The sequence below is a fragment of the Macaca mulatta genome, chromosome 17 (genome assembly GCF_049350105.2).
Source record: "Macaca mulatta isolate MMU2019108-1 chromosome 17, T2T-MMU8v2.0, whole genome shotgun sequence".
Classification (NCBI taxonomy): domain Eukaryota; kingdom Metazoa; phylum Chordata; class Mammalia; order Primates; family Cercopithecidae; genus Macaca; species Macaca mulatta.
In genome coordinates, this window is record NC_133422.1 from 106,667,780 (window position 1) to 106,739,713 (window position 71,934).

At 48.3% G+C, this 71,934-nt stretch overlaps 1 protein-coding gene across 1 annotated transcript; it reads left to right on the forward strand.

The window, feature by feature from the left end:
* The first annotated feature begins 9,676 nt into the window (after window positions 1-9,676).
* SPACA7 (sperm acrosome associated 7) lies at window positions 9,677-38,718 on the forward strand. Its single transcript, XM_001086614.5, has 7 exons — window positions 9,677-9,801; window positions 19,229-19,285; window positions 24,203-24,289; window positions 25,204-25,311; window positions 27,498-27,593; window positions 36,961-37,041; window positions 38,516-38,718. Exons 1-7 carry the CDS (start codon window positions 9,708-9,710, stop codon window positions 38,578-38,580), a joined length of 588 nt encoding a protein of 195 aa, XP_001086614.4. The 5' UTR covers window positions 9,677-9,707; the 3' UTR covers window positions 38,581-38,718.
* Window positions 38,719-71,934: the final 33,216 nt, after the last annotated feature.

Below are 71,934 nucleotides of genomic sequence, written 5' to 3' on the forward strand. Positions count from 1 at the left end.
ACTAGGAAAATCTCAAATGGAACAAGAAAAGACAACTAACAGAGGCCAACACCAAAATAACACAGACACGAGAATTATCTGACAAGGCTGTTAAAGCAGTGATCATAAAAATGCTTCAACAAACATTTACAAACACTCTTGAAACAAATGAAGAAATAGAAATTCTCAACAAATTAAAGGTTTCGGCAAATAGTAAAAAACTTAAAAAAGAACCAAATGGATATTTTAAATCTAAAAATACAATATCTGAAATTCTAAAAATCACTAGACGGGATCAATAGCAGCATAAAAAGACAGAAAAGAATCAGTGATGCAAAGATAAAATAATATAAATTTCTCAGTGTAATCCACTATGTCAGCACACTAAAGGAAAAAGAATTACATGATCATACATATTCACACAGGAAAAAAAAATGACAATTCTTTCCAAAATGATACACAGATTTAACACAATTTTCATCAAATTCCCGCTCTTCTTTTGCAGGTATAGACAAGATTATCCTAATACGTAACATGGAAAGCCAAAGGAAGAGGAGTCGATAAAACAGTTTTGAAAAATAATACTAAAGTGGAAGCAATTGCCCTTCCCATTTCCCAGACTTTCGTGTCGCCTCAGCAGTCAGGACAATACGGCACTGGAGAGGCATAAACACACAGATTAACCGAATAGCAGAGAGAGCCCAGAAATAGCCCCACACAGGCATGGCCAGCTGGTTTTTAACAAAAAGCCGAAAGCAAGTCAATGGAAGAAGAACAGAGCACCAGTTTAAATGTAAGTCTTATCACGGAAACATCCAGCATAATTTTTTTTTTTTTTGAGACAGAGTTTTGCTCTTGACACCCAAGCTGGAGTGCAATGGCGCATCGTGGCTCACTGCAACCTCCACCTCGCAGGTTCAAGTGATTCTCGTGCCTCAGCCTCCACAGTAGCTGGGATTACAGGTGCGTGCCACCATGCCCAATAAATTTTTGTACTTTTAGTAGAGACAAGGTTTCACCATGTTGGCCAGGCTGGTCTCGAACTCCTGACCTCGGGTGATCCACCCGTCTCAGCCTCCCAAAGTGCTGGAATTACAGGTGTGAGCCACTGCACCGAGTCCAGAATAATTTTTGACCAAATGTCTGGGTACCAGCCAAGCTGACATCAATTTAATCATCGCAGGACCCAGTGGAATCACAAGGTCTTTATAAATCAAGAGAAAGGCAGAAGGCAGAACTGGAGATAGGGAGACTTTGCTACTGGAGAAATGTGGGCAGCCTCCGGATGGTAGAGGAGATGAGGAGCCAGATTCCCCAGAGCCCCAGAGGAAATGCAGCCGACAGCACCCTGGCTTTAGTCTCGAGGCCCAATTTGGACTTCTGGCTTTCAGAACTGGTAAGAGAATGAATCATTGTTGTTCTAAGGCACTAAATCTGCAGGAATTTGTTAGAGAAGCAATAGGAAACTAGTTCAGGTATGAATAGACATGTTGCCGAGAGGGTGCACAGGTGGCAAGCATGCAAGATGTGAGCGTCGCCAGCCGTTGGGGAAATGCAAATTAAGGTCACAAGAGATTGCCACTACACTCCTATTAAACAGCTGAAATGCAAATACAGCCAATAGCACAGAGGGACAAGGACAGTGAGAAGCTGGATTTCACATATGTTGCCGGTGGCCATGTAAAATGAAAGAGGGACTCAGGAAATAGTTGGGCACTTTCCTGAAAAACTGAACCTACACTTGCCACATGACCCAGCAACTGCACTGCTAGGCATGCACACCGGGAGAGTGAAAACTTACGTCCACACAAAACCCATACACAGTTGTCTATATTAGCTTTATTTGAAACAGCCTCAAACTAGAAAGCACCAAAGAGTTCTTCAACATAAGAACAGATAAGCAAAGCGTGGTACAGTTATGCCACGGAATGCCTGCCGCTCAGCCATGAAAAGGAACTGTCAATGCAGCCAGCAACTTGGATCAATGTCGAGGGCATTATGCAGAATGAAGGAAAAGCCCATCTCGGAGAAACCACCCTTCTGTATGATATTCTCACACGACAAAATTACATACAAAGAAAACAGATGAGTATGTTGGGAGCAAGCCCCCCAAAATCTGGCCATAAACTGGCCCCAAAACTGGCCATAAACAAAATCTCTGCAGCACTGTGACACGTTCATAATGGTCCTAACGCCCAGGCTGGAAGGCTGTGGGTTTACAGGAATGAGGGCAAGGAACGCCAGGCCCGCCCGGGGTGGAAAACCGCTTAAAGGCATGCTTAAGCCACAGACGTTTACACTTAAGCATGAGCGATCCGTGCCTTAAGGACATGCTCCTGCTGCAGTTAACTAGCCCGACCTATTCCTTTAATTCGGCCCATCCCTTCATTTCCCAATAGAGATACTTTTAGTCAATTTAATATCTATAGAAACAATGCTAATGACTGGCTTGCTGTTCATAAATATGTGGGTAAACCTCTGTTTGGGGCTTTCAGCTCGGAAGGCTGTGAGACCCCTGATTTCCCACTTTACACCTCTGTATTTCTGTGTGTCTTTAATTCCTCTAGTGCCGCTGGGTTAGGGTCTCCCCGACCGAGCTGGTCTCGGCATGAGTGCTGGCAGGGGGAGGACGTATAGGGCAGTGTGATGGAGATCTCATGGATGTGGAACAAATGCAGCTGTGGTTACACAAATCTACGCACGATAAAATGACAGAACCACACACGTGCATTTCCCCAATAGAAAAAGTCCCTGATGTATGAAGCTTCATCTCACAACTGTCTGACTTTATGACGAAACAAAAGCCATTCACATTCAGCAGAAACCGCACTGTGAGTTTTGACCCTTTCCTGGGCTACTGATACTCCCTTGCCCTGTGGGGCAGCCAGGTGCAGCCCCAGCCAGCCAGGGAATCACGAAAGTCAACAGCCCGCTCTGTGTATTGCTAGAGATTTTTGCATACTCTGTTTTGTGTTTTCACATCCCATCATGTCTACAAAATGCCCACCTGCGTACAGTATTCAACACTTTAGTATAAAATAGGCTTGATGTGAGATGATTCACCCAACCGTGGGCTAACGTACGTGTTCTGAGTAAGTCAGGCTAGAAATCTCTGGTTAATCTGGTAGGTTAATCACCTAAACTACCAACTATGATTAGGTGTATTAAATGAATTTTTGACTTGTGATATTTTCAACTTATGATGGGTTTTTCCGGAGGTAGCCTCATCATAAGTTGAGGGACGTCTGTAATGTTATTTTGGTCTGTCTTTTGCTTGATCGTTCTTTATATGTATATATCAAGGAATTTCAAGAAATGTATATGTATATTTAAATATATACTTATTTATTTAAATATATGTAATTATTTAAGCATAGGTACTTATTACTTATTTTATATATACTTATTAAATATATCATGTATTTAAATATATACTTACATATAAATAATATATAAATATATATATTTTTAGTGTGCAACAAAAAACAGAAGGAACTGCGACATATTAATCTATTTTACCCATTTGCACTTACCTGGTTTTGCTACTGTACTAAGTTATGTAGAATGTAAACATGGGGTAAACTGAGCAAAGGGCATGCAGGACCTCCTTGTACATTTCTTTGCAACTTCCTGTGACTCTGTCATCATTTCATAATTAAAAGGCTTTTAAAGAGCATAAATAATTAGCCAGTGTGGTGGTGCATGCCTGTGGTTCCAGCTACTCAGGAGGCCGAGGCAGGAGGATCTTTTTAATCCGTCAAGGCTGTACTGAGCTGTAATCGCACCACCACACTCTAGCCTGGGTGACAGAGTGAGACCCTGTCTCAGAAAAAAACAAAAAGAGCATGAATAAAGTTACCCAAATCTTCTAAAACTGTAACTTGAAACTTGGGTCCTTTCTGAAAAAATAAAGGTTTAAAAAAACTAGATAACATGAGCATTGGAATCTGGAACCACTTTGGGCCCTAAAGGGCTGATGCTAGTGAAGTTTGGCTCCAGGGCTGCACAGATTGAGGTACTGCCCCACCCCACCCCCCAGCAAACAAGGAAATGGAGTGTAGCCTCAGTCCGTGGCATGGACCTTGGTTCATTACATTTAACAAAATCCCAGCAGAGGGAAGACAGGCCCCGCCATTTCTGCAGAGATTGTCCCGCTCCACACACAGACTTGTTTCTCCTTCGCACCACTCACCCCAGCACCACCAGACTCAGCCCTCAAACGCTTGCTCAGAGCAGGGTGTACAGGAGAGTGGGGAGGAAACAAACTGAGCCTTAAAAAGTTAGAGGAGGGACAAGTAGTTGCTCAACACTTCTCCCAGCAACCAGAACATCTGGGAGAACTTTCCAAACACAAGCGAGATGAGAAGAAAAACATGGCAATTCTGCAAACATACTAAAACAGATCTCTATAAAATAAAGGAACACCAAGCAAAAGACACACCAAAATAACAACACAAAAGAAAATCAACTCTAAAGGCAGAAAGCTATGGAATAACCGGCAAGCTATAGAAAAGCTCAAAGGTGAGATTTTACACACACAAAATAGAATTGGATGAAAATGAAGTTATTGAAATACATTGAGGACCTAAAATGTTATAAACAGCAATGATATAATGACAGAAGCAGCAAGAAACAAAATAAATACCTCTAGAAATTATTACCACAGATAAGAACATAGTGAATACAGATTTTTTTTTTAAGACAAGAGGGTTATAGCAATTAAGGAAAAGCTAATGGTTAAGGAAGACAGCTAATGGTTAAGGACCATCTGGAGAAGGTCCAGTGTAACAAAACAGGTGCCGCAGGGTAGAGAACCAGAGAGATGGATTGATGACATATTCAAAGACATGAGATTAAAAAGTACCTGAAGTGAATAAATATTGGGTCTGCAGATCAAAAGGACATACCTTCTTCCTGGGAAGTTTAACAGAGAACAGAAACGCCAAGGTAAATCCTAATTCAGCTGCTTAAAACATCGGTCTTCACACAGCCAAAGCAGATCATCTGCAAGAGGGGGTCCATCTCAGGTGGCCCCCAGAGCACTCCACATAGCACTCAGGATCTGCAACAGGGAAACTGTAACAACTCTTGGGGGAGGAGGATTGACCTGTGAATATTGTTTCCCTCCCAGTCACTGTTAGATTCTAAAGTCAACAACCTAAGTTCTCAGGTCTGAAGAGGTCCTGGGAAAGAACATCCCTGAGCTCTTCTTAGGGGAAACAAGAAGTTCATGGCCAATTAGCACTGAATCAAAAGAAAACACGCACACAGTGAGTGGAAGGGAAGTGAGAGGAAGGGAGAGTGAAGCCGTCCTCCTATTTCAGATCAGGAAGTTCGCTGTTGCTGTGTAAAAGTGAAACGTGTACATGTTTTAAAAAAATGCATTGACTCCAAATACCTAAGTTTTTCCCCAGAGTCTCCCCTCCTCTCCTTAGAAAGAGCTCTGAGCAACGAACGACTCATAGTGAGGAAATACTGGACGTTCATCGGTTCCTTCAGTTGTGCTTCAGGTTTTTTTCCCTCTATTAAATCTGAATAAATTTGATGAATTATTTTTGTTGCAGGAGGGAGGTGATGTGTTCCCACCTTATGACCTAATGTCCATCCACCCCGCAGGTGTTTGCACCCACAGAAGAGCTCCTCACACCATGTCTATCTTCCCACGCACTCAGCAGCCTGTGCACGTAAACATAAATGGAGAGGCGTCTGCCACGATGTTAACCTGATGTTCATGGTGGTCATGGCTGCGGGGCAACTGGGGCCATTTTTAAATTTCCACCTTTTTATAGTTTTATCGCTTAAGTTCTCTACAGTGAGTAAGCATGATTACAGTATTTATAAAAACAAAAACATGATTTTTCAAAAGCTAAAAACATCAAAGGCAAATATTCTAAGATACTAACAGTGTTAATTGTGGACAATGGAACTAAGTATGTTTGCATTTTTCTTGTTTTGTTTTGGTTTTTCTGTGTGTGTGTGTGTGTGTGTGTGTGTGTGTGTGAAATGGGGTCTCACTCTGTTGCCCAGGCTAGAGTGCAGTGATATAATCACAGCTCACTACAACCTCTGCCTCCCCAAGGTCAGGCGATCCTCCTACCTCAGTCTTCTAAGTAGCTGAGACTACAGGTGCATGCCACCACACCCAGCTAATTTTTGTATTTTTAGTAGACACAGGGTTTCACCATATTGGTCAGGCTGGTCTCGAACTCCTGACCTCAGGTGATCCACACCTCCTAAAGTGTTGGGATTACAGGCATGAGCCACTGCACCCAGCTTTTTAAAAATGTTTTTCTGAGATACAGTCTCACTCTGGTGCCAAGGCTAGAGTGCAGTGGCACAATCACAGCTCACTACAGCCTCTGCCTCCCCAAGGTCAGGTGATCCTCCTACCTTGGCCTTCTGAGTAGCTGGGACTGCAGACATTTACCACCATGCCTGGCTACTTTTTGTATTCGTCGTAGAGATGACGTTTTGTTCTGTTGCCCAGGCTGGTCTTAAACTCTCAGCCTCAAGAGATCCACCCACCTCGGCCTCCCAAAGTGCCGGGATAACAGGTGTGAGCCACTGGACCTGGCCTTGCATTTTTCTTTTAATTTTTAAAATGTTTACATTTCCAAAAATTAAAATGATAATAATAATAAGTGATAATAAATGATAAAAATAAGGAAAGCCTGTTTATTTAAAAAGAGCCATAAAGAGTGCTTTCCTCTTTCCCCTGGAAGATGCAGGAAACAAATCTCTACTGGCATATGACAGAGACAATCTCTCAACTGAAGTGCAACCATGGAGAAGAAAACTTCTAGGAGTCATATGCCGCTGCTATGACAGTTATGCAAATGAATTAAAGTCCCCATTCAAAGAAACTGGTATAAATAGATTAATTTATTAAATTCCCTTCTGGTTTTAATGTTGCATGCAAATACAAATGCAAAGGGAATTATGTGTAAAATTGTTGCTAAAAGACAGCAAAGAATAAGAAAAATAAATTTGCCATCAACCTCCCAAGGGTTGGTGAGAGATTCTCCAAACCCGAATCTCATAAAGCAACTGATTAAAAACACATACCAGACACTCCAGCATCTTCTTTCCAATTAGCTAAGCAAATCTATGAAACAAGGCAGGCAGAGCTCTGTGAACTAAGCCAGTCTGACTACTGTACATACATATATATATATAATTGTGTTGTTTTTTGTTTGTTTGTTTTTGTTTTTTTGAGATGGATTCTTGCTCTGTCGCCCGGGCTGGAGTGCAGTGGCACAATCTCAGCTCACTGTAAGCTCCGCCCCCCAAGGTTGCGCCACTATTCTGCCTCAGCCTCCCAAGTAGCTGGGACTACAGACGCCCACCACCACGCCCGGCTAACTTTTTTGTATTTTTAGTAGAGACAGGGTTTCACTGTGTTAGCCAGGATGGTCTTGATCTCCTGACCTCGTGATTCGCCCGCCTCGGCCTCCCAAAGTGCTGGGATTACAGGCGTGAGCCACCACGCCCGGCCTCTGACGACCATATTTTAGTGCTCAAATCTGTTCCTCCACTCCTGCATCTGGGATTAGTTTGACTCATTTGGCCGATGAGACATTAGCAAATGTGGTGCAAGAAAAGGCTTGTTTGCATCGAGGCTTTCTCTCCTTTCTGCTGTGACCAAGCCCAGGCTGCCTGCCAGAGGCCAAGAGAGCACATGGAGGGAAGCCTCAGCCATCCCAAACCCCATCATCCTACCTGAGGCCCCAGACATGTCCATGAGGCCACACTAGGCCAGCAACCACCAGAGCCAACCCACGAGGCTGTGAGCAACCACACAAGGGCTGTATTAAGTCACCGAGCTTCGGGCAGCCTGGACAATGACTCCTTCCTCGACCAAACCAGCCAGGCTCCTCTGACTCCTCTTCTCAACAAGGTCTCGCCCCCAGCCCTGCTCAAATTCCTCGTCCTCCGCCCTGAGGTGGAAGTCCCTGGCCTGCCTTAGCCAGACATCCCTCCTTGGTGCAGTGGGTGTCATTTGACAGGCAACGGTGCAGGGTTCTGCTGTCATGGGAGCTCTGGCTGCTGTCCGTTTGTACATTCAGCCTCTTAGGCCCATGCTACTGGCCCCAAAACGACACTTTGAGTAGCAAGAGCCTGGGTTATAGAAGCGAGCGTCTCACTTGGACCATTCATTAACTCAGAGTGGGACTTGGAACCCACTGGGTTTCCGCAAATGTCAACCATGCTTAGTGTGCCTTTATGGACACGCTGAAAATCTGAAATATCCTCCCCACGCCTTGAGGTGGATTGGTTACCACTGCATCTATCAAGAGGAAAACCTGAGCAAAAATGTGCTGTGGATTCCCATACCAGCAATAAAAATTAAAGAGCCAGAGATCCATGGTGGCTCAGCCATCCTTGGGGTCCTGCCAGGCCTTGGGGACATTGTTAGTCTTGTGCGTCCAGGACCCCAGCTGATATGGTTTGGCTCTGTGTCCTCACCCAAGCATCATCTTGAATTATAATCCTCACAATCCCACTTGTTGAGGGAAGGACTTGGTGGGAGGCGATGTGATCATGGGAGTGGATTCCCGCATGCTGTTCTCATGATAAGAAGTGAGTTCTCACTAGAGCTGATGGTTTTATAAGTGTTTGACAGCTTCTTCTTCATGTACTCTCTCTCTCCTGTTGTCTTGTGAAGAAGGCGGCTGCTTCCCCTTCCATCATGACTGTAAGTTTCCTGAGGCCTCCCCAGCCATGCAGAACTGTGAGTCAATTTAATCTCTTTTCTTTATAAATTACCCAGTCTCAGGGAAGTTCTTTATAGCAGTGTGGGAACAGACAAACGCCAGCCTTCTCCACCATGGAGCTGGGATCTGAGGGCTGTTCACCCGGGACCCCACCACCGGCGGAGTCTAGGCCAGCTGCCCCACTCTGAGCCCTGGATGTAGGAGTCAGTCCAGGGGTGAGGTGGGATCCAGGGGAGCCAACCAGAGTGACTCCTTTGGGGTTTTGTCACTGCACTGATGGAGAAAGCTCTAGAAAGTCTAGGACATCAAGCTGGGAGGATGATAACATGGAAATGCAACCATGTTCTCCTCTCATGATTAAAGTCTCACTGCTAGGGAGAGATTGGGGCTGATGCTGAGAAAGAAGGTGTAGGGGAAAGGAGGCTGTAACCTGGGTCATCTGTCTCCTGTTCTTCACAATCCTGGAATTTTGAGGGCAGAGGAGGATGGGAGGGGACATGGAGCCATGAGCCTCTGTTCTTCAAGGCTGTGTTCTTCAAGGGGCCTTTAAGAGGTGATTAGATTCTCTGGATCTGTCGGTTCTGGCACTTGCTCTGTAATTCAATGACCTCTCCAGCATCCTTCAAATTTGCCTCTTTCCATGGGAGCAGATTTTGTTGGCTTTTGGCCACTGGCACTTAGAGTTCTAATTAGTATCTACCCCTTCAGTCCTCAGGGTGCTCAGGACAGAGGAAGCCAGCAGAACAGGTAATAAGAAAGAGTGGAGAGGACCTCTGTTACCTTAAAACCAGTCACAGACTCTGGACAGAAACCCTGCCCACCCCAGGCAAGATGCCAACTCCCTTCCTGGTCGTGATGTCACAGGTCCCTGGACATGACCTCCCCACAAGGGCAGGACCCTAGCTCCCTTCCTAGTCATGATGTCACAGGTCCTGACATTCCACAGTGTCCTGGAGACCAAGGGTGGGAAACTGCCAACCTTCAGGACGTCCTTCGCCTTCAGCTGGAGGGAGCATGGCAGTGAACCAGGGAGAAGGGACCCTCTGCTTTGTCCTCCTGCTGTGCTGCTGGCAAGAAACTGAGCTCCGGCCGAGAATTGCGACTCCAGGTAGGGCCCCGCAGGGATGGCTCAGCAGAAAGAGAACTGAACCAGGTGGGCGGCAGCCTCTTCTCCCATGGGTTCCACTTATTCCCAACCTACATGAATTTACCATTTATTCCTTGGGGAATTAATGTAGCTGAAAAGTCTTTCTATCTTTGAAGACCTTTTAAAATCTAGATGCCCATAGGAAAGTTGCATATGTTACTTATTTTAACTTTTTATTACGGAAAATTTCTAACTGGGAAGAATATCATGAATATCATGTAATCACCCTCAGGTTCAATTATTGTGCATATTTTGTTTTTTTCTACACACACACACACACACACACCCCACGCCACATGCACACACTTTTCTTGTTTGGGGAGTATTTTAGCAATGTCCCAGATGTCTTACCACCTCATGTAAAACATTTTCTTGTTAAGAGATGAAAGCATTATCCACCGTGTCATAATCACACTAGCACAATTACCAAAAGCCTTTCTTGCAGCTCACACCAGTTAAAAAATATTTGTGATGCTTGTTAAAGATGGGCAGGCAGACTTTATTCAAAGGGGGCTACTACCATGGTGTGAGTAGGGAGTGGGCTCAACTCCAAATACAGGGAAAGTGGAGAATTGTAGCCAAGGGTCAGGGTGGGTCAGTGGATGAACATTGCTAAGAGGTAAGAGAATTCTTTGCTAAACTGATTTAGCAAAGGCCAGGAGGACTTTTATAAACAAAAATGAAGCATTTATATTTTTTGCCCTACCTGATTACTCTAGAATTTGGATATGATGATTTTCAGGACCATCTAATTGTTTGCATAAGTTTAATAAAAATTAATTCTCCTTACAACAGGACACAAAGGTCTGCTATCTTTGAAGACCTTTTAAAATCTAGATGTCCATGAGAGAGTTGCATATGTTACTTATATTAACATTTTATCATGGAAAATTTCTAACTTGGAAGAATATCATGAACCTCCATGTAGTCACCCTCAGCTTCAATTATTGTGCATATTTTGTTTGGCCAAACAGGAGGCCAGGCCTGAAAGGAAGCCAAGATGATAAAATAATCAAAGATGGAGGGTGAGGAATTTGATCAGATATCGAGGCTGAGCAGGCCAAGACTAGGGGATTTCCACTAAAAGACTTCACAGGATTCCTACTAAACATGGGGAAAAGCAGACAAAGACAGAAGCTAGGGTCAAAGCCAAGTCAAAGAGAAGACTCCGCAGAGTCTGGCATGAGGCAAGTCAAGGATCAAGACTGTCTCATTCCCTCCTCTTGTTCCAGAAAGAAGAGACATTCCTTTTCCCTTTGAACAAGATAAGTCCATTTTTCATCTAGTGGAGGATATTTGCTGGATGGTACAAGTAGTCAGGAATTTAATGAGGGGAATGTCTACGAAAAAGAGAAGAAAAACAAAGACTGATAGTTGGAAATGCAGTTCCCAAATCCAAAGGGCAGTCTGTTGAGAAGATTTCTGGATGTTGAGCTCAAGGTATCTTCAACCGATGGGGCAAGGATGGATTTCCTAGTTTGCAGGGGGCGTGTCCTTGGTGGCATCATGACCATCAGAGCCACAGTCATGGTTATGCTGGGGGCAGAGCGTGGATGTGTCCAGCTCAGCCTTTCCAGATGGTTCCACGGAAGGCCTGCGTTGTCAGACTTTAGTTCTCAGTAACACCCAGTCAGGAGGGCAGAAGAAAGACTGGAAATGTTAGCCTGGGGACATTGAAGGACTCTAGAAGACTTCAGGATCCAGTCCAGTTTACAGGTAGATAACAAAGTAGAAAGTAAGCTGGAGTTCATCAAAAGGTTAAAAAAAGTAGAATACACAGGGTTATAACTCACGAGGGTGTGCTACCATTTTTCATTAAAACATAAACTATGGCTCTATAGTCACCCCCTTTTTTTGATCCAGGTAACCAAAGTAATGCTATTCTTATCTCAAAACTATATCACATCTTACAAGAGTTGGTCTGGTTATTTACGTGAGTGCAGCAAGAATGGTAATGGACCACATAAATTGAGTTTTCTTCACTGGAGCTTTGTGCAAGGAATCTCAGATTAGATTTTTTAAAAGCTTTTTGAGGCTAGGAAGCCCGACCAAAAACTCACCATCAGACTTCACATGTGGTACCTAAAGACTTGGGTGAATTTCTCTCTTCCAAAGGTCTCGAGGCTCCCAAAATTCTTGGATCTGCCAGAAAATGACCTTCTTCACTCACCTGTGGGATGGGGACTCTGTGAGCCAGGTAGCAGGTCAGTTTCTCCAACTCCGTCAAATCAACCTCAGTTTTTAAAAACTGTCCGGTCACATTTGATTCTGTGTATCAATCTCAAGTATGACATTCCAGTCAAAGCCTTGGTAATATGACCAATGTTTCCAATCATGTCCTGTTTAAAGGAGAATCAGTTTATACTAAACTTGTGCAAACAATTATATGGTCCTGAAAATCATAATATCCGAATTCTAGAGTGGGACAAAAAATATAAATGCTTCGTTTTTGTTTATGAAAGTGCAATGACCAAACTGTTGTCAGTTATACATAGCCTAAGAGAAACCACAAGCAGAGAGTTCTTTAAATCTGGAAAACAAAACATTAAAAAACCAGAAACATTTCAAAGGAAATTCAGAAAAATATAATTGTCCCCACATTAAGTCTCACATAATTAATTCTTGTTCTACTTGATCTTGGGTTAGCAGGTTTATAAATCCGTCCGTTTCTCCCTCAGTTCTGGAAAAGTCTGGTCTAATGGTGCAATCTTAGAGGCATCAGAAACCTTACTTCAGAGTACTTGGCAAAGTCTTACCTAAAAATCTCCTTGAAGACAAAGAATTTTTGGATTGTAGCTGATTGCAAAAGCTTTCAAAAAAGCATCAGCGTAAAACAATAATTGTCTTGAAGGACAAAAGACATAAAATGCATAAAATGGCCATGGTTAAAAATCTGATGAGAGTTCATTATGCTGCAGTTGACAAGGAAATTTGGTTGTTTCTGTGACATACAACATTACAAGACAATAATGGAAATTATGACTCATAACTTCATACCAGGACATATCATGGACAGTAAGGACAGTGAAAATTTCTAGGAATTTTATACAATTTCTGAAACACTTCTAACATATACACATATAAACGTAATATAAAGAAGGTTAAACAACCCTTCTTATTTGACAATGCTTTTTATGAATTTACGTGTCAAATAAAGCTAATTAGTTTAACATCTCTCTTTTCGCCAGTGAAAGAACAAATCCTGTGAGATTTTCTAGTGGCCCTCTGGGAAATCTCAAAATTAGTTTGAGGCCAAAATTCTTCATGTAGAATTTGACTTGGATGAAGTTGTCAAAAATTACAAAAGGTTTGAATATTTGGTTAAATAGGATCATAAGTTACTATGAAATGGTAGTTATCCATTTAAGTTAAATGACAATAAAGAATTTTTAAAGAAAATATAGGAAGTGGCATGGTTTTTAAAACAATTTAACTCTTTTACTATTGAGGAGACTCAGTTTTCTTAAGTAATCAAAAACATAATAAAGATAACATGAAACACAGGAAATATTTGATAAGACACAGAATCTTTGTTTCCTTTTAAGACTACTCAACAGGTAAGAAAAAAGTGCCTCTTACAATCTCTTGCTAAGAACAGAACAGGCCTGGCGCCGTGGCTCATGCCTGTAACCCCAGCACTTTGGGAGGCCAACACTGGCGGATAATCTGAGGTCAGTATTTCAAGACCAGTCTGACCAACATGGTGAAACCTCATCTCTACAGAATTAGCCAGACATGGTGGTGCATGCCTCTAATCCCAGCGACTTGGGAGGCTGAGGCAGGAGAATCACTCGGACCCAGGAAGTGGAGGTTGCAGTGAGCCAAGATTGCGCCATTGCACTCCAGCCGAGGCAACAAGAGCAAACTCTCAAAAAAAAAAAGACCAATAATTCAAGAAAACTTTGGCCTTTTAGCAGAGAAAGAAAATCAAACTCCAGTACTGCATCCCTCCGCTATTGATGCTAAAGCTCATCTATAACATCTTATCATAAAATTCATTTACTCTTAGTGTATCTTGACCACATAAGATGTTTCTCTCTCTCTTTTTTCTCAGAGACTCGTCACATCTTTCCATACTCATTTACGCATTTTGTCCGTTTTTTTCTCTTCCTGAAAAAACTACCTTTAAACCACTTTAGGACAAAATTACTCACCTTTTTCTTCAACAGAAACACATTCTTCATATCACATACACTTTCTTCTCAAAAACAGATCCTACTTTCCTTTGTACTTTGCACAGGAAGTTGTTTTTCTTCACCCTCATTATTTCTAGTAGTTTTAATTACACATGTTGATTATGTTGATTTCAATGTTCAACAGAGAAAACTAGGAGTAGACAGTGGGGAATTGTCTGTCACATGTAGCATTCTGTAACAAAGTAGCAAATTGTATGACTATACCATCTTACAATTTTTAGAGATATATTTATCTACAGCATAATTTTTCAAGGCAGCAAAAACAACTTTTGTTAACAAACTCAAATACATTTAGTCTCTCTGTGCCGTATAAAATAAAAAGTCAAAAGTATATAAACTTGTGCTTGGTACTGAGCGTTTAAATAAGATAACCTTATTTAAAAATTATTCATGAAACTCTTGTTTTACTTAACTGATCATAACGCCAGGGTTATGAGTCGCCAAAAAGATGTTTAGAAAATGTTTTTGAAAGGCAAACACAGGCTGGGTGCAGTGGCTCACACCTCTAATCCCAGCACTTTGAGAGGTTAAGGCTGGTGGATCACTTGAGCCCAGGAATTTAAAACCAGCCTGGGAAACATGGTGAAACCCCATCTCTACAAAAAAAAAAAAAATGCAGAAATTAGCAGGGCGTGCTGGCACGTGCCTTTAGTTCTGGCTACTTGGGAGGCTCAGATGGGAGGATTACCTGAGCCCAGGAGGTCGAGGCTGCAGTGAGCCATGATCACGCCCCTGCACTCCAGCCTGGCTGACAGAATGAGACCCTGTCCCCTCTCCAAAAAAAGCAGACACACTATTGTGTAACTTCCCAAGGGGTTTACCTGGCCCCTGCCCAGGCAGAGCCAATTCATCAAGACAGGGGAATTGCAATAGAGAAAGAGTAATCCACACAGAGCCAGCTGTGCGGGAGACCAGAGTTTCATTATCACTCAAATCAGTCTCCCCGAGCATTCGGGAAACAGAGTTTTTAAGAATAACTTGGTGGGTGGGGGGAAGCCAGTGAGCCAGGAGTGCTGACTGGTCAGGGATGAAATCATAAGGAGTCAAAGCTGTCTTCTTGTACTGAGTCAGTTCCTGGGCGGGGGCCACAAGATCAGATGAGCCACTTTATCCATCTGTGTGGAGCCATCAAGTGTAGGGTCTGCAAAATCTCTCAAGCACTGATCTTAGGAGCAGTTTAGGGAGGGTCAGAATCTTGTAGCCTCCAGCTGCATGACTCCTAAACTGTAATTTCTAATCTTATGGCTAATGTTAGTCTTACAAAGGCAATCTAGTCCCCAAGCAAGAAGGAGGTTTGCTTTGGGAAAGGGCTGTTACCGTCTTTATTTATACTATAAACTATAAACCTTCTCCCATAGTTAGTTCAGCCTATGCGCAGGAATAAACAAGGACAGCTTGGAGGTTAAAAGCAAGATGGAGCCTGTTAAATCTCTTTCACTGTCTCAGTCATAATTTTACAAAGGTGGTTTCACTACGACACCAAATAAAGCTACCATCATCTCCAGTTATTTCCCTGTTAACTATTTTTAAGTTTATTTGGCTAGTAACCCACGCAGAATAAAATTTTGTCCTCATTATATCTATAGTTGAAAACTCCAAAGACATACTGTCTTTATTTAACAAACAATCTCAAACTAGCTTAATATCTCAACCATCCTAGTAAAGTAAACTTGAAAAACATTTGGGTTAGTTCTTCTGTTTCTGGGAGTCCTAGGAATATTTAATCAAGCACATCTTTTTTCTCTAAGCCAATTTGAATAGAACTCGAAACTTCAAGGAATTTTATAATTACTTTGGCAGTACCATCCAGAGGTAGAAAAATATCACATATATGTAACATAGGTACGTACACATACAGACAGACACATGAAAACAGTGATTGCACGGCTTCATTCTTAAATTTTAGCCATGAGTCCGGAAACACAGTAACACAAAACTCACTGGTTTATTTCCACTCTATATTTTTATCTGAATTATGTTTCTGACAAAAACGGGATATGTTGAGGTTACCCACTCAATAAGGGCTAAAGATTTTTCTTTCTTAACCACCATTTGTGAAGGGGAGTCTCAAGCCTTTCTTTTCCGCTGATATTATTTAATCTTACAGAGGCTGTGACTGAGGCAGCCATCTGGAGTTGTCAAAGCCTTCACTGAGTAGGTAAAATGTCACATCTGCTTCCAGTTGGTCTTTTTCCTTCTCAGCCTCAGATCAGGTAGTTGATCTGGAGATGTCTGGGTCCATAAAGCTCCAGGGACTGTTGGGAGTCAAGCGGCTGAGTGGGAAGAGAAGGGTGTAATGGGGGTGGGGGGAGGAATGGAGGCCCAGGGGTACACATGCAAGGTGCAAAGGGGCTAAGAGAGATGGGATGGTGTGAGGAGAACTCGGGGGCAGAGACTACGGAGAGGGGAGAACTCCGGGAGCCAGTTTGGGGAGATCTGGGCCATGGCTACTCTGTATGGTCCTTGCAAAGTCATGGCAAAAAGGAGAGGAGCAGAGCCAGCACCACATTGGGGAGGGTCAGGAGGGTTTTAGAAGGGGTTTCAATAAACGGAAGAGCCATGACCATGTGCAATTGAGCTCCATGCCTTTTCATGGGTTGCATGTTCAAAAAATGGCAGTGGTCGCATGGTAGTGTTAGCATGACCCGAGAGCAGTGTTTTTGGCCGTGTTAGTTCTTGCACTGCTATAAAGACATACCTGAGACTGGGTAATTTATGAAGAAAAGAAGTTTAATCAGTTTACTGTTCTGTGAACTGTACAGGCTTCTGCTTCTGGGGAGGTCTCTGGAAACTTACAATCACGGCAGAAGGCAAAGGGGAAGCAGGTGCATCTCACATGGCCAGCAGGAAGGAGAGAGAGAGTGGGGAGATGCTACACACTTGTAAACAATCAGATCTCAGGAGAACTCACTCACTATCATGAGAACAGCAAGGGGGACGTCAGCCCCCATGATTCAGTCAGCTCCCACCAGGCTCCTCCTCCAACACTGGGAATTACAGTTCAACCTCAGATTTGAGTGGGGACATAAATCCAAACCATATCAGCCTCTGACATCCAAAGGTGAAGCAGAGGACAGGAAACCCTCATTGCGTGTCCTACATGGACTAGCCAGAGCCACTCCATGGTCAGTGGTCTCTCATCAGGAAGGAGTGCTGGGGGCACTGCACTGTGTAAACCACAAAAGGGAGAAGAGTCCAGTCACAGACTTGGATGATTGGCTCAAGGAGACAAAGGAATGGGTCCTTTGTTTCTTGTGTTCCAGAGCTGGCTTCTTCTTACTCCTTACGAAAGCATTCTGGTCACAGTCGTGTCAGGAATGGGTAAGAGAGAAAAAAGGTCGGAGTTTAGTCCTCACCTCCTAAGATCGGATTTCCTCATCCAGACAGTTGAAACAGGTGACCAAGGTCTTCCCCAGCTTGAAGACCAATTAAGGGATCATTTCTAAATCACTGGCTCATGGGGAACACTGGGCTTCCTTAGTCTCCATGGGCCTTAATGACTCAGTGGGCAGTTTAGGCGTTTGCCTCAGAAATTGAGTTGACCATGTTATGTGGCTTTCTTGAGACGTTGGACCTTGAGGGAGAGAGGAGAGCGGTCAATGTGGTCCTAGTGATGGAGAAGGGTGCAGTGCTGTTTTCCCCAAATTAACCAGAGTGAAATCTCAGAACTCCATAGGGAACCCTTTCACGGAGGCCAGCGTGTGCATGATGTAACTATCAAGAACAAGCAGGAGATTCTCACGATTCCATGGCATGCAGCACCTTAAAACCGTGAGGCTGAAGTCAGAGGTGACACAGGAAGAATATGGCAAAGCCACTCCACTTGACAATGCACTTTAAAAACCGCACGGATGTTATAAAACACAAATATTTTACTGCACATGCTTACTGGCTGACTTGCACAATACTTCCATTATAATTATGGGACAGACACAAAATGAAAAGAATATTTTTAACAAAGCACTTGCACGATGCAGCTGTACCCATTCTTAATGATCATTAATGTCTCATCCAAAGAGAACTGTACTTTGTTTGTTTCGTTTACCGAAGGTCAGCATACTGGGAAGCAATTGTCATCACATCTCAGACCTTTTTGCATATTTTCCCGCATTGTTCTGAGCCTGCATGTGCGCAGACGAGTCGATTGGTATGCAGATTGTCTGTCATTAAAGCCATTTGGAAATCAGCTTTGTCATTGGTTTAGTGTTGGAACTTCACATCCTAGAAGACACCACTGGAAAGCTCTGTGCACTCGGAAAGGGAAGGTGTGTGACCCTGCTGAGCCCAACCTCAGGGCTGGAGGAAGAGGCTGACCTTGACCTTGAGCCAAAGCAACATCCCAGGATGCTGAGACACCACACCTCCAATAAAGAAAAACCGTGAATGGCAGAAGCTGGGAACTATTGGGTGGGAGCTGCCAAGGAGAAAGCAGTGCTCAGAACCACCACCCACTGTCAAGGTCACTCAGCTCCCGTCAGTCAGGCAGCCGAGGCCACAGGTCAGGAGGCCATGGGGCCTGTGGACAACCCATATTCCAGACCTCAGAATTTCACCCACATGACTCCACCTCTTATCTGCAAATGGGACCACCCTGAAATTACTTTGTTTTTGAAGGAGGAGAAAGAGCACTGGCCCGTCTCTCTGAGTCCTGCCCTCCTAAAACAGAGCCACGAAGCCAGGGCTTCATGACAGAGCCACAGCATTACACACTGTTTTCCCATTTCCCCAGAACATGTTTCCAAGCCTCCAGGTGCATGCATTGCAGGAGCCTTTCACGAAGGAGGTCAAAGTGGTACTTTCACAAAAGGAGATGTGCCCTCTTACTCTGCTCACCTCAAAGCCGCTGGGTGAGCCTAGACATCCTTGGGACCCAGACGTTGTCTTGACCTCTCAAGGGGTTATTCCAGGGACCAGGAGGGCAGGCTCAGCTCAGAGCTCCTGGGCAATTGTCCTCCATCCTCACAGCCACCCCAGAGGTGGCTGTTTCTCCACATTTTCCAGACATGAAACCCAAGTCCCAGAGAACTTTCCTGGGGCCATCTCTCATCGCCCGCAGAAGAGACTGGGACTTGGGCAGGACTCCTTCCTCTAGCGGGGGCTGGTGGGCACCCAAAAAACCATGTCCATTTAAAGAGAAAAAAATGCAAATTCAATGAACGTTGTTAAACTATAGGGCTTTTATTTCCTCCTAGGTTCAACTACTGAAATACCATTCAGTTCAAAACATGAGGATGTGCCTGAATTATTAGGTAAGGGAGCCCCTCCTATCAACCTCTGTCCTGTACGTGAAGGGGGCTGGATGGTTGTCTGTGGCTGTTTCCCAGATAACCTGGTACAAGTTGCAGACAGTGGAGGGAACGGATTGGTTTGAGGCTAGAATCACATTCCCATGGCCCATAGATTTAGTGCTGACATCTAAGAGTCAAACTCTCAAGAAAACAAGGCAGACAGAATTTTAGACCATTACACCTAAAAAGTGCCTGGGAGTCTTGCTTCTCAAAGTGAGGTCCAAGGACCCGCAGCATCTGCATCACCTGGGAGCTTGTTAGAAATGCCCAGCGGCAAGCTGGGTCCAGCCCTCCGGCACCAGCGCCACATTCAACCTGATGCCGTTGATTCCTTGCAACTGAGAGGCCCCGTGGCTGAGCCGTCCCCTCCTCCAGCCCCCTGGGAAGATGGTAGAAACCACGGACCGCCTGGCCTCACCCCGGGGATGCAGACCGTGCTGGTTTGGCTGGGCCTGGTGCCTCTGTGCTTCTCTAGAGCTCTGCAGGTGATGCTAAAATACAGCTGGCTGAGAACCGCTGGCCTGGGCCAGGGCCATCCAATAGAAACACAGCACAAGCCGCAGTTATTGTTTTCATTGTCTAGTGGCCACATTAAAAAGACATAGATGAGCCCAAAGCAGGCAGATCACGAGGTTAAGAGATGGAGACCCTCCTGGTCAACATGGTGAAACCCCGTCTCTACTGAAAATACAAAAATTAGCTGGGCGTGGTGATGTGTGCCTGTAATCTCAGCTACTTGAGAGGCTGAGGCAGGAGAATCTCTTGAACCCGGGAGGCAGAGGTTGCAGTGAGCCAAGATTGCGGCATTGCACTCCCACCTGGCCACAGAGTGAGACTCTGTCTCAAAAAAAAAAAGACACAGATGAAACTCACTGTAATAACATTTTATTTCGTGTGATGATTTCAACATGTGATCAGTGTAAAATCATTACTGAGATGCTTCAGTCTTTCCATCACGCTGGATCTCCACAGTTTGATGTGTCCTTTGCACTTCACGGCCATTTCCGTGTGGACAGCCACACTCCAGTGTGTGAACGTGTGGCCAGTGCCCGCAGTTCTGCTCTGACCTCTCATTTTACATGTGGGGAAACTGAGGCCTAGAGCGCTGGGACTCAGAGCACGCAGTCCTGACCCCCACTCACATCGATGCCCTTGGGAAGCAGTCAGCTTCCAGGACCTCTCTGCCAGTGTCACCTGTGCAGTGGGGTCAGGAGTAGGGGCTGGGGGCCACCTTCCACCCGGCAGGGCCTGGGACTGCGGCTGCGGAGGCTGCACGGCCTCGAACAGGGGCTCCCGTGGGAAGGCAGGGGCCCCCAGGTGTTGGGCCCCTTTCCAGGAGCTACTGCTGTCAGAAGTCAGGCTTTGCTCCATTTCCACGTCTGGGTGGGAGAGTCTGGGAAAAGCTCTGCCTGCAGCGTTCTGATGGGTTACGTGGATGGATGAGTGAGTGCCCCTGTGAATGAATAGACGTTCCCATTCTCGCTTCTGCCTCCCTGTCCGCTTTCCGGGTACTCAGTGGAACTGCCCCAGGTGGGAGTTAGGCTCCCCAAGGTCAAGGAATGGCTGTGACTGGACTCACTTTCCTGGTGAATCTGGCGGTTGCCAGATTCTGAGTTTTCGTCCTGAGACCAGCACCTGCTCCAGCCAGTGGCTCAGGCACCACCGACGAAACAGCGGCCTCAGGAAAGGACTCAGGAAGAGGAAAGACTGGTTGGAGTTTCTGATCGTTTTCCTGGGTCCTGACCAACTAAACCTAGAAAGAGGCGGCAGCTCCTACCCCCATCCGCACCCCCAAATTTCCTCTAGGTAGAAAGCTGAAAGCGTTGACAGTGAGAATTCAAATCCCCGTGGAGGTCAGCAAAGCCCACCCAGGCACGCCAGGCCCAGACTGCCTGTCCAGAGCTTGCCCCGGCAGAGGAGTCGCCACCATCACGTGCAATTTCAGAGCCTCCGAGTCAGGCAGGGGATGGGGCCTCACTAGGGCAAGAGAAGCCCAGATCCCAGGCAGGCTTTGGCCAGGGGCGCTCGGGGCGGCTCATCAGACAGGCAGCGGGTGTTGGTGAGGGAGCGTGTGTGGATTTCTCTGGTCGGCTCTGAGTTAGAAGTGAGGACAAAAGCCAGAGGAGCTGTCGGTGATGAATGCACTCCTGGCCCTCTGGAGCTGGCTGGCACAGGGGTTGCGGTTTGGCTGCCTGAGTTATTGCTAGAGGAGCTCTGACTTCCTTCAAGTTTGACTGTGGAGGAGGCCAGCCCCCTGGACTGGCTGCTGCAGATGTGGTTGGCTCTGTTTTTGTTTTTGTTTTTTGTTTTTTTTTTATTTTTTGAGATGGAGTCTCACACTTTCGTCGCCCAGGCTGAAGTGCAGTGGCGAGATCTCGGCTCACTGCAACCTCCACCTTCTGGGTTCAAGCGATTCTCCTGCCTCAGCCTCCAGAGTAGCTGCGATTACAGGTGTGCGCCACCTCACCCAGCTAATTCTTGCATTTTTAGTAGAGACGGGGTTTCACCATATTGACCAGGCTGGTCTCGAACTCCTAACCTCAGGTGATCCGCCCACCTCGGCCTCCCAGAGCACTGGGATTATGGGAGTGAGCCACTGCGCCCAGCCTGGTCAGCTCTGTTTTGATGGAAGGTCTGGTCATTGTATTTCAGCTTCTCCTCTCAAAAAATTCAACCATCAGCAGTTAGACGTGGTTTTAAAACAAAGAGCTTTCTAACCTTGTTCCACCTGCTGGCTTAATCTCTACCTAAAGCATTTTTCTATCCCTGACCAATCTCCCCATGGGTGGGGAGGCCTGTGGAAGGGTCCAGGCAGCCTTTGGCCACGGGCAGCTCACCGTGAGGCAGCTCGGCCCCCCACCTCTCTTTGGCCCCCAAAGCTATGACTGCTCTCCCTGCAGAAGCACGCCTCCCCACAGCTGGGCCTCCATCCACCCACCTCAGGGAATCCCAGGGTGTCTGCAGCTTGAGGAGTTTGAGTCCCCAAAAGGAGGCCACTCCCGGCTTCGGGCATGGAATGGACTGGGTCACACTGGGCCAGGTCAGGGACTGTGGGTGCAGTTGTTAGAGATGGAGAGTTGCAGAGACAGCCCATCTGCCATGGACAGGAGTGACTCCCAGTAACGACGGGGTAACTGAAGCCAAGGTCAGCCCAGAAGTTCAGACAGTGCCCCAGGAGGGCCCACTTCTTGGGCTGGTCAGCTGAATCCCATCCTCTGCCTGCCCCCATATACCCTGAGAACCCATCTGCCCTGGGGGCCCATCTGCCCTTGGTGGATGCTGCTGACCTGCTGTACCTGGTCACGGCTGTAGAATGCTGCCTCCTGGACATGGCTGGCTGGAGTGGGACAGAGACCAGGGACCGAGGCTGGGCCATCCTTGGCCCCCCAGCACCTGGGCAGTGTCTGGTTCAGATGAGTGCCCAGTAAATGCTTGCCATTCAAATGCATATCCACTCTTCTCCAAGACCCCTATCTCACTGGACACCATGACTGTTTAGGAACTGGAGTTCCTAAGATCGGTGCTTCTGTCCAATCACTGGCCCCAGCGGACAGAGCCTGAGTGGTAGCACCCAACCCCCTGGCTGGGATCTTGGAGCACCCGAAGCTAAGAGGGAGGTGGCGCCCGCCTCTGGTCTGGCAGTTCCACAACACGAGGGCATGTCCCTGAGGTTGTCCTGGCCTCTCCTCAAGCTCATGCCTCATGATCAAGGATGGTGTCCACAGTGCCAGATACCTCGTCCACTCCCAGGGCAGGAGGTGGGGGTGCAGGCCTGGACACTGGTTCCCCTTTTATCAGGAGGAGCAAATTCCTCACAGAGCTGGTGGACTCTTGCCGACCTTACAGGGCTGTAGCCCACGCGGCTGCAGGGGCCTCACTGGGGGCACACATTGCCAAAACCCAGCGCCGGGAGCGAGGCAGAGGGAGAGTGCGGCTGCTGGGCGAGACACCGAGAACCCAGGACGAAGCATTTTTCTCAGGCGTGTTGGTGGCATCTTCATTTCCAGTGGCATTTTCAGCCTCTTCCCTTTACCCTCAAATTCCGCATGAGCTGGTCCTGGGGTGACCAGATGCCCGCTTTGCCTGGGACTGAGGAGCTCCTCATTGAGGGACTTTCTGTGCTAAACCCGGAGGGCCCGGCAAACCAGGACCCACTGCCCAGGCCAGCACTGCAGCCTGGCCTGGCGACTATGCTGCAGAGACAGCGGTGATTGTCAGGTGCTGCAACACCTGGCCATGGCCCAGGCTTCGTGCTGAGCGCCTCCTGCATACACTGCTTTACTGGACCTTCAGAAAAGCCCACAGGCAAATACAAACCCCTGTTTTACAGACAGAAAACCGAAGGTCAGAGCCGTGAGGGCGCTTGTCCAAGATCACATTCTGGTGGGAGCAGAGCCCGTGTGATTTTTCTGGGTCTGTCAGACACAAAGCTCAGGGCTCTCATGGTAAAAGCTCCCCAGGAGGACTCATAGGGACGTAAAAGAAGAAAATGAGGCCGCGTTGACGCAGAGATCAGGAGCGACGTTCGCTCACACGTGGAGGGCAGCTTCGGGAGAGCCTCAGGGATGGGACAGAGGGACCCAGGGCAGGAAGGAGACTTAGGACCACATGTGGGCCAAGCGTCCAGCCTTGTACCTTTGGGGGGCAATGTTCAGTGTCCAAAACGTCCTAACAGTCTCAGTTTTTCTGAAATGATTGAGGGAGGCAGCGGCCTGCCCACCCAGGGAAGGTTCTTTCCAAAGCCAAGTCCCACATCCCCTGGGGTCCCGGAGTTCCTGTTTCCCATTCACTGTGTGCACAGATGGCCTTAGGGGACAGGAGCACAAGGGCCAGCCCTGCAGGGCCAGCTCTAACGTGCTCTTGTGTGCTTCTCCCAAGATGAAATTCTAGTCCAGGAGATTTTGGACATGAATAAAACAACATGGACTGAAATGCCAAGCACAGCATCGACATTGTCAACAATACGTAAGGAAAACCGTGAGCACACCCCTTTCTAACCCGCTAATCGCACTGATCCCTGGAGCTCTGTGCTATTGAATACATGACCTACTATTTGAGCATTAAGACCAGCTATTTCCGGGGCAAGGGCACATGGAGATGTGAACAATATGGTGTCTAAAACCATTTCTACAGCTTCCCGAGACAGAGGAAGTCAACCCTAGACTGGCAGAGATAATTCCCTTTACTCTGGGATCTCTGGAGTGCAGGTTCAGGCACGTTCTCGCCCTTGGGAGCCACTGCAGAAACGCAGGGCACAGGAACGTGAGAACCCTGCACTAACCAGCAGTTTCCAGTTCCTCCCACACACGCCCATGCTCTCACTTCACGCTCACCTAAGGCTTCTGAGAGAGCAGGGCGGTTGTCATTACCCCATTTGACAGAAGGTAAAACCAAGGTGTAGCAAATGACTTGCCCAAGGCCACACAATGAGTCATGAACAAACACAAAGAATGTGCCTTCACATGGGCAAAGACATATGCAAGTAAATAGAACACCACGTTTAGAACCAAGACAGAGTACTGAATCCACAGTTGCCAAGGAGAGAACTGGGAATCAGAAATCCCCACACAGTGCATGCAAATGTATTCAGCAGCAGGAAAGTTCAGCCCTCTCTTGAAATCTTGCGTCCAGATGTAAATTCCAGTTCCTAGGATTGGTTCACCTGCCATCTGCCAAGGTCCACACTGCTGGTTCAAGGGAGTCAGAGGACACCTGACTCTGTTTACACATTCACTTGCCAACGCACATGTCCAAATAGAGCTTGCAAATCATATTAGCATCCCATCCCTACATTTTAAAATAAAGCATGGGCCAAAAATGTTTATACCTGTGTAATCACGAAAACTTTTCCCCATTTTTTTCCATGTTCTTCATTGAAGATGCTGGTATTGATGAGAATTATCAAGCTGGTGGTTCTGAGAATTATCATGAATTATTAGAGAATTTACAATTCTCTTCTGGCACTGAGGACAAAGTTTCCAGTGATGGTAAATGCAACCCAGCAATTACCCCTTCCCAAGTCCAGCTATAACGGGAGAGGTAGAAGGCAGGCAGACACAGGCGGAAACATCTCCTTCATGGAGGATAAACCCTTGGTGGGAGAATGTGCCTGCTTCCCCCGGTTGGGCAGATCTCCCAGTCTCTGTCGGGACTGAGAGACCCCCAGTTTCCCCACCCGCTGCTGTGGGGCCGACCCTGGAAAAACCACAGCCCAGGGAAGCACAGCAGAAATGTCTCATGGGCAGGCAGATGCCAAGACAGGGAGGTAGGTGCTGCCACAATACCTGGCCCCCTCTCCCAAAGCTTCAGCTAAGTTACTTCTCCTTCCCAGGGCAGGTGCAGGGAGAGCCAGAGTGCCCCCAGAGGGTTCCCCCAGAAGTAGGGAAAAGCCTCCCTCCAACAGATGAGTCTGCTGGGAAAAAATCAGTGTGCAAAAGCTAAGAGGATAAGACTCTTGGATGCCACGGAGGGACAAAATACCTCCTCTTTACCCTGGAGATTCAAAACCAGAAAAGGCATATGTATATACCCAGGTGTATGAGTCCATTCTCACACTGCTATAACGAACTACCCAAGGCTGAGTAATTTATAAAGAAAAGAGGTTTAATTGGTTCATGGTTCTGCAGGCTGTGCATGAGGCGTGGCTGGGAGCCCTCAGGAAACTTACAATCATGGCAGAAGAGCATAGGGGAAGCAAGCACATCTTCACATGGAGACAGGAGAGAGTGAAGGGGGAGGTGCTACACACTTATAAACAACCAGACCTCGTGAGAACTCACTATCATGAGAACAGCAAGGAGGAACTCTGCCCCCACGATCCAATCATCTCCCACCAGGTCCCTCTCCCAACACTGGGGATTACATTTAGACATGAGATTTGGTTGGGGACACAGAGCCAAACCATACCATCAGGACACACACGTAGGACATCTGTGCTGTTCCCCACATACAGGACCAGGTCATAGCTCCAGTATCTGATGGTGTGCCAGGAGCCAAGCATTTCCGTAGGGGCCCAGGAATCTGCATCCCAGTACATTACCCCAAACAGTCCTCCCAATAAGACAGACTCTGGAGTTGGGAAGGATTGAACTAGATTTTTTCAGGTCTTAAACAAGATTTTATTTAAAATTAACATGAATCCTTCCGAATTTGTCTGCCTGATGGTCAGTCTGGCAAGTTTCTCTTTCTGCCATTGCTTCTCCATTTATTAATTGGGATTCTACCTTAAGAAAGAGCTGCCCCTCCTCCCCTGTTTGTTTATGTATTCAGTTGCTTATTACTGTCTACATGGGCTCCTAGGGATTTACTATAGTCTGTGGGTTATAAAACACTAACACCGTTACTGATTGTGAGCCAAGAACTGTGTGCTTGTTAAGTTCAATGGCACAGCGTTGCTTCCAGGCCCTCTCCACAGACAGAGCTAGGAAACACATTCGTGCAAATCATGGATCCGTGCAAATCCTCCTTTCCTGCCCACCCTCCTTTCTTCCTACCCCAGTTCTGCAGCCATTATCTTTTGTATGGTCTTTTCCATTGTTTGCAATATCTTGCCATTTCAAACACAGCTGCAAGCTTGCAGCACAGGTATTTTCATATTCTCGGGAATTATCTCCAGGGTCAGTTCTTAGCATTGATCCTGCTAAGATGTTGGGTCAAAGGACGTGTGGAGGAGTGAATATGCAGTTTTAAAAGTCAGATGAGGCCGGGCACGGTGGCTCAAGCCTGTAATACCAGCACTTTGGGAGGCCGAGACGGGCGGATCACAAGGTCAGGATATCGAGACCATCCTGGCTAACACGGTGAAACCCCGTCTCTACTAAAAAAATACAAAAAACTAGCCAGGCGAGGTGGCAGGCGCCTGCAGTCTCAGCTACTCGGGAGGCTGAGGCAGGAGAATGGCATGAACCCAGGAGGCAGAGCTTGCAGTGAGCCGAGATCCGGCCGCTGCACTCCAGCCTGGACGACAGAGAGAGACTCCGTCTCAAAAAAAAAAAAAAGGGTCAGATGAGGCCTGGCTCTGTATTCACATATTGAGTTTCCAAAACATATTTTCAAATAAAACTTGAAAATAATATTAGCATTTCAACTTAGCATTTTTAAATAAATGACCAAAATGCTTGTAAGTGTGTAATCAAGAACATTTTTCCCGTTTTTTCCATATTTGTCATTAAAGAAGCCAGTGCTAATGCGAATCTCCACAGCGATCCTTCTGAGAATTACAGTGGGCCACAGGTGTCTCCTGGCAGTGAGAAGACAGTTTCCAGTAAAGGTAAATGTGCCTTGCCCACACTGAGAGCTCTATGGGAGAGATGGAGGCACGAGTGTGTGAGGTGACTCTCTCCCTCCTGCCTCACCATGATGCCTGTCACACCATTAGGTTTCCACCAGCATCATGGTGAGAAGGGGTATTTCAGTATTGCTTTTGTTTGCAATTGTCGCATTATGAGTGAGTTTAAACATCTCATATGTTTAAGGGCCATTTCTATATCACTTTTGTAAATGTTGCTTTCATTACAATTTCCCATTTTCCTTTAGGTTTTTGGTTTTTAGCCCCATTTTCTCAAAACTGTTTATATTTTAAAAACAAACTTTGAGATATAGATAGGTAGATGATAGAGATAGATAGATAGATAGATAGATAGATAGATAGATAGATAGATAGATAGATGATATATAGATAGAAAATTGTTGGGGTTTGTTAATTGACTTTTGACTGAGTTTATAATTTTTCATGTAAAAAAATGTCAATTTTTGTGTAGCCAAAATTATCAATCTCTGGCCGCCTTTAGCTTTGACTTTCTGAGTTAGAAAGTCTTTCTCCACACTGAGTCTAAAGAGGAATTTGCTTTCCTCCAGTATTTATAGGGCTTCATCTGCTACGTTAGCTCTTGGATCCATTTGGAGTTTACCTCTGAGCATGGTGTGAGGTGTTCTTAATTTTATCTTTTTACGAATGGCTACCCAGTTATCCCTGAACCATTTTTTAAAAGTCCATCTTTGTCCCATGATTTGCAAAGCCACACGTATTATACACTGAGTTTTTCTGTGTGTGACTGTCCTTATCTGGGCCATACAGCACAGTCCTCTACTAAAGGGCCAGCACCAAAGTGTGTTATTCAGAGTGTATTTTAACCTGTGGGACACATGTCCCTCTTTTAGTTCTTTTTAGCTTTTCTTTTTCCATGTTTCCCTGATTATATTTTTGGTAATATGTCTAATTTCCTTTCCCTGTGTTTATATTTTTATTGGGATTGCATTACATTTGTAAAGGAATTTAGAAAATAACTGCAACTTCTACAATGTTGAGTGGATCTATCTAAGAATAAGTAATGTCTTTCCATTTGTTCAATGTCATTTCCTATCTTTCAGGAATATTTTTAAGTCTTCCTTGCATAGGTGTTATATTCTCATATAAGCTTATTCCTAAGTATTCAGTTTACCGTCTTGCTATTAGAAGCAAGATTTTATCTATCATTGTGTACTTTAACTGGTCTTTTATATGAATGCTTTGATTTCTATAGGTTAATTTTGTCCTGCTATCTTACTGAATTATTTTCTTGTTTGAGTTAGCTTTATCACTGATTATTTAGGGTTTTCCAGATATGCCATATTATCATCTGATAAATAGAAATGGTTTTCTTCTTCTCTACCAATTTTTATGCATCTCTTTGATGTCTCTTGGCTAATTGCATTGACTGATATATCCAGGATAATGTTTAATAGTAATGGAGTGAGTGGGCATTCTTACCTTGTTCACGGCCTTGATAGAAATGCCTATAGTGTTTATCCAGTAAGTTTCATACCTTCGGATAATTTCTTGTTGCACATTAGCACCCTTTTCTTTCAGATTGAAGACTTTTTTCAGTCTTTCTTGTAAGACAGTTCTGGTGGGTATGAATTTTCTCTGCTTTTGTTTGTCTGGGAAAGTATTTCTTTTTCAGGTTTGAAGGATAACTTTGCTGAGTAGAGCATTCTTGGTTGGAAGAGTTTTTTGGTTTTTTTTTTTTTTCCTTTAGCACTTTAAATATGTCATCCAACTCCCTCCTGGCCTATAAAGTTTCCACTGAGAAGTCTTCTGCCAGATGTATCAGAGCCTTTTTAGATGTTATTTGATTATTTTATCTTGCTTCTTTTATAATCCTTTCTTTGTCATTTATACTTGAGAGCTTGATTATTTGATAAATTGGGGTAGTTTTACTTGGGTTGGATATTCCTGGTGATCTTTGATCTTCTTGTACCTTAGTATTCTTATCTTTCTCTAGGTTTGGAAAGGTTTCTGTAATTACTTCTTTGAATAAACTTTCTACTCCTATCTTTGTCTCTACTCCTTCTTTAAGGCCACGACTCCTTAGATTTGCCCTTTCTTGATTTCATAAGTGTTCTGCATTCTTTTTTATTTTCCCCTCTGACTGTATATTTTTAAATGGCCTAAGTATTAGTCCCTTTTGTGTTCCCATAAAGGGACACCTGAGGCTGGTATCCTGAGGCAATTCTCCTGCCTCAGCCTCCCAAGTATATGGGATTACAGGCACATGCCACCATGCCCAGATAATTTTTGTATTTTTAGTGGAAATGGGGTTTCATCATGTTGGCCAGGCTGGTCTCGAACTCCTGACGTCAAGTGATCTGCCCATCTTGGCTTCCCAAAGTGCTGGGATTACAGGTGTGAGCCACGACACCCAACCTTTTCTGTCTCTTATTGAAGTCTTCCTCAAAATAGCTATATTTTTGTAGAATCCTCGGTCTTAAAGTCACACATCTTCATATCTCTGGGGTTGGCTAACGGTGCCTTGTTTCATCTATTTGACAGAGTCGTATTTTTCTGAATGTTCTTAATGCTTCTGAATGTTCATTGGTGCCTGGGCATTGAAAAGTTAGATATTTATTCCAGTCATCACATGGGCTTTGTTTGTACCCATCCTTCAGAGGACCTTTCATTGATTCAAAGGATACTGACTGACTGTTGAGTTCCTTAAGCCTGTGGTCACTGCAGCCATTTTTGTACTACAGAGCATCCTAAGTCCAGTTACACTGCAAGTCTCTTGCAACCTCCTAGATACCCAGCTCTGATGCAGTTGGGGAAAATCAGGGAGAATTCTCTGGGCTCTCAAAGTCCCTCACTCATTTCCCTCCATTTCCCCATAGAGACGGAGTCTCTCTCCACACTGAGCTGGCTGGAGTTGGAAAAGGAGTGATACAAGCACTCTCATGGCCGCCACAGCTGGCATTATGCTGGGTCTCACCCAAAGTCCCACAGCTGCCCAGACAAGCACAGCACCAGAGCTCATCCAAGGCCTGCAGCTGCTACTGCCTTACTGCCATTGATGTTTATTCGAGGCTCCAGGTCACTTTAGTCAGCCAGTGGTGAAGCCAGTCAGGACTCAGGACCATCATACCAGAGTGGTATTACGGTCTTCCAGCCTTGGGTCGGCCTAGAAATGTTGTCTGGCAGAATAGCCTGGAATCAGGATCTTTTGGGTTCTTCCCAGCGTGGTTTTTCTGTGGCAGGGTTTGTGCTAGGTTCCAATGCAAAGGACCCTGTACTCTTTTCTCTCCTTCTCCCGACAAGGAGTCTCTCTCTAAGGTACGGTGCCTGGAGTTGAGAGAGTTGTGATGTGGGCACTCCTATGGCCCCTGCATCTGGTGTTAAATTGGGTTGCATCCCAAGCCTTCTGCCTCCCAGACCAGTGCAGCACCACAGGGTTCACCGAAGGACTGTGGTCACTATAGCCCTGCTGGCACTGAAATTTATTTGGGACCTATGGCCACTTTAGCTAGCCAGTGGTGAAGCAGGGCAGGACTCAGGTTCATCCTGCAGGGCAGTGATTCTCCTCTGGCCTGGGGTGGGTCTAAATAGTCCCTCTGTGGGCACTGGCCTGGAATCAAGGACCACAGAATTCTGCCAGGTGCTGTGTTCCACTGTGGTGAGGCCAGCATTGAGCTACAATGCAAGGTCCCACACTTACTTCCCTCCCTCCCTGAAGCACACATTCTCTCTCTGCACTGTGCTGCCTGGTATTGGGGCAGGGTGGTGTAGGCAATACTACACTGTCCTTCCTATCTTCTTCAATGTGTCTTTTCTTGTTATTATGCTAAAACTAGGTACTATGATCACTCATCTGATTTTTCAGTTCTTGTAAAGGTGCTTTCTTGCATGCATGCATAGTTGTTCAATTTTATGTTCCTACAGGGGTCAGTCGCTGGAGGGTAATATTTAGCTATCTTGCTCCACTTTCTGGATTGTTTGTTGTTGTTGTTGTTGTTGTTGTTGTTGTTGTTACAGACTGTCACTGTCACCTGGGCTGCAGTGCAGTGGCATGATCTCGGCTCACCGCAACCTATACCTCCTGGGTTCAGGAGATTCCCCTGCCTCAGCCTTCCAAGTAGCTGGGATTATAGGCACCTGCCACCACGCCTGGCTAATTTTTGTGTTTTTAGTAGAGACTGGGTTTCACCATGTTGGCCAGGCTGGTCTTGAACTCTTGACATCAAGGGATCCACCTGCCTCGGCCTCTCAGAGTGCTGGGATTACAGGCATGAGCCACCATGCCCAGCCCCTGGTTTATCAGTTTTTAATGGTGTACTTGAACTATTAATCATTGCCTAATTGATTCAATTAGGCATCAACATCAATGAGTTTCTATTTTCCTCTTCATCTCCCTTATCACCTCCCATAGTTTAGTTTTATCACTTCTATTTTGTCAATACATATAGCATTTGTATATTAGTTTTCCAGTCTCATCTATGTTTCAATCATTTACATATATGATTATAAGTTGTGTGTGTGTTTGTGTGTGTATCCACCTTCACCATCACTTGTTCTCATTGAGGTTGTTCAGGTAACTTTTGGTTTGATGAAGTTCATCCTGTAGCAGATTACTGAAGAATGTGCTACGGACAAATCTTTAGACTCTTGTATGTTTAAATTGATGTTTGACAGACACTTAGATGGATATAAAATCCTTGGTTTACACTTTGTTTTTTCATTGAATTGATAGAGAATGCTGCTTCATTGTTGCCTTGCTTTTTTGGTTGTTTTATCTTCGAAATCTAATGTTTTTACTAGGATACATCTTGGTATTAATTTTCCCAGATACAAAATGGATCCTTTCAAAATTAGACTCACCTATTATTTTTCTATAAAGTTATCTTAATTATAACTTTAAATATTAGTTCTATACCATAGTTAATGCTGCTGTTTTCTTCAATTACACCAATTATACAAATGTTATTTCTTCTTTGCCTCTATTATACTTTTGCTATTATTTCCTCATTCATGTTTTACTTATCTCTTTATTTCATTACATTTTCTTGTTTTTCTGCCTTACTTTTCTACCTTTTATTCAGTTTTCATTTAAGTTATATCAGTATAGAAAAATACTGATTCTTAGTGAATATTTTGATTGCTTTGGTACAAGAAAAATAAGTGTATCCTCTGAATTTTTTGGTTTTTTATAATCTCACAGGACCATACATGTTCCCCTTTTGCTACTTTTGTCTTTTGTCCTTCAATTTCTAAAGGCAGCCTACTCCTTTTTTTTTCTTTTTCTTTTTTTTTGGGGGGGGGGTCTTTTTCTCTTTCTCAGGTGTTATGTATTTTGAAGACTGATACATAAAATTCACATGTGCTTTTTAAGTTCCTTCTCTGTAGACCTTTCTCTGATCTACCAGGACCCATATTTAGTATTTTCAGTCTTACAGTGGACTTGCTTATTCTGATAGAGTTTTCAGATCAATGTTAGGCTTTTTCTAACTCACTTTTCTCACTGTTTTATCTCAACCTGCCATTGGTCATCAATAAATGTTGCATGGAGTGGATGTAGGGCAGGAGCAAAGATTCTTCACTGTAACTTTGAAATTTTTATTTTTTATTTTTTACTTACTGTTATTTTGATACTTGAGTATCTTATAGTTAGGTTATGCCTGAATGTCTAGTTTTGTGTAATCTTATTTTTCTTTCCTGTTTTTCTGTGTCATTTTTTGAGGAAATATTGGGAGACACAGGCCTAGGCAGCTGCCATAGTCTTTAGTCACATGGAAATCAAATCAAAGGACTTAGAAGATTCAATTTACTTATTTGTGTTTGCCAATGTTGAAAACTATATAAGTTGAAAATCTTTACAAATTGTAGATAAAACATAATAAACATTTTTAAATGTCTATTATGATCTGACAGCAAAGGAAAGGAAATCTTCAGGGCTAGAAAACCAAGAGAGAATTAAAATCCAGAGCAGTAAGTTACAGATCTAATTGCAGAACAATCCTCAACTATGATTTTCCTTTATGAAATATAGAAATTTGGCTGTTAGAGTTTATTTGCAGAAGATGAGGCCTAGGGAAGAAAAGTGTTGCAAATTAAATCCCTGAATAATGCTATGACTGCTAACAAGACTACACCCTCAGTAAAAGGATAGTGTAGATAAAAATCCATCTACCAGCACAGGGAAATGGAAATCCGTCTGTGTCAGCCTGCACCACATGGGGACTTCAAGTTCTGTGTATTCTGGAATAGCTCATCTGTGAAACCAGCATGACAGGAAGTCTCATGTGGTTACACCCCGGGTCAGAGGGCACTTGGTGGAAGCAAATACACACTTGATGTAAAGAACGATTCCCTTAACTTGGGCTTCACAGGATTTTCACAGACAACAGCTCTGCCAAAGGTGAGCTTATAATTCAAAACACTAACTGATGGGAAGCAATACGCCATGGATAATAAGCAGCAGGCAAGATAACAGCATTGCTAGACTTCAAGAACTTCTGATAATTGAACACTCTGATACAGCATTCAACATAAGTATGTTTCAGGTTCTCTATCTCCACTTAGAATGCTGTAAAAAACAAAACAAAACAAAACAAAACTGTTACTGTCTAGCCAGATGCAGTGGTGGGTGCCTGTAATTCCAGCTGCTTGGGAGGCTGAGGCAGGAGAATTACTTGAACCCAGGAGGCGGAGGTTGCAGTAAGCTGAGATCATGCCACTGCACTCCAGCCTGGGTGACAAGAGCAAGACTCTGTTTCAAAAAAAAACAAAAATGCTACTCTCACCCTAATAATAAAAAGTGGGATCATCAACCAAGGCTTTCCTTGAGCCCATAAGAACATTCTAGTAGCAGGGTAGTTAACTAGGCAGAATTCAAAAGAGAGGCAAGCCTACCCAAACAGAGCTGGAACACATGAGCTTTCTCATTTTTGGTCAAGCAGGAGAAAAACAGGTCACCACCATACAAGTGGGTAAGAAGTAACCACTGAATTTTTTCATAGCCAAGTGTGGGATATCACATGCATTTGAAAAATCCAAAGGCCCCCGGCACCAGGGAGCTTGCACTCACAAGCTCTTTTCCATAGGTCTCTGCAAGATGTTCTCTTTCTCTCTGTGTGTGTGTTTGTGTGTGTGTATCTCTCACTCTGTCCTTTGAACTCTAGCTACTTTGACCTCTCCAAACCCCTCAGCCTATTGAGATCACTGGGCTCTGCCTAAGTTCTCACTCCTAATGCTGCCCTGGAAACTCCCCAGACAATGCCTGAAGCAATCCTAGGGCTGCACTCAGCTGCTTTCCATCTCTCAGTAGATCACTGGCCTTTGCTGCTTATTCTCTGATATATGGGAAATCACTGTTTCATATATTTTTTCTTGTTTTTTAATTAAATTGGGAGGATAAGTCTCATCCTTTTTACTCCATCCTTTCCAGACATTAAAAATTCAAATACTAGATTTTTACCCATGTGGTTCCATTGAGAATCCTGGAACTGTGAAAAGCTCTGCATTTCAACTCTGGAAGGAAAAGGGAGGACTGGGGTGATGGCCTCTGGGTTCTCCCAGCTCGGCTGCATACAACCTCAGTGATCTTAGGAAGGTGCTTTGCCTCACTGAGGCCTCGTCTACACATGAAGACTAAGTATTACCCACGGGCTTCACCAGGTGCCCTACGGTCGAATGAAACCACACATACATGGGGAACGGGGAAATGTTAGCATCGTATACGCTTCCCTGGGACTCCCAAGGGCTAGAGAGTACACTCTACAAATAAGCAAATTTAAGATAAAATGTTTTGTATTAAATGATGAATTACATACGTTTCCACAAATAGCTAACCTAAATTATCTGCCAAAATTTTCTAAGGACTCTTCTCTTAAAAAGCACTGTGCGAATTCATTTTGAGTACGAAATTGGCAGCAATCTCTCCGGTGTAGGTTACCCCTGGAAAGATACACAGGAAAGTGGGTCACAGTGGTAGCCTCCAGGAGGAAACTGGTAGTGAGGGCCAACCACCGGAAACAGCCTGATGTTTCACTGACCGTCTTTTCTAAACCTTAAAAATTGTTCCATGGGCTTGTATCTTTATTAAATATATAAACTGAGCACCTAATATTAATTTAGATAAATGTTTTTAAAGCCTGAAGCAGCCTTTAGGGATGCCCACAGCCTTTAATGAATGTTTGCAGATCCACGTTCCTCTTAATGTAAAATGAATTAAGAGGAAAATAGATCTGTAACTACCCTCCCTTCCTTGTTGCCGGAAAACCCAACTTCCCCATGTAATCCGTGACTTCTGGGAGTAGGAAAAGCTTTGTGGTTCATAATATCATTCCTGACATACTGACTGTGCCTAAACTTCAGTTTAAGACTTTAGGACCTGGTAAATCTAAGTATCCCATGGGACATATATAAATTCATGTAATAATCATTCATTTCCTGTAACATTAATGTCAACAAGAGACATTTACTCTGCAATCCCTGCTGAGCCTGCTAGGTGCTCAGCAGGTATACATAAGAGGTTCTTGTTTCCAAGAAATGAGACTGAGGGGCCAGGCCCATCAACAGTAGTCATTATTCATGTGTTCACAAAATGCAGATGACCAAACAGTATTTTTAAGGGTTCCAGGTTGCACCTGCAGAGTTTTGGGAGAACTAAAGAGAGGTGGGGCCTCCTGGCGTACTTTGAGAGTAAGAAGAGTAAATAAAGGAAGAGGATTAGGGTTCTCTGTAGGGTGCCCCCCTACAGAGGAAAGGGCACCTCCCAGGCTGGGGGCTGCTTCAAAGGGAGCCCCCCAGCCACCAGCTGCAGCGACCAGGGCCGGTTTGGGGGGACTTGGAGCCGCTGCTGGACCGATGCCACCCCACACTGCCTGCACCTCTCCCTGAGCAGCGGGGACCACACAGCACAGTTATTGGTAGAAAGGGCTGGACAGGAAGAGACGTGGGGAAAATTCAGCGTCTGTAAAACCTGTGTCCAGGTCCAAGGACTGTGGCTCAAGTGACCATGAGTGTCAGATCCACAGAAGGGAGCCCTGCTCACCACCGGCGGTGGGGAGCCCTTAGGACACAGTGGACAGAATACTTCTATGCTAGCGTCTCCTAAGAGTGTAAAGAGAAAACACAGAGAAAGCACGAAGATGTAGGACTCCACTCATCGCTTGGGCACCAAGCCACACTTTCTGGGGCTTGTTGGAGGAAAGGTTTTGATGGCCTCGCCTGAGGCTGTGTCTTGAGAAGCCGCGGCACCTCACCTCGCCTGCTCTGTGCGTGGGTGCTTTGCTCAGCGCTTACAGCTCCCTGAAGTTAAACGAAAACGTGGAATCATGCCTTAATTATTTACAAAGCGTGATCATTGTACTTATTGTTTTCCCCACAGAAAAGACGAATTCAAAGAACACTCAGTATGAAAATCTATCCTTTCTGGACAAAATCCTTCAAAATATTGGAAGATCTTCAGGTAGATTGGAAATAGTAGATAAATGTCTTCTCATTTGGGGCTTTTTTTTCCTGCTCAAGGGACAGGTGTGTCACCAGGCAGCTCCAGGGAGAGCAGGTGAGCCCAGCCCCAGGTGGACCCACCTGAGCTCCACAGGAGCCCTGTCCAGCCGCTGATGGGTGGACACCTGACCGGACAAGTCCAATTCAAGGAGTCAAGGCCCTTGTCAGTGAGGGAGTGCTCTCCCTTTTCAGCTGAATGGAGCAGGGGACCAGTTCCCCTTTTCCCAAGAATAATCAGGACTCACAAGACTGCCGCCACCCACCCACACAAGGGTCCCAACCACGTGGTGGCAGGAGCCTGCTCCTTTGTGACAGGCCCAGGAAGGGCCCCCACACCCCGGTCAGGAAGCCCCCTACCCTCTCATGGGGTGAGGACCCCCAGTCCAGCCCTTCTCCACTCCCTATTCACACAGCTCCACCACTGCCCGCCTGCTAAGAGTTGGCCATGCAGATCCTGTGGCTTCTGCCCCTGGCCCAAGGCTTCTCCTCGGAGCTTTCCAGAACACCTGGGAGCCAGTCCTGGGTGAGGCTGACAGCCCTCCTGTCCTCCTGGCATCCCTGATTCACATGGCGGCCCAGTGTGCCCAGACCCTCCCCCCAATACCCTGCAGCACATGCCCGTCCACGCAGCCTGAGACCTTCCATCTGGAGCACCTTCCAACTTTGCCAGGCCAGTGTCAGTCCCCAGTCAGACCACGAAAACCCAGGCCACAAGGTCGGCACATATCCCCAGCAGCAGGGACCAGGCCAACACACACGGTGTGGAAAGGGCAGTGAGCGGTTGTTCAAGCCACGGCCAGTTTCCCAGACCGTGCCACTGTCCAGGACAACCTCTGCTGCTTCAGATACAATTTCATGATTGACCTTGTCAAGGTTCCAGTTCCCTGGGACCTGACTGTTCTGCAGGGAGAACCACAAATTCTCCTATAACTCAGACAGCAAAAGATAGGGGCCTCTCCACTGATGAAGCTCCTGTGCGTCACCAGCACCTCTAGGTGCGGCCGTCGGCAACAGAAGCCCCAGAGTTGACAGTGGGGACTTCCAGAGCCCTGGCAATGCTGGACAGTGAAGAACCGGGAGTCCCCCACCTCCTGGTACTGACATCCCAGGAATGAGATCCATAGCCGGCCACTGTGAGGGGAGGAGGAGGACCGGCCCAGCCCTGCCAAGCTTGGAGTTGTCGATGGGTTTTGAGGGAGAATGCAGGGGAAATTACTCTGGACAGGGTGGCCCTGCGGGGAGAGCCAAAGGCAGCCCGACGCAGCCAGCACCCCCTCTGTCCTCCTGCCTCAGATACATCTGCAGGGCTCTCCCCTCCCTCCATAACTGAGGGCTCGGTTCCTCCTGTCCCCTGGTGTCCCTTGATCCTGACGGTGTCCCCATCTCCCTCATACCACACACTGCCAGGCTCAAAATCTCCTCTTTCTACACAGGAAACATTTTCCGTAACGAGCAGCAGAGGACCAGCTCTCAGAGAAAGAGCCGAGACAGTCAGTGAGGCCACAGCCCCAGAGCCTCTGCACAGGAGACGAGCCTGCTAGAACCCCCACGTGCCAGCCTCTGGAACAGGGCACTTGTGTGCACATGCCCACGTTCTCTGAACCATTCTGCATAAAGGAAAATTGTTTATTCACACAATCCCAATTGGAGTTGGTTTATTTAAGTGTTAAACCACAGGGTGCGTGGGATTTGGGTTTAAAAAAAAAAAAGAAAAAGAAAACAAGAAACAAAAAAATATATTGAGTCTGGAAATAAGAGCATCAGAATATTCTGTCTACAAATAACATAATCTCAGAGCACATAAAGAATTCGTCCATGAGGAACAGAGACTACGAAGGCCTGAGAGTCTCTTCCCTGCTGCCATGCCTTGCAAAACACACAAGCACACATATAACACACGCATACACAACACACATGCACATATAACACGTGCACACATACAACATGCACACATGGACATACATGTGTATGCATGCAACACAACATGCACACATGTAACATGCACACACATGCAATGTACATGCACATCCAACACGTACACATGCAATGCACATGCATACAATATGCACACATGTGCAACATGCACACATGCAACACACACACACACACAACACATGCGCACACACGAAGCCTCATTGCTTCAGAACGTTTGCCAAGCTTGGGAATGCTGGCTGGGACTGTGTGTTGTGGAAGGTGAAGGTTTGCTCCAGGTGGTGTGTGTGACCTACAGCATTAGCTGGGGGTAGGGGCTGGGGGTGACCAGGACACATCTTGGGCAACTTTTCTTATCCAAACTGATTCTGATGGTGGATGGGCTGCAAGCTCTGTTGGACTCATTGAGGTGACCATCTGGAAAGATTCAGGATAAAATATGATTTTCCCACTTCTCTAGAAAGGCAGCCAGGCTTGGAGAAGCTCATGGATCGCATTTGAGAATGATCCTGGACTAGAAAGGCAGCCAGGCTTGGAGAAGCTCATGGATCGCGTTTGAGAACGATCCTGGAGAGAGGACTTCTGTGCCTTTTGCGCAGTTTAGCAGTGGATTGGTGTCCTTTCTATTAATAACACCATTTTCAAAGGCAGCTGGAAACAGAATCAGATGCTGCCATTGTACTTGTGGCTGCTGGCTGTGCTCTCTTCCTAAGAGATGCAAACATCCTATGCCCTCTTTCTATGGTGTCTTCGAGGCAACTGCAGAGGACTGAGGGGTTGGAATCAGAGAACGCTTGTGTCGGAATGGCCCTTTGAGGCCTTTCATGCAATCCCTCAATTCCAGATGAGGAAACCGAGGCAGCGAGGACACATGACTTGCTAGTCAGTAAGTCGGTGGCAGGGCAGGATGGTTATTTCTGATGCCCAATGCTATCCTGTGTCTACTAAACCACGTTGCAGCCTCTCTAATAATACAGGAACAGCTCTGCGTAATTCTCCTTCCTTTGTGTGCTTGCAGTTTTTATTTTTCTGTTTTGTGCATGGATCTCACAAAGCATTTTTAGCAAACTCTGTGGTTTATAAGTTGTTTCCATGCACAGTGGGCCACCAAGTCCTCACAGCAAGGCCGGGAGGCAGGCATCGCCTCCACTCCACATGAGCGGGCCTGGGGCTCAGCGGTATTCAGTGGCTCACTCACTGCCAGACCGTCACGTGGCCTGCTGCGGACCTGACACCGTGCCCCAGGCCAGGCCCTTGCTGCTGGATGTTTTCATCGTCAACGGCATCATCGTTTTCCAAGCAGGGCCTTGCAGGGTTTGTCCCCCTTGGCAGAGCAGTCCTGACCCAGAGAAGACAAAACATAAAAAGTGCCATCGATTTGATCACTCTCTGTCCTCTGTCCTGACCACACGAGATCCCTGATTACACAGTCTTCAAAAGCTGGACGTTTCATTTAATAGTTTGATCACATCAAAATACTCCCTGTCTCAGGGATGGCACTGAAAACAGCCAAGGGAACACGTTGGGTCTCCAGATTGACGACTGCTGTGCAGGGCTCAAGCACACCCCTCTTGCTGTATGGGACCCACCATCGCTGTTAGGGAACACGTTGGGTCTCCAGGTCAATGATTGCTGTGCAGGGCTCAAGCACGCCCCTCTTGCTGTATGGGACCCACCATCGCTGTTAGGGAACACGTTGGGTCTCCAGGTCAATGATTGCTGTGCAGGGCTCAAGCACGCCCCTCTTGCTGTATGGGACCCACCGTCGCTGTTAGGGAACACGTTGGGTCTCCAGGTCAATGATTGCTGTGCAGGGCTCAAGCACGCCCCTCTTGCTGTATGGGACCCACCATTGCTGTTAGGGAACACGTTGGGTCTCCAGGTCAATGATTGCTGTGCAGGGCTCAAGCACACCCCTCTTGCTGTATGGGACCCACCGTCGCTGTTAGGGAACACGTTGGGTCTCCAGGTCAATGATTGCTGTGCAGGGCTCAAGCACACCCCTCTTGCTGTATGGGACCCACAGTCGCTGTTCCCAGGAGGCTTAAGACAGAGTCGGGAACTAAGCTGACGAGGAAAAACATCAATGTTAATAGCTAACCCACGGCAAGTGATGAACTGGCTTAGAGGGGTGTTAAAGACGTGCCTGTGAGGGGGAAGTGACCGCCCACATGTACTAGGATGGGCATTCCAGGAAAAAAGTGTCCCAAAGGTGCCAGGGCAGGGGTGGGTGAGCGTCGGGGGGGCTCTGCCACCCAGGTGGGAACTGTGGCCAGAGTGGTCCCCTATTATATGTTATGGGTGGGAGGCAATGGTGAAACATATTAATGTACGCTGTATGATTTCAGTTTTTTGAAATTTTTTGAGAGTTGATTTATGGCCAAACATACAGCCAATTTTAGTAAAAATTCCATTTGGAACTTGGGAGGATGGTGTATTCTGCAGTTTTGGGGGGTGGGATCCCATAGAGTCAGTCGAGTCAAGTTTGTTAATTGTGTGGTTAAAATATCTCCTTACTCATTGCTCTTCAGTCATCAAATGTCAAAAGAGGTGAGGAAAAAACCCCACTCTGAATGCAAGTGATTTGTTTCTTTAGTTCTATTTTCCTTTGTATGTTTCAAAGCTTTGTTGCTAGGGTCCTACAGACTAAATTGTCTTTCTGGTGGATTTCAGCCTCTATTGTTATGAAATATTCCTCTTTATCTGTAGTATTTCTTCTTGCCTTATATTCATTTTGTCTGGTATTAACATAGCCACACTAACTTTCTCTTGGTAAAGGTTGCATGGTATATCATTTTCCATCCTATTAAACTTCACTGTAGTGTTATATTTAATATATATATGTGTGTATATATATATATATTTTTTTTTTTAGGTAATATATAGGAGCACATTTTTAGAAATCCAGTCCTTTTGTCTTTTAATCGGCATATTTCATCCTTTTCTGTGAAATATAAGTAGTCCTATAGCTGGGTTTGTATCTATGATGTCACTATTTATTTTCTATTTGTCTCACATGCCTCATTTTTTTCTTCTTTCACTTTATTTGGATTAAGCAAGTATTTTTTCATTCCATTTTCCCCTCTATTAGATCATCATGTATTTTAATATTGTTTTAAAGGTTATATTAGAGACTACAACATATATCCTTGACTTACCATCACCTAAAATTAATACTTTTAACCACTTCCTAACTTTTCTTTTCTTTCACTTTATTTGGATTGAGCAAGTTTTTTTTCATTCAATTTCCCCCTCTATTAGATCATGGATTATGTATTTTTAATATTATTTTAAAGGTTATATTAGAGACTACTACAGTATGCATCTTGGACTTCCTATAACCTAAAATTAGTACTTTTACCATTTCCTGAATAACGCAAGGGGAATACTTAACTCCACTTACCATTTTTTGCATTATTTTTGTCACAAATTTTAATTCTACATATATTTTAAATGCTTCAAAATATTATACTTAGGTCTATGCACTTAATATTTGTTTCGGATTTATTCACATATTTACTCTTTTATTTGTTCTTCATTCCATTGTGCATTTTTAATGCTTCTGGCTATCAGTATATTCCTGCCAACTAACTCCTTTTAGTATTTTAGTGTAGGCCTACTGGGAAAGTTCTTAGGTTTTTATTTTTCTGAAAATATCTTTACCTTCATGTTTTGAAGAATGTTTTCACTAGACGTACACTCTAGATTAGCCAACTTTCTTTTCCATTGTCTTTTGACCTCCATCATTTCTCCTGGGGAATCTGCTGTCGCTCTTTGTGTTATTACCGCTCCTTGGACAGTAACGTGTCTTTCTCCCTCTGGCTAATGTTAATCATTTCTCTTTGCCTTTTCATTTCAGCATTTTCACAATGATGTTCCTAGCTGTGTTTTCACTGCATTTATCCCGTCTGGGGTTTATGGTGATGTTTGAACCCATGGCTTATTTATTAAGTTCTGAAAAATCCTGTCTTTTCAAATATTCTGTGCCTTTTTTCTCTCTCTCTTCTTCTCTCCTCCAATTACGCATGTTCGATGTTTGTGCTGTGTCCCACGTTTTTCTTATACTCTTTTTATTTTTCATTCTTTGTTCTCTTTTATTTTAATCTGAATATTTTCTCCTGACCTACATCCAGATCACTAAATCTCTCTTCAGCTTTGGCTAATCATTTAATCATCATAATTAAGTTTTAATTACTATATATTTTAATTCTGGAATTTCCATTTGGTTCTATTTCATGGATTCCACTTATCTGTGACGTTCACCACTGTGTCATCTGTTTTATGGATATATTAATCACAGTTATGTCTAATCTGTATTTGATAACTCCAATATCTGTATTACCCAGAAGTCTGTTTCTATTGCCTGGATTATTGATATGATTGGTACTTTTTGATGGAATGCTGGACATCACATGATGAAAAACTAGACACTCTGAAAAACATCTAGTTCTGGTAGCCAGTTAGAGTGAGGACAGATCATCTTAATTGTTTTTTTTTTTTTTTTTTTTGAGACGGAGTCTCGCGCTGTCACCCAGGCTAGAGTGCAGTGGCCTGATCTCAGCTCACTGCAAGCTCCGCCTCCTGGGTTCACGCCATTCTCCTGCCTCAGCCTCCCAAGTAGCTGGGACTACAGGTGCCGCCACCTCGCCCGGCTAGTTTTTTGTATTTTTTAGTAGAGACGGGGTTTCACTGTGTTAGCCAGGATGGTCTCGATCTCCTGACCTCGTGATCCACCCGTCTCGGCCTCCCAAAGTGCTGGGATTACAGGCTTGAGCCACCGCGCCTGGCCAATTAAGTTGTTTTAATACTAGATTTGTCTTTGTAACCCCTGGTCTATTTCTACTTTTCCTTGTTCCTATGGGAGTTCCAATTTAGAGCTATGAGAATTTACCAGGGCCCTTCAAATGCAACTTTTATTTTTCACACTGGGAGACTGCTTGAAAGTTCTTTAGCTCCTCAGCCTCTCTGCTACCACTTTCTACTGACCTTCTCCCCAGCGGCACAGCTGAGGACTTAGGGAATGCTTTAGGGGGACAGGCAGGTTGGCTAGTTGGATTCACTACACTGAACATGCCTCTTCTTTCTGGGATCTCAGCACCAGAAGCCCTGGCTGTGTAAGAAGCCCTCAACTCACATTTGTTCTTCCCAGCCCTGGGAGATTGCTGAAAGCCTCCTAGCAACTGCTTTCTGCTGTGCTGCTCAACCTGTCTGTGATGCATAAGAATTAGCAAATGCCTCAAGGGGGTGATGAGCTCAGAATATAAAACTCACATCCACAAATGTCCTTCTCTCTTAATCTTGACCACTCAAGTTCTGCCCATCTTAGAAGTTTTTCAATATCCATATCTGCATTTTATCCAGGTTTTCCCATTGTTTTCAGTGAGGATGGGGCTGCTACTTATCCTAGAACCACATTTTGAGAATCTTTAATCTAGAAACAGAGTTAACCAGCTACATCCTGACATCTACAAGGAAGACAGGATTTTGCCACAAATAGGAAAAAACAGAGCTTCTGTACTTGGGGTCAGGGAGGGAGCAGACTAGAACCACCTCAGGGGAAGGTATGTGTGTGAGCAGTGGGGAGCACTGCAACATTAGGGAGCTCAGAGGTGGCTCCAGAAACTAGAAGTGGCAGCTGTGCCACCTCCTGTGGGTCTGGGCAGGACCAACCAAGAGCCAAACACCCAGGGCAACAGCCAGCCACTTCCCAAACTCTGTACAGTTTTAGGATTGAATGTTAATTTGTCACAGACAGACTGAGAGGGCTCTGAGCATTGCATTCTATCACCAGTATCATCAATGACTAAGAGCACATGCACCAGGAACAGAACAAGACCAGGGTAATGGAAGAACACAGGTAGCAGGGTCAGGACCAGGGCAAGGCTGGTCCCCAAACCACCTTGACAAAGTGCTTTGCAGAAGGACACTGCTTGATACATCCACAGCGAGTGAGTGTGTGTGTGTGTGTGTGTGAGAGAGAGAGAGAGAGAGAGAGAGACAAAGAGAGAATTGCTGGCCAAGGGCTCTATCAATGAGTAGGAATTGGAACTTCACACTAGAATCAAGTTACACCTGTATGCTATCTGGAACGTCTCTTCCATGTTCATAGAGTAAGTCACCTATTAGTGAACTATGTATAGTTCCTCATGCAATTTGAGTTTCTCAACCAGCTGGTCTGTTGTTAAATGCACAAACCCTCTCCCTCCATCTTGCAGCAGGCCCTAGTCACCTCTGGTGCTCTGGGGGAAACCGGTACCTAAACAAGATTGAGAGCCACACCCCAGACTCTTAGATTTCCAAAACATAAACCATGATGAAGTGCTGACACACAGTGGTACAGCTGGCCTTCTGCCCAAGATCCTCCCAGTTCCTCACTCTGATTCCAGAGGAGGTTCCCTCTGCCCCTACGAGCCAACGGCTGTGTCCAGATGAACAGGTTCCAACCCTGGGTCCTCTGAGAACCACAGTTCAGAGGCCAAGGGACCCAAAGCATCCCCCAGCCCTGCAGTGACCACAGATAAGCAGCAGGAGAACTTGGAAAAGTGCATAGTTGAGACAGTCACTTACAGGGAGGGTCGAGATGCCATGCTCAGAGACACACGACTGCAGACAGGGTATCTGCTTGCCCTCCCTGAGATTTTAACTGAATACATGTCAGGACACCACTCCCCCATTCTGGTTTTGGATTTTTGTTTGTTTGTTTTGTTTTGTTTTTTGAGATGGAGTCTCGCTCTGTCACCCAGGCTGGAGTACAGGGGTACCATCTCGGCTCACTGTAACCTTCGCCTCCCAGGTTAGAGCGATTCTTCTGCCTCAGCCTCCTGAGTAGCTGGGATTACAGGCACATGTCACCACACCCAGCTTATTTTTGTATTTTTAGTAGGGACCGGGTTTCCCCATGTTGGCCAGGCTGGTCTCGAATTCCTGACCTCAGGTGATCCGCCCACCTCTGCCTCCCAAAGTGCTGGGATTACAGGCGTGAGCCACTGCGCCCGGCCACCGTTCGTGTATTCACAAAAGCACACTCTGCTGTTAAACCATCTCCAGGAGTTTCACCACCTTTCAGAAGATGCTACTTTTGAGTAGTGTCTACACAGCAAGAGCCGCAGAGGACCCGGCCATCGTCCTCCCACAGAGAAGAGGGCTGGACTGCCACAACCCACCCCACCCCTAACTTGCCTGTGTCTTCACTGTTCAATCAGCTGAGCCCAGTCCTCGGCGGCTGGAATAGACCCTTCCAGAACCGCGCAGGCCCAAGCCCCACACCCCAGTGCCAGCCTCCTTGCGTGGCTTTGGCTCCAAGGACTTCTGCTATTGATGCTCAGCGCCCTCCTCACCTTTATTCCAAGCGTGAGCTTCCCTTTTCTGGAGTTTATGCTGTTTGGTGAACTTCACTTTCTAGACACAGCTCTCCAGAGATGAACCTGATTTCCATTGGAAATCATGGCCTCTTTCCCCTGGGGACCGTGGGCCAGGAGGCCTGCTATTCCTGGTCTCTCTGGAAATAGTCTGTGGTCCTTTTCCTTGGGCAGAGGGGTGGTTTCTGCTCCGATGTGGTCCTCCGTCTCCTTGTGCCCCAGCCAAAGGAAATGGTCCCAGGTAGTCCCATGGCCTGATGCACCTCTGCCCAAGGAGACACTGCTCACACGCTGGCTGGACACACCCCACGGGTTCGCACGTTCAGGCACACTTGAGGACATCTGTGCTGAGGCCGCTCCCTGCCTGCCTCCCCACCCCCCATGCTCTCCACGACTGGCGCCTTTGCTGGTACGCACAGAAACCCTGCCGTGTCCACTGCCTTAGCACAGCCCAGACCTACCACTCACAACATGGCAAGGCCAGCACCCCAACACCCCACATGACCACCTACAATGGGCCTCAAGTGTGATGCAGTCACACTGCCTGGCAGGCAGACCCAGCTGGATTTCACAGCTGTGCTTTAGGGCAGGGGTCGGCAAAGGCTCTCCATCAAGGGCCAGATGAAAAGCATTTGGGGCTTCACAGGCTCTCTGGTCACTTGGCAACTCAACCTCCAGACTGTAGCACAAAAGCACTAGAGGCCGGGTGTGGTGGCTCACTTGAGGCCAGGAGTTCAAGACCAGCCTGGCCAACATGGTGAAATCCTGTCTCTATTAAAAATATATATTTTTCAAAATTAGCCAGGCATGGTGGCGGGAACCTGTAATCCCAACTACTCAGGAGGCTGAGGCAGGAGAACTGTTAGAGCCTGAGAGACTGAGGCTGCAATGAGCTGAGATCACGCCACTGCACTCCAGCCTGGGTGACAGAGGAAGATTCTATCAAAAAAAAAAAAAGAGCAGCAGAGGGGATCCACAAACCACGGGCATGGCTGTATCCCGGGAAGCTTTATTTACAAACCTTAGTGGGAGCTGCGCCCACGGGAGCTTTCTCAGCAGGAGGAGAGGCCCGCCCTGCAGTCCCTCCCTGCACAGGGACCACGGTGGGCTCCTGAGCGCTTCCAGTGGGTGCGACTGGAGAACTGAACTCGGAGAACTGAACTCTTCATTTTATCTGGATGAGTTTAAATGTAAATGATCTGTGTGACTGGTGGCTCCTATGCTGCCCTGCGCGGCTCTGGGAGTGCAAACCTCAGGACGGGTCTCTGCAGGCCCCACCTCTCCCACGAGCCCCACCTCCACGGGTGCCTGGGGCCGGTCTCCCAGCAGCACCACCTCTTCCAGCCATGCTTCTTCTTAGACCAAAGGCTTGCTCCTTACAAAAGACTAAACAACTGCATCATTTCCTAGGTAAGAGGCTGCATATGAAGCTTTAGAAGGCTAAACGTGGCAGGCCCGGGAAACACCGTGTTAAAACGAGGGGACTTTTTAAGAGGCCACATAGACTTAAAAAAAAATTGTAATAAAATGTTTTCCAGCTAAAGACCCCACATGATGTTTTTCAACCCAGAAAGCACTTCTACTCCTCGATCCTGAATCACTGATAGAAGAGGTTTATAAAAGGTGATTCCGATGTCCCCACCAGGCAGATGGCCGGCAGACAGCCCCAAAACACCAGGAATCCGTCCCCGGGACTGGGTGGGGCAGGCAGGGCTGGCCGGGAGCAAGCAACCAGGTGCTCCCAATTCCACCCTGGCCACCCCTGTCCCAGGCAACACAGGCTCCAGGAAGGGAGTTCTAGAGTTTGCGTCTCAAAGTCAGGGGCAAGAGCTGTCAGCTCGTGAGGTGGTGGTAAGGACTGATTTAGACGTCGAAAACAGTAGGTCTGAGGAAGTGAAGGAGATGATTAATAATAGGAACGGCGGGCAGCGGACCCCACCCCATCCCCGCCCCTGCTGGGGGCTGACTCGGAGCCACATGTCTCATCCACCGGAAGGCGACGGCACCGGGCAGTGAGGATACACGACCGCCACCCTGTGGTCATCACGTGGCCTCCAGCCCCGAGGGCAGCCCCACGCCTGGAGTGGTGAGGGGCTCCCGGAGCAGAAGCTGTGGGACCACCCACCCACCCACACACACACACACACACACACACACACACATCACAGTGGGGGAGGTTTTCGGGAACTGGTCGGGAACCTGAGAGAGTCGATGCTGCCGTTCAAGTGCAGAGCAGGATTCCCTCTTCCGTGGGGACCACAGTCTTTTTCTTAAGACGTTCCGCAGGGTGGATAAGCCCCACCCACACCACAGCCAGACGACTTTACTCAAAGTCCACTGAGTTAACATTAATTTCATAGAAAAAGTAATTCACAGCCGCATCCCACGGGTGTCTGTCCAGATATCTGGGTGCCATGGCCCAGCCAGGCTGACATGAGGATTGACCGTCACCTCACCCTCCCATCCTCACCCTCCCATCCTCACCCTGCTGACCACAAGGGGCTTGGCAGAGAAGCCAGGATCTGTCAGTGGACAGAGTGGAGGCTGAGCCCAGAAGCTGCAGCACCTGGGCTGGGACCTCAAGCCCTGTCCTGCACTGCCTCTCTATGGCGGGTCTGGGAATGACAGCCTCCTGCAGCCGGGAAGTTCAGGCCTAGCTGTGCACACCCGACGGGAGGCCGCAGGGTGGCCGAGAGCCCATCCCGGACCTGTGTCCCCACAGCAAAGCCCTTCATGCTGCCTCGCCCCACACGGCCCCCCGTGACCTTTCCTCCCCGGCAGATGGGGCCACAGAGGAGACCCCGAAAAGATAGTCCCCCCAACTGTCCCCCATTACCAAGGCCCTGTGGCTGCACCAGAGGCCATGAGAGTGGGGGCGGTGGGCAGAGCAGACTATGAAAGGGCTTGGGACACGAGGGGCTTGGGGGTTTTAGGTGGCGGTAAAGACAGGTTTGGGGTCGAGCAGGGGTCTGGGACTGCACCTCACCATGGGATCTGTGTACACAGTGATGCATTCAGCATACGCAGGCCCTTCCCTCTGAGCCCTCGGCCCCTCATCTGCAGGATGGGTGAGCCCCAGAGAAGCGGGCAGAAGCAGAGGAGGCAGTGAATGCAGAGCACATGGCCTGTAAGTGAGCCTAGAAAGCCCACTCAGCAACAGAGGCTGCCACCCAGAAAGCCTGCTCTGGACAGAGGCTACAATCTAGAAAGCCCGCTCAGCGACAGAGGCCACGATCTAGAAAGCCCATTCGGCGACAGTGGCTACAACTCAGAAAGCCTGCTCAGCAACAATGTCTATGATCTAGAAAGCCCAGTCAGCAACAGCAGCTGTAATCTAGAAAGCCCGCTCAGCGACAGTGGCTACAATCTAGAAAGCCTCCTCGGCGACAGTGTCTATGATCTAGAAAGCCTCCTCGGCGACAGTGTCTATGATCTAGAAAGCCCGCTCAGTCACAGCGGCTACGACCCAGAAAGCCCTCTCAGTGACGGTGGCTATGATCGCTCATGACTCCAGCCCCTGGCTCTGTTGGTCAAGCCTTCCACAGCCCGGAAGCCTCTGCAGCCTCCCTGTTGCTGCTGAAAAGGACGCCGGTTGGAGAAGGACCCAAGGAAGCACCGACAGATCGAGACCGGTCCGGGGACGACTGGCCGAGAGCCTGAGAGGCTGGCGCCCAGGCTGCCCCTTGACCCTGCTGCACCAGCAGCCGCCTCTGTGTCTGGTCCTGTCTCAGAGACCGAGGTGAACAACAGAGCAGGGTGGGGGTGAGGAGACTGAGGTGAACGGGTGAGAAGGCGGAGGTGAACAGGTGAGGAGAACCGGGGTGAATGAGTGAGGAGGACTGCAGTGAACGGGTGAGGGGGACTGAGGTGAATGGGTGAGGACTAAGGTGAATGGGTGAGGACTGAGGTAAATGGATGAGGAGGACTGAGGTGAACAGGTGAGGAGGAGTGAGGTGAATGGGTGAGATGGCCGAGGTGAACAGGTGAGGAGAACCGGGGTGAATGAGTGAGGAGGACTGAGGTGAACAGGTGAGGAGGAGTGAGGTGAATGGGTGAGATGGCGGAGGTGAATAGGTGAGGAGAACCGGGGTGAATGAGTGAGGAGGACTGAGGTGAACGGATGAGGAGGACTGAGGTGAACAGGTGAGGAGAAGTGAGGTGAATGGGTGAGGGGGACTGAGGTGAATGGGTGAGGGGGACTGAGGTGAACAGGTAAGGACTGAGGTGAATGGGTGAGGACTGAGGTGAATGGATGAGGACTGAGGTGAACAGGTGAGGAGAAGTGAGGTGAACGGGTGAGGGGGACTGAGGTGAATGGGTGAGGACTAAGGTGAATGGGTGAGGACTAAGGTGAATGGGTGAGGACTAAGGTGAACGGGTGAGGACTGAGGTAAATGGATGAGGAGGACTAAGGTGAACAGGTGAGGAGGAGCGAGGTGAATGGGTAAGATGGCCGAGGTGAACAGGTGAGGAGAACCGGGGTGAATGAGTGAGGAGGACTGAGGTGAACGGATGAGGAGGACTGAGGTGAACGGATGAGGAGGACTGAGGTGAACAGGTGAGGAGGACCAAGGTGAAGAGGTGAGGAGAACCGCAGTGAATAAGTGAGGAGGACTGAGGTGAATGGGTGAGGACTAAGGTGAATGGATGAGGACTGAGGTGAACAGGTGAGGAGAAGTGACTGAGGTGAACAGGTGAGGACTGAGGTGAATGGATGAGGACTGAGGTGAACACGTGAGGAGAAGTGAGGTGAACGGGTGAGGGGGACTGAGGTGAACGGGTGAGGACTGAGGTGAACGGATGAGGAGGACTGAGGTGAACAGGTGAGGAGGACCAAGGTGAAGAGGTGAGGAGAACCGGGGTGAATAAGTGAGGAGGACTGAGGTGAATGGATGAGGGGGACTGAGGTGAGGTGAACAGGTGAGGAGAAGTGAGGTGAACGGGTGAGGACTAAGGTGAACGGATGAGGACTGAGGTGAATGGATGAGGGGGACTGAGGTGAGGTGAACAGGTGAGGAGAAGTGAGGTGAACGGATGAGGACTAAGGTGAACGGATGAGGACTGAGGTGAATGGATGAGGGGGACTGAGGTGAGGTGAACAGGTGAGGAGGAGTGAGGTGAATGGGTGAGGGGGACTGAGGTAAATGGGTGAAGACTGAGGTGAATGGATGAGCAGGACTGAGGTGAACAGGTGAGGAGGAGTGAGGTGAACGGGTGAGGAGACCAAGGTGAACAGAGCAAGGTGGGGGTGAGGAGACTGAGGTGAATGGGAGGATTGAGGTGAATGGGTGAGGACTGAGGTGAATGGATGAGGAGGACTGAGGTGAACGGGTGAGGACTGAGGTGAATGGATGAGGAGGACTGAGGTGAATGGATGAGGAGGACTGAGGTGAACAGGTGAGGACTGAGGTGAACAGGTGAGGAGGACTGAGGTGAACGGGTGAGGACTGAGGTGAATGGATGAGGAGGACTGAGGTGAATGGATGAGGAGGACTGAGGTGAATGGATAAGGAGGACTGATGTGAACAGGTGAGGAGGAGTGAGGTGAACGGGTGAGGAGAACAAGGTGAACAGAGCAGGGTGGGGGTGAGGAGACTGAGGAGAACAGGAGGACTGAGGTGAACGGGTGAGGAGGACGGGCCTACCCACTCTTGTTAGCCATTTCCATTTCCCCACGAGGCAACATTACTTTTCAATACTGGGTAAGGGCTGTGTGGCCACAGAACCACAGACATCAGACCCTCCCACTCTGACCAGAAAGCCTCCATCGAGGAGCCGGAGGCTGCCCTGCCTGGGTCTGCTTCACTCACGTCACACTCACAGCTTCCACTCCTTGCACCCCCCACAGAGGGGGACAGCAGGCGGCCGCTCAAGGTCCGCTCCCCATGCCCTGCCCGCCACGCCCACCCTCACTGGACAAGCTGAGCCCCTCTGCCTTCGCCCTCAGGGAAGCGGGCTCCCTGTTAGGGACTTGGAGCAAGGTCAGCCCCTACTTTCCCACTGACCCTCAAGATTCCACAGTGAGAAGCTGGGCTGGGGACCCGCAGGTGTTCCCAGAGGCTCACTGTCACTGTCTCAGACCTGGGGTCTGTTTTGTTTGGACTCACCTCGATCCTGTACCTGGACACAGTAGGGTTCACGGTCTTTTGCTGAACTAAGCTGAGCTGGATTCCAGTCCTCCAAGGAGCATGCGATGGGAGGGGCTGGTCTCTCCCTTGGTGAGGAGTAGGGAGGAGCTGATGGGCACAGAATAGACACACCCCACTCAGGTCCAGTAGTCAGAGGTGGGGCAGGGGGCCCAGTGGTCAGAGTGACGAAGGTGCTGTGTCCTGGAGAGGCTTAACCCCTGCCAGCATCCCTCCCCCTCCAGGCGGCAGCTTCCCGGCCTTCCTGGATCCCCTCTTGCCTTTAACTCCCAGCCACACGATCCAGTTCTCCCACGCTCCTGTGTGTTCCTACTGAACGCCGACGGAGACAACTGCAGAATGCCCAGGAGCCTTCAGGTTGGGTTTGCCTGCTCTTTTCTGACACCCAAGGGCTATAGTAACATTTGTTTCTGAGGGAAGCTGCTGTTTTTAATCAGCTGAACAGTGACCCAGAACAACAGGCTGAGTACTGCAAAGAAAAGTTTAAAGTAATAAATCTGGGGTCAGGCAAGGAGTCCGAGAAGAGTGGCCACCGTGCGGGAGGCAGGTGTGTCTGGGGCAGATGCAGGAGGCTCCGTGGTGAGCCCAGGAAGCCCAGTCCTCAGCGGTGGATGGAGCTCCCATGGCCAATCCAACCCGCACGGCTGGATTACAAAGAAGAGTGTCTAGAAGCTGCGCTGCCTCTCCCAGGCACCTCTGAGCTGTTCCCAGGAGGGGTTGCTGTGAGTTAAGGAGAAGAGCAGTCAGCCAGGACACTGAGGTGAGGGACTGAGAGTTACATCCAATGAGAAACGGGTGAGTCCAGGGTGTTTCTCCTGTACTGAGACAGCAAAGGAACTACAGGGTGTGTGTACACAAGCGACCACAGCTGCCACGATGGCCAGGCTTGTTCTGCTGATCCAAGGAGTCCGGTGACCACGGGAAGACATTTCAGCCCCATGCAGTGCCCAGCACAGGGAGCACCGCCTCTGCAGGGGCTGGGCTCAAGGCCACACCCAAGGCCCATGACCAGCACTCCCCAACAACCCTGCCTTCCCTCCCCACAGACACACCCGAGGCCCATGACCAGCACTCCCCGGCCACCCTGACTTCCCTCCCCGCAGACACACCCGAGGCCCATGACCAGCACTCCCCGGCCACCCTGACTTCCCTCCCTGCAGACACATAGCCCCAAGGCCCCCACTCCAGCCAGTAGCTCCACCACAGCCACCAGGGGCAGGTCAGTCCCGTCTGCCACCTCCAGCCATCCAAACTGCCCTGGTGACCACGCAGCAGTCTCCATGCTGCGAACCTAGGCACAGGCTGCGTTGTTTCCCAAAGTCCAGGGTGGCCAGCAGCCCTAAATGAGCCCAGCCATCCCTCCCCCTGGGACCTACTCCCCCTCAGTAATCCCCTCCTCTTGAGCACGAACTGAACTCGGGAATATGGAAAAATGATGGAATATTGCTTCCAACCTCAGGCCACAAAACAACTGTGGCTTCCATTTCAGGGCCTCTCATGCTCTTTTATGTACTCCAAGGCAGGCAGCTGCCAAGCCATAGCTTCCCTCCAGAAAGCCCACGCGACAAGGAACGGAGAAATGCCCTGGCCACAGTCAGTGGGAGCCCAGTGTGAAAGAGGATCCTTCTCCTGCTGAGCCTTCTGATGAGACCTCGACCTGGCCACAGCTTGCTGTCTTCAGAAGCCTTGGGCGGGAAGTTCCTGGCTACAGACCCTGGACTCCCCACCCCACAAAACCCAGGATTCCCGACCCCGCAAACTGTGCCATAATGTGTGCTTTAAGCCATTGCATTTGGGATAACGTCTTACACAAAGTAAGATGTTACAAAAAGTAGACAAAGGGCCACAGATCCTCCTGAGCCCACGAGGAAAGCTCACTAATGAGGACTGGCTGCATCTGGAGCAGCTTGTGTCCCTGCCGTTCCAGCAGCAGCAGTGTGCCCAGGAGGAGGGTGGGACCCCAAGGGGCTCTCCTGATCCCGCACTGGGCGTGGCTATCCATGGACACCAGGTGAAAATCAACACCACAGCAGCCTTGAAGGAGACATGCGGCTCCAGGGAGCTGAGAAGCAGGAGCAGGGACAATTGAATCAGATTCGGGAGCATCTCATGGCCCCTGGTGGGACCGCCCTCTCTCCAGCCCAGACCCTGCCTGACCACACCCTAGGAGCAGAGTGCTCAGCCCCACCCCCGCTGCACTGCGGTCAGGAGTTTGCAGGTGATTTGTAACCAGTAGTAAGGTATGAACTGCGAACGTGAACCAGTCAGGTTTGAGGCAGAGAAGGAAAGCCACTCCAGGTGTCTTCCGCAGGAAGGAGGTCACGCCGGTGTCTCTGAAAGCGACTGGCAATTGAAGCAGGTTCTCACTTGGCTGTAGCTCCCAGAAACTACTTGCGGGACAATGCAGAGCCCACCCAACAGGGGGGCCGCCATTCTTGGGGCTGCCATTGACTCATGGGTTCACCTGAGCCAGTTGGGGACCAGGAGCAGGAGCCAGCTGGGGACCAGGAGCAGGAGCCAGGAACCCGCGGAGTCACGGCTGCCATCCGACTGCATCTGGGGTTTAAAGAATGGACATCACACAGAAATACTCACATCTCAACAATGGTGCTTTCCAGCAAACACAGCACAGTGGCGAAAAGATGCGCTCCTCTTCCGTCTGCCTTTCGGAATGCCTTGGGGTGCCTCTTGTTGGTGGACTCTGCCTGGTTTCTGGAACCTGGCTGCCAAGCATCTCAGAAATGAGGTGTTTTATTCTCCGTCTTCTCCAACCACAGGGAGAATGGAAGGAAGGCTGAATAAGCCAACCCCATGCATGCCCCGCAGAATGTAGAATTTAAACCGCTGGATGGCTTCACGGCAGTTCTGCCTACAGCCTGGATGTGCTTCTTCATGATGAAGACGAGCTTGGAGCTCCAGCCCAGAGACTCCAGGCATGTGGCGGCAACATATGGGCACCATGCTTCCAGGGGCGAGGCCTCTCCCAACACCGGCTTGACCACAGCACAGCTCAGCTGGGCCTACCAGCTGCCACCGACTCGCCACCGGGAGGCAATTCTCTGCAGGCGGCACATTTTCCATACACCCCATGAAGTGAGACACTGGCCTCCCCTTTGTTCAGGGCTACCTGTTCAAGGATACCCGAAAGCAAATATAGCCTTGGAAGGCAAAGGCGGTGACTTCCTCTGTGGCGGAAGACTCGGGGGTGCTCTCCTATAACCCTGACTCACGGTGTGTGCGGGCGGCACTGGTCCCTTCACGTGGCCGAGTAGACACGGGGCCCTGCGGGTTCCCAGCCACTGTCACTGCCGTAACAAGCTGTCCTCCCTCCCTGACCTCAGAGCCCCGTATCTCCTCCCAGCACCCACGCAGCTGGGCAGGTTGTGTTGGGTTACAGGTAGGGTGACATTCCAGAGCTGCCTCAGTCCTCGACACCCCGAAAGGGCCATCTCGAAAGAGAGGCAGTGGTCGCAGACCGGGACGGAGACCAGGAGAAGGGCTCTCACTCTTGATCCAAGTCAGGGGCATCCAGCCGCCCACAGAGAGGGAGACTGGGCTCCCTCCAGGCTCCAGGAGCCCATCCTGCTCCTGAAGCTCATGGTTAAACATGGCACATGTATACATATGTAACAAACCTGCACGTTGTGCACATGTACCCTAGAACTTAAAGTATAAAAAAAAAAAAAAAAAAAAAAAAAAAAAAAAAAACTCGTTTCCTCCTTTGTAAACACTTAGGAGTCATTGATTTAAAAGTGTCCAGACCCCAAAATGCCACACGTCTTTTGGTTAACTCATGAAAAAATACTGACTATAAATGAGTCCAGATTAATGTCTTGATGTTCATAAGCCTCCTACGTTCTGTCCCAACCTGCCATTGCCACCTCCAGAATTGGGGGCACGTCTCGTCCTCCCACCTCCACACGTGACTGTTCCTGAGACTGCCCTTCTCACTCCTTCCCCCGAGCCAGCCCCAACCAGGGTAGACCCAGCCTTCGGCCCGGGAAGCCCTGCTCGGAGCCTCCCTCAGGCTTTGCGGTGCCGCCACTGTGCGCATTTCGTCATAGCAAACACGAACACTTCCCAGCTCTCCCCGCGGCCTCGGGTCCGCACACTTCCCAGCTCTCCCCGCGGCCTCGGGTCCGCACACTTCCCAGCTCTCCCCGCGGCCTTGGGTCCGCACACTTCCCAGCTCTCCCAGCACCGTGCACAAGTCATCATGATGGCACACACTTCCCAGCTCTCCCAGGGCTGTGCACACTTCACAACCACACACACTTCCCAGCTCTCCCAGCGCCATGTACACTTCATCACAACCGTATACACTTCCCAGCTGTCCCAGCACCATGCACACTTCACAACCGCACATACTTTCCAGCTCTCCCAGCACCGTGCACACTTCACAACCGCACACACTTCACAACCATGCACACACTTCCCAGTTGTCCCAGCACCGTGCACACTTCATCACAACCGTACACACTTCCCAGCTCTCCCAGTGCCGTGCACACTTCATCACAACCGCACACACTTCCTAGCTCTCCCAGCAGCCTCGGGTCCCTCACAGCGGGGCTGGGGTTTCTTCATCCTGCACCCCTGCAAGTCCAGGACAGGGCCTGGATGTGAAGCGTGGATAGTCCTGTGACCTTTGGATAAGTTACTAAATGTTTACAAACCTCAGGGTGTTCAAATATGTACAAGTAAAATTATGAAAATGAAAATTCACAAATTAAACTCGGTATTTGTTGATTTGTTGATTAGGAGGGTGGCTTCCACAAATGCAGCCCCAGGCAGTTTTTCAGGAAAGGTGGCGTCTGGAAGGCACATTCTCCTTTCCGCTGTCTCCAGGCTCTGCCTCTAGCCGGGCGTCTGGCCTGCCTAGCCTTCCCCAGCCTTCACTGACCACATCGTCTCCAAAAGTGCAAATCCAAGGAGCTTGAGCTAACCACAGTGCTTTAGGGAAGGGACCTGTTTTCTTCCAGCTCCTCAATTGACTTAGATTCTGCTAACATGCACCTTGTTTTTGCAAGACAGGTCCAGTCTCGAGCCTTTCCGCTCCACAAGGCTCGGTCCCGAACGCCGCCCGGGGCCTCCCCACACTGGGATTTCTCTTTCCTTTCACCAACACCAGAAAGATCAACGATAGCAGATTTTTTCATGTGAAAGGATTTTTTTTTAAGTAACTATTTTAAAATGGTGTTTCCTTTGCCCATCTGTATTCTAAATGTCGGCTCCTCCCGCCAGAGGCCTCTGTGAAAACCAAACTGTAGACGCAGAGGAACAGCGAGGAGGTCGAACGCAGTTTCCAGCACCCAGGGCCGCCTAACTCTGCCTGGCTGCATTAACACTTGACGAGCATATTGACATACTAGGCTTTGCGATCCTCTTTCTATTTTTAAACCCTTGATTTATGCCTTTCAGTTGGATCTTATTCAACTAAAAATGTACTGTGTGTTCAGCTGAAAAAGAGTAAACATTTTCCATGGCTATGGCAATATGTTTGCATAGACCTCAATTACAAAATTAACAGGGCAGATTTGGTTGTCTTTGTTGAGCCGAAGAGATTACAATGAAAACCTCTAATGAAAGGAGACATGAGAAATAAGACCTAAAGACAATACTAAACAAGAACGGCTCGTTTATTCACTAAATTTGATTTACGAGACAGCTGTGTTGCTTCCGTTTTAGAATTCAACAAGTAAGAACGTCATTTCTAAATGGCAGCAAAACCCGAAATCCCGGGTCAGAGCCACGGGCGTGTGGGTCAGAGGGTGGACGGGGATGGGTGGAGGATGCGGGAAGAGATGGTGACCGGGTGGAGCCTCCCCGGGCCGATCGGCACGACCTGCGCTCCAGAGTCACCTGCGCACCAGCCGATGACACAGTAAGAATCTCGTCCAAGCCATGACTCCATGTCCGAGCCTGGCGGAGGTGGAAAGTGGGAGGTGGGGACTGGCTGCGCCCGGCCTGGAGGGAAGAGGTGCTCGGGCCTGGGCTGGTGGGGCTGCCTCAGGGGCCAAGTGACCCAGCAGAGCCCTCAGACCTGTGTCACACCGCTCTGGGATGGGGACAGGTGTCCTGAGGCCAGGTAAAGAAGGGCAAACGTCAGTTTCTTCCCCTGGCCTGAAAGGCCCCTGCCCACCTAGACAGCATCAGGAGGCTGGCAGGGGACTGGTGCCACGGGAGGGCCCTGGCTGACGATGGAGGTGGTCACATTGGCCCGCAGAGGCTCTCCTTGGCCCACACTTGGTTGGCTCCTGAGCCTTTTTTTTTTTTTTTTTTTTTTTTTTTTTTCCCTGAGATGGAGTCTTGCTCTGTTGCCCAGGCTGGAGTTCACTGGCACAATCTCGGCTCACTGCAAGCTCCGCCTCCCGGGTTCACGCCCTTTCCTGCCTCAGCTTCCCAAGTAACTGGGACTACAGGTGCCCGCCACTACACTTGGCTAATTTTTTGTATTTTTAGTAGAGACGGGGTTTCACCGTGTTAGCCAGGATGGTCTTGATCTCCTGACCTCATGATTCGCCCACCTCAGCCTCCCAAAGTGCTGGGAGTACAGGCGTGAGCCACCGCGCCCGGCCCTGAGCCCTTTCTAATGAGGCCTGGCCTGGGGCTTCCCGCTCTGTCCTTGTGAGGGGAGCCACTGCACTGGGTGAAAATCCTGGCACATCAGTGTCACAGGAGCCCTGCCAGCCGTCAGCCGTGGTCCTATCAAATCTGTAGGAGTCCCTCACCCTGATGCTTCCTCTTCACAGTGTTCCATCCCCAGCCCTTCCTCGTCCACAGTTACACGTCCTGTCCCTCCCTCCCCGTCCTCACGGGGGGAGCAGCTGAGTCCACTCTCCCACTCCCAAGGCCCTGCTGCTGTCGTCCTGAAACCTGTCGCCAGGGCCCCCGGAGTGGAGCCAGCCCGGCCGCCTCCAACGCGTGTTTGGTGAGTTTGTTTGTTTGTTCTTGAGCGTGATGTACAGAGAAGAGGGTGGGAGGACGTGGCCACGGGGTGGGAAGTGCAGGGCGACACCCGAGGCCTGACAGCCGCCCCCGAGCCCACAGCCCCTCGCCTGGCCATCCCAGACCACCCCCAGACCCCCATGCTGGCCACTGAGAAGCCATGCCTGTCAGGCCAGCAGCCCCCCAGAAACACTACACAGCTACACACCTGGCCAGTGAGAGGCCCACACACACAGCCGGGAGAGCAAGCGGGCAGGCGCACACTGTGTGCTGGGAAACTAGTGCCTCTCACTGCTCTCCAATGCTGGGCACGCACACTCCTGGCAGCAGACGGAAGGGTGACTTCCGGGCCCTCAGACCCAGGACAGGCACCACACTGGAGCTCAGCCATCCCGGCGGTGGCATCACAGAGAGCGGCCCTGCTCTCCCACAGAGGCCTTGCCCGGGTGAGGGCTGCCGAGACAGGGCCATCGGGGAAGCCACTGCTGGGCTCACTTGCAGCTTCCTTCTGGAGGCCCAGATGCGGTTGCGCAGGAAGAGGGTGGAGAGAGGGCTTCGGGGGCTCTGGAGCCCACCACACAGCCCCAGCCACCTTGGAGCCACACCGGCCGCTCTGCTTCAGGTCTCTGGAACACCAAAGGAAGCTGGAGATCAGCCCCCATCAGTACTAGGAAGCGGGGGGCTTCCCACAGCCTCCACCAGGCTCGAGATCAGGCAGGCTTCACCACACCCCACCACAGCCCACCACACACCCCTGACCCCCAGCAGCGTCCTGACCCCAGGCTGTCAGCCCACATGCGGGTGTTGAGTGCACATCAGTGAGGGAAGGAAGGAAGACGAGGCCAACGCCAATCACAAAACTGCCCCGAGAAAACGGAGAGAAGCCCCTGCATTCAGGTAGTTCCACGCCCAGGATGGGCATCGGAGAAGGACTGCCCAGACACTGGGACCCCCGAACGTCTCCCCAGCACTGACAGCTGCAAGCCTGGGCCACGCACGCAGCATGGAGCCCCGCCCGACGCCACGGTCGCTTGACTTTTCACAGTCACAGGAGCGTGATGCCCACAGCCTGATGCTGCCTTGTAGGCCACTGACTTCTTAAAAAGAATCTTCGGGGGACATTGCCAGGTGATGGCGGGAATCCTCAGTGAGAGGGTGAGGCCGCCAGGGCTGCTGTGTCCGCAGATGTGGTGCCGCCTCCGAGGGCCTCCAAGGGTGCACGTGAGCCACAGTCACCACCACAGTGCGCCGACGACCACCACAGAAACAGCCACAGCACCGTGAGGGCCACCCTGCACCACAACCAGGACAAGGCGATAAAGATGTTGCATCCATCTACCGCTTAATTCCGTGCCAGCTTTTATTCACCACCTGAATCATGGTTCACACTTTCAAAGGCTGGGGGAGAAGACACAGCTTGTCCCGGAAGTCGTGCTCGGGTGTCCAGAGGCCTGAGTGCCGCTCTGATCGTAAGTGACCAGAATATTGTGCCGGGAGGGGTAACAGCAGGAAGCAGCAGATGCAAGCGGGGCCGCCAGAGGGACAGGGACGGTCTGTAAAGGTGGGGACAAAGCCGGTGGGGACAAAGGAGTTGGGTCACGAATGCAGGAACTGGGGGCTCTGGGCAGGGCAGGGAGGGAACTAGGCCCGGCTGCTGGGGCCCCTGTACCGTGGGCGGGAGGGACTGTGTGGAGCCAGACATCCCTGGGGCGCCTGATTCCCGACCCACTGTGGTTCCCGAGGGCAACCACGCAGCTGAGCTGGACACATCCACCTGGAGCTCAGGCCCCCGGGGTGAGGGTTCGGGCCACCACCCCCAGCAGAGGCCATGACGAGGGACAACAGGAGCCCCATTAGGGCCGGACCCCCTTCCACCACCCGCCCCCACGAACTTCCTTCAGGAAGACAGTCCTGGAGCCCTGGGGGCTTCCTCCTCTCCCACAGCACGAGCTGGGTCCTCAGCCAATGTGGAGGGTGTGACTCAGACCCTCCCTGGAGGACACCTGTCACTGCCAGAACCCTGCGGGCTGCAGCCTCCAGCGGCCAAGGGGAGGCCTCGCCACACTGTCCCTGCTGGACGCACCTGGAGGGGAGGGTCTCGCCACACTGTCCCTGCTGGACACACCTGGAGGGGAGGGGAGGGGAGGGCCTCGCCACACTGTCCCTGCTGGACACACCTGGAGGGGAGGACTCGCCACACTGTCCCTGCTGGACGCACCTGGAGGGGAGGGTCTCGCCACACTGTCCCGGCTGGACGCACCTGGAGAGCAGCCCTTGCCGTCTGACCACCTCTGGTCATGACCTACTAAGGAAGGGCTCACTCTCCATCCACAACGAACCCACATTTCCGAGCCCCCGAGACCCTGACACCAAAGTGAAGCCTTGCGTGAGGATGCGGGCGATAAGGTATCAGTGCGGCCAGGCGCAGCCCCAGCCTCTCGGAAGCGAGACGAGCCTCCATCCCCCCTCCAGAGGAAATTAATAAAGCTACCTGCAGATTATTATGGAAAACAGATTATCTCCTGCAGTGACGATTTAAAATAAATCCTGTGTGAGGACCCCACCGACACAGGACAGATGGAGCTAGCCCTGACATCGGTGGGTTGTGGGGGGCCTGGCGTCCACAGGTCCAGCCCAGACCGGATCCTAGGAGGACTAAAGGAGACACGTCTGGAACGGCACAGCTCAGAAGCAAGGAAGAGGAATTTAACTTTGGGGACTAACCTCATCTCATCTTGATTCCTATTATCTCTGTTTTTAAACTAAACAAAAGCAAACAAAAGACGCTCTCCCAGAGATCCCTGTTGGAACTCATCGTTGTGCTAAGGGGACAGCCAGGCCCACTGAGCGGATGACGCAGGGCCGCCTGAGGGCCCCAGGAAGCCTCCTCGCCAGGCCCACTGAGCGGGCGACGCAGGGCCACCTGCAGCCCAGACCCCCCTCTGGAGCTCAGCAGCTGAACCCCCACTGGCTCAACAGCACTCCCCCACACCCAGCTTCTCTCCCTGTCTAAACCACTCCCCGTCTAAACCACTCAGACGCTTCCCAGAGGTCAGCCTGATCTGCCCAGGTGGGTTTCATGCCCCAAAGCTGAGGCGATGCTCGGACCTCCCAACCTCTGCCATGTGGCCCCCACCTGGAACTTCCCGACGCACCCACCAAGGTCCTGGCTGGGCTGCTCGGGACTCACCAGGCACATCACTGACCCAGCTCCTTCCTCAGTCCTGAATCTAGGAACAAAATTATACAAAAAGCAGACAGAGGCACACACAGGACCTCTGAATCTCCTCGTGTCTGTGAGGAGAAATCAATACCACCAGTGGCTCACCTCCTGTCCCCATCCCAACCCCCCACTTCCTGTCCCCATCCCAACCCCACCACCTTCTGTCCCCATCCCAACCCCACCACCTCCTGTCCCCATCCCAACCCCCCACTTCCTGTCCCCATCCCAACCCCACCACCTCCTGTCCCCATCCCAACCCCACCACCTCCTGTCCCCATCCCAACCCCACCACCTTCTGTCCCCATCCCAACCCCACCACCTCCTGTCCCCATCCCAACCCCACCACCTCCTGTCCCCATCCCAACCCCACCACCTTCTGTCCCCATCCCAACCCCCCACTTCCTGTCCCCATCCCAACTCCACCACCTCCTGTCCCCATCCCAACCCCACCTCCTGTCCCCATCCCAACCCCACCTCCTGTCCCCATCCCAACCCCACCTCCTGTCCCTATCCCAACCCCCACCTCCTGTCCCCATCCCAACCCCCACCTCCTGTCCCCATCCCAACCCCACCTCCTGTCCCCATCCCAACTCCACCACCTCCTGTCCCCATCCCAACCCCCACCTCCTGTCCCCATCCCAACCCCACCACCTTCTGTCCTCATCACAACCCCCACCTCCTGTCCCCATCCCAACCCCACCACCTCCTGTCCCCATCCCAACCCCACCACCTCCTGTCCCCATCCCAACCCCACCACCTCCTGTCCCCATCCCAACCCCACCACCTCCTGTCCCCATCCCAACCCCACCACCTCCTGTCCCCATCCCAACCCTACCACCTCCTGTCCCTATCCCAACCCCACTACCTTCTGTCCTCATCACAACCCTACCACTGATCAAAAGGGTCCCGCTGGAGTCCATGGATGCCATGTGACGCTGGTCTGTGTCATGCATTAGGAAAAGGAGGCCACGGTGAGGTGAGGCAGAGAGGAGCCGACCTGGGGGAGCAGGGCGAGCTCCTAGAGATGGGCACTCGGCTCCCAGCACCCCAGGCAGGCAGCCCAGATAGTGAAGTCACCTCAGCAAGCTCAGCCCGGAGTGTGGCTTACAGTGCAACTAAAACGCCCAATGGGTTCAGCCCATCTCCACTCCAAATGCTTGAGCCAGAAGGATTAACTATCTGAAGTCAGATTGTCACAGATGAGCAGGGAGCAGGGGTTTTGGGGGGTACACTCAGGGCTATGCCCTTACCCAAGGCAGGCCTTCCCGACTTCTGTGTGAAGAGGGGGTCTTCCTATAAAGCCCACCGTGGGGAGAACTAGCAGAGTGGCCCTTCCAGGGAATGCCGAAGCTTTAAAACTGACCAGTTAGATTCCATCTGAAGGAGAAAGTCTCCAGTGTCTGATTCTGTAAACGCCTCCGGCTGTCCCCTCACAGGAGATCCTCAAGCCTGAATGATCATAGCGGGAACCCTGGAGCCTGTAGGTACGTGGGATTGGGCTCAGTAAACATCTGCTGAGCACCCATTTTATGCCAGCCTGGTTTAGCAACAGGAAACACAGAAGTAACCCCAAGTTCTCGTCCTCAAGGAGCCGACAGTCCCATGTAAGGACAGGTGTGTAAGCAGACAAATGACAGGATGGGACAGTGCGGGCACCTCAGAGATGTGGGTGGAGCCCTGGCTGCCACTGCTGCAAGCAAGTCACTGCACGGGGTGACTGTGGACACCTTCCCTGCAAGAGCCCAGACCAAGAGGGGCAAAAAAGTCAAGGCTGAGTTGGCCGCATAGAAGAGGGCTACCCAAGAAAGCAGTCCATTTCTCAATTGTGTGAAAGAAACCAGGGGGCAGGCAGGCCATGCGCGGGTGAGGGATCCTCCCATTACAGTGCCTCCCCGCTCTGGGAGTGGCCTCCTGTGGTCAAGAAGGCTGCCTAAGCTCCAGCCTCATGACCACATTCCCAGCAGCTGGAAGGATGAAGATGGAGAGAAGAGCATGAGACTAGAGACCCACTAGAGAAATTCCTTCACACAGTGTCTAGTGACCGCTCATTGTGAGTCATGTGGCAATACCTAGATGTGAAACAGATTAGAAAAGCAGGCTTTCATCAGGGCTCGTTGCTGCCCCAGATCAACGCAGGGTTCTGCTACAAAAAGAGGAAGGAGGACAGCGAATGGGGTGGGAGACAGCCCCCTTGACTGCAGATCCACCAGGGCCGGAGGTCCCAGGCTTCTCCCTGACACCCTGAACTTCATCAACAAGGAAGGCAAGGGAAAGACAAAGAGGGGAGGGGCCTGGGTGGGCACGGGGATGGGACGGGGAGCAGGAGAGGAAGGGACATTCCCCGAAGTCCACGAGTCTTGTCTGCTTCAGAGGGAATGAGTGTGCTGTGCAAGGAACTGTGCGAGCCACAGACATAAGCCACGTAGAACTGTAAATGCTCTAGTAGCTGCATGTTTAGAAAGCGAAATAAACAGGAGAAATGTTTTACTATGTAACCCAATATATCTAAAACACTGCCATTTCCGTAAGTAATCAGTAGAAAACACGGATTAATAAGATATTTACTTTTACACCCACGGCACATCTCTACCTGGAGCGGCCATGGCCATGTGGCAAGCGCCGGCTTCACTGGGCCACGCAGCTTGAAGCCACTGGAAAACCCCCGTCTGGGGCACCCAGGAGCAGGCACCGAGAGTCAGGAGGGCGTTTTTAAGACAGAATTCCCCAAACCACACCCATAAATACACAACTGTTTGCCACCTACACATTGACACCTCTCTGGTTATGGGGACTTTGTATGCAGAAAATAAATTTGGGAAGGAAAACACATTCCTGCCCAGGTGGCCTTGGTCGGACAGGGCCGGCCAGCAGCTGGTCCTCAGCAGCCGGTGCCTGCCCCAGGTAAGGGCCACAGCAGCGCCCCGAGGCTGTGCAGAGAGCGCTCCCTTTCCAGTCACACACCTGACACTGAAGGCCTGGCCTGTCCCTTATGGTCAACACGGGCTCAACACCTGGCCGACAGGTGTGGGTTTGAACAGTCCATGCGACCAGCAGGTGCGGGGTTGAACGGTCCATGCGACCGGCAGGTGCGGGTTTGAACGGTCCATGCGACGGCAGGTGCAGGTTTGAACCGTCCATGCGACGGCAGGTGCGGGTTTGAACGGTCCATGCGAGCTTGCTGAAGTCCGGCTGCCCGGCTTCAAAGCTCCAGAGGGATGGTGGCGCTACATCCCTTTCAGAGGCACCTTTCGGAAATGCAGACTCTCCAACTCTACCCAGACCTGCTGGGCTGGAAGCTCTGGGTGGGGCCACAAGCCCCCCAGGTCCTGGGGCTGACTCAGGTTTGAAAGGATGGTCGTCTTCGGCTTTGGTGTTTACTTTTTATTTTTCCAGCAGTGACAGCTGATGGATGCTGCTCTTCTCGACTTCCTGCTGTCTCCCTGCCGACCCTTGACTCTCTCCATTCGAGGAGCTTCCAGGATGGATGCGAAGGAAAGAGAGGCTCCCCGGGGACACCTCCAAGCCAGCTCTAATGTATATTAGAAAATGCGTTATTAGAAATGCTGCCTTTGAGACTTATTAATAAATTATCTGCAGCCTCCCCCAAAAGCATCTCTACAACAGTGCTTTTGACAGCACACCCAAGAATGGATCCTCCAAAAGAGTAACCTCTGAACTTCCTAAAACAAGAACTACGTTTTGAAATTCTGAATGTGAATCCCAATGGGCACGCACATTTAAGTTGTGTACAAGAACTGTTACTAGGTTATACACATCACATAACAAAAAGACATTTTTGAAGGATGAGATAAGAATTATATAAAAGAAAATTTTCTGTCAATTTTGGAATCATCAATCATTTCCTGCTCTTACTAAAATATGGTATAAATAGTAATGATTTTAGAGAGTGCCATGCTTTGATTTGCTTAATTATTTCAGAAACATTTGATTTGCTTTTTTGTACTATTTTAAGTATTAAAAGTTAATATTCAGGGGTACATGTGCAGATTAATGCTCAAGGGTACATGTCAGGGTTGATATATAGGTAAATTCGTGACTCAGGGGTTTGGCGTACAGATTATTTTGTCACCCACATACTAAGCAAACAACCCAATAGTTGTTTTTTGTTTGTTTTCATTCTGCTCCTCTCCTTCCTCCCACCCTCCACCGTCAAGTAGGCCCCAGAGCATTTTGTTTCCCTCTTTCTGTTCGTGTGTTCTCATCATTTAGCTCCCACTTATAAGTGAGAACATGCAGTATTTGGTTTTCTGTTCCTGTGTTAGTGTGCTAAGGATAATGCCCTCCAGTTCCATCCATGTTCCTGCAAAGGACATGATCTCATTCCTTTTTATGGCTGCATAGTATTTCGTGGTTTCTATGTACCACATTTTCTTTATCCAGTCTCTCATTGATGGGTATTTAAGTTGATTGCATGTCTTTGCTATTGTGAGTAGTGCTGCAATGAACATACATGTGCATGTGTCTTTATGTTAGAGTGATTTACATTCCTTTGGGTATACACCCAGTAGTGGGACTGCTCGGCCGAATGGTAGTTCTTTTTTTAGTCCTTTGAGGAATCGCCACACTGCATTCCACAATGGCCAAACTAATTTACACTCTCCCCAACAATGTGTAAGTGTCCCCTTTTCTCCACACCCACGCCGGCATGCTATTTTTTTGCCTTTTTAATAATAGCCATTCTGACTGGTGTGAGATGGCATCTCATTGTGGTTTTGATTTGCATTTCTCTGATGATCAGTGATATTGAGAATTCTTTCATATGCTTGTTGACCAAGTATATGTCTTCTCTTGAAAAGTGTCTGTTCATGTCCTCTGCCCACTTTTTAATGGAGTTGTTTGGGTTTTGCTTGTACTTCAGTTTAAGTTCTTTGTAGATTCTAGATATTAGATGTTTATCAGATGTATAGTTTGCAAATATGTTCTCCCATTCCATAGGCTTTCTGTTTACTCTGTTGGTGGTTTCTCTTCACTGTGCAGAAGCTCTTTAGTTTAATTCAGTCCCATTTGTTTATTTTGCTTTTGTGCAGTTGCTTTTGGCTTTTTTGTTATGAAATCCTTGCCAGTTTCTATGTCCAAAATGGTATACTCTAGGTTATCTTCAGGGTTTTTATAGTTTTAGGTTTTACATTAGGTCTTTAACCCATTTTGAGTTGATTTTTGTATACGGTGTAAAGAAGGGGTCTAACTTCAATCTTCTGCATATGGTTAGCCAGTTCTCCCAACACCATATATTGAAGAGGAATTCCTTTCCTCCTTGTTTTTGTTGACTTTTTCAAAGATCAGATGGTTGTAGGTGTGTGGTTTTCTCTCTGGGCCCTCTATTCTGTTCCATTGGTCTATGTGTCTGTTTTTGTGCCAGTTCCATGCTGTTTTGGTTACTGTAACCTTGTAGTATAGTTTGAAGTCAGGTAATGTGATTCTTCCAGCTTGGTTCTTTTTGCTTAGGATTGCCTTGGCTGTTTTGGCTCTTTTTTGGTTCCAATAAGAATTTTAGGATAGATTTTCTAGTTCTGCAAAGAATGTCATTGGTAGTTTGATGGGAATAGCATTGAATCTGTACTTTGCTTTGAGCAGTATGGCCACTTCAATGATACTGATTCTTCCTATCCAAGAACATGGGATGTTTTTTCATTTGTTTGTGTCCTCTCTGATTTCTTGGAGCAGTGTTTTGTAGTTCTTCTTGTAGGGATCTTTCACCTCCCTGGTTAGCTAGAGTCTTCTGAGGTATTTTATTCTTTTTGTGGCAGTTGTGAATGGGATTATGCCCCTGATTTGGTTCCTGGCTTGGATGCTGTTAGGAAACACTTGCTTTAACCCTTTGCAGTGCAACTATCTGAAGTGACATTTAAGTTTAGTTAATTTTGATACTCGGTTTTAATGACTATGACATCTGAAAAATGATTCCTCAAAATGATTCCTCACAAGGATACATTCATCACAATGGAGAAGCACATCATTGCTATACTTCTAAACAGTGTTGTGTATTATTCAATTCCAGTGACCAACCCCACCCAGGTTTTTGTTAAAATTTGGGTAGTACGTTTCTATACTCCATGATGACAATCAGCTGTTCCTCCAGGCTAATTAGGATGTATTGAATTTTGATAATTTTAACAAATAGGGCCAATCAACTGAATCCTTTTCTTGGTATATTTTTAAACAAGTTTGAAAACTATTTTTTCAAGTTTCTTAAGGATTTAAATCAAACTTAAAAAAAAAACTGAAACATCACTCTTAGCCACAAAACCACATAATAAAACATTTTTGAACATTCATTTCCAAAATGTTTTCTCCATAGATGCACTTCTTTTGAAAGGTATAGCTGCTTCGTTCATTGTGAAAACATTACTAGTGAGGTTCTAACTTGAAGGGGTTGAGCATTTTAATATTTTTGAAAATATTTGATCAGTAGCATACTATGGGTAGCCATTTATCATCACAGGGAATACTGGCAAATTTGGAGCATTTATTCCTCTGTAAAATGAAATGTGTAACTGTTGAATGGCTCAGCATCTCTTTACAGTGCCTGGCCATGAGCCGGCCTTCAAAACTCTGTGCTTCACAGAAGAGTGTCAGGACGCCATCCCATCTCCTCCCGAGATCCTCTGAGGATCCTGCCAGCTGAAAGAAGACGCTAATACTCCGTTCCCACTCAGGGTGCAGATGGCACAGGAAATGTGGCTCCCTCCTCAAAGTGAGAAAAACTTAGATAATCTAAAAATTGTCATCTTTTAAAAGCCCATTAGAGAGCTGGAACTGGACAGAAGCCCAGTGAGCTGAATCCACGAATCAGCAGCCTCCCCAGGATAGAAGTGCCCACAGCTGCCGTCAGCCACGGACTAGCCGTGGGGGAGGCAGAAGCTTCCAGGGACACAAATAAGAAGAAAAAAGATAAGCTTCTGACAAATGTGTAAAGGCTGAATGTGGGGTGGCATGAGCATTCGAGTGCTCCCACCCCCACATCCAGCGATTTTTCATGGTCCTTCTCTAGGTGCCCTTAAGAAGGACAGGGTACATGGCGGAAGGCTGAGAGATGCCCCCCAACACATGGGGACGAAGGGCCTACTGAGGAGCAAGGGTGCAGCAGAACAAGGAGAAGCCCTTGAGAAGCCCCATGCCTTCTTCTGAGGCCTGCAGAGTCAGGGAAGCAGAGGGCCCCACCCCTCGGGCGCAAGCCCATGAAGCCTGCTGCAGTCTAAGGGCAGGGACCAAGGCTGAGTGAAGCCCCAGAGGCACCCCAGGGCTTGCACTGAGTACAAAGCAGAGGGTGTTTACCACAGGGAGGGGCAGGAGGTGGAGGATTCCACCAGGTGCAGATGCCAGGAGCCAGAAGATATCCAAGGAAAGGCAGGGGAGATAAGATGGAACCCACAGGCACCTGAGCCCCAGAAAAGGAGAGTTCCGATTTGGCATTCAAATCACATGAAGTCTGTGGTGAACAGAATCTTAACTAAATTAACAGTAAAGCCAAAACCCAGCTCAGCTACAGAACGGGCTGACCAAATCCACTGCAGTACAGACTGGCAAGAAGAGGCCACAGCGTGGGTGTGGGCGGCATATGCATGCCAACAAACAGGCTTCCAGCAGTCCACAGAACATGACAGGACACATCAGAAAGCAGGAAAATGCCACCCACCATCAAGACAGGAAACAGCCAACAGAACCAAACCTAGAAATCACTCAGATACTGGAATTTCAGACAAAAACTTTAAGACAACTATGAAATATGTTACAAAATCAAGGGGGAAAAAGGCGACACCAGACACATGGAAATGCTAGAAGTGAAAACGTTGTATCAGATCAGAGCTCTCTTTATGGGTACCTCTGCAGACTGTGGATAGCACAGGAAAGAGTCAGTGACCTTGAAGACATGAATAGAAATTACCCAAGCTGATCAAAAGGGACAAATAGAGTGAGGGAGGAAAAAAAAAAACCATCTGAGGCCTGTAGGTGAAGAGTAACAGCCAGTGTGCGTGGTACTGGAGTTCCAGAAGGAGAGGAGAAAGAGAATGGAGCATAGAACTATCTGAAAAGATAATGGGCAAGGACATTGCAAAAATAAGAGAACCACAAGTCCAAGAAGCTTGGCAAACTCCAAGCAGGAAACTACAAAGAAACCACTCCAGGGCACGTCGTGGTCAGATTGCCGAAGGCCACCCAGAAAGCGCAGGTCTTGAAAACAGCCAGAGGCAAAAAGACGTGGCACGCACAGCGAGACAAGATGAGACCACCACCAGCTTCCCGTCGGAAACAAAGGAGGCCAGAGGACGAGAAAACATCATCTTTAATGTGACGAAAGCATCAACCTAGATTTCCATATCTAGCAAAAACATTCTTTAGAACAAAGACATCCTCAGATAGGTGAAGGCTGAATGACTTTATCTCCAGAACAGCATTATCCAAAATGCTAAGAGAAGCCCTTTAGTCTGGTGAGAAATTATACCTGATAGACGTGATAAACACTAACAAAAGTATCATGTTAAATTCAAACACCTTAAAAATATTTATATGTGTATATATATATATGTGTGTGTGTGTGTGTGTGTGTGTGTGTTCTCTATTTCTCTATATTTATATATTCTCCCAAACATATATATGTGTTGAATAGGCTATTGATTGTTTAAAGTAAAAATAATTAAAAAGTAATTTGCTGTTTACAACATCTGTAGAAGTAAAACAAAGACAAAATATACAAAGGGGAAAGGGTGGTGGTTGGAATGATGCTATTGAAAAATTTCTTACACTGTTTATGAAGTAGCAGATTTTTTTTAAGATGCACATTTTAATATCTGGAGCAACCACAAAAAAAAGGACAATACAAAAACACCAAATCAATGGAGGAAATAAGATTCAATACCAACCAAAATTAGAGAATTCACCTCGGCAGGGGAAAAGGCACAGATAAAGAAAGGGCAGAAGAGATGATTTACATGTAGAAAATACAGGGAAACACGGTAGAATCAAACCCAAATATATTGACATTGTATCTAAATAGACTTAATATACAAGTTTAAAGGTAGATATTATAAAACTAATAAAAATAAAAGACCAACTATATATTATTTATAGAAAACACAGTTTAATCCTAAGGGCACAAAGAAGTTAAAAGTAAAATGTTGGGAAAAGATATACCCTGTACACACTAACTGAAAGAAAGCTGCCATAGCTTTATTAATACTAAAGCAGACCTTAAATCCAACAGCTTAAGAGAAAGGGAGGGACAGCTT

Excerpts from the sequence above, each read along its gene's own strand:
- SPACA7 (XM_001086614.5), top strand. The coding sequence starts at position 9,708 with ATGGCAGTGAACCAGGGAGAAGGGACCCTCTGCTTTGTCCTCCTGCTG. Across the intron at positions 27,594-36,960 it reads GAAGACAGTTTCCAGTAAAG|AAAAGACGAATTCAAAGAAC; the intron begins GTAAATGTGCCT and ends TTTTCCCCACAG. Across the intron at positions 37,042-38,515 it reads AAATATTGGAAGATCTTCAG|GAAACATTTTCCGTAACGAG; the intron begins GTAGATTGGAAA and ends CTTTCTACACAG.